Raw genomic sequence first — 72,089 nt, forward strand, 5'->3', positions numbered from 1 at the left:
TACGCATTTTATGTGTAATATTATTACTGTCCAATTCATTGTGATATGCTGTTACCAACACTTAATTCAACATTACTGAATGTACTATATAACTATCTAACATCGCCTAACATACTTTGCTCTTGCTGTGCCTTTGTTGAATGCATCATATCACTGTCCAGCACATTGTGATATGCTCTGTTACCAAACTCAAAAAGGCTCCTTTGGTGTTACATGACATTATTGACTACACGTTGTGATTTGCCCCCCCATCACTGCACATCTGTGGACCACAGATTCTCTGACCACGTTACCTTACCACACACTGTAATACTTGCTTAACGCTACCCCACTAATGCTGGCTGACTAAGCCTTGCCTAACTGCCCTATATTTAGCTCATAAACTAGCACCAAACCATGGCCATTCTCATGTTCCTGTTTACTATCACCTACCTTCATATAGTGCTGAGCTCATTTGCTAACCCCGCTACAAACACTAGAAATACCAGGTACCACCACCTGCTGCCATCCACCAAGACTATGGGGGTCATTACAAGTATGGCAGAAGGGGGTTAACGGCACTAGTAAGGATGCCGGTCCCATTAACCCCTTATCATCACATTCCGAGGTCCCTTAGCAGGTCCCACTAAGGACGACTGGTAAAGCCAGCTGTCCCTAGTGGGAGCCGCTAAGGGACCAGGGAGCTAATAACGGGCCATGGATTCCGAACGAGGTTGGATGGTAGAAAAGTGAGTTCAAAGAGAAAAGAAGGCCAAGCCCTCGGATTGGAGAAAGATTTCACACACTTTCCCCGCGGCTGAACGAAACGAGCAACCGGGTTTGCACAGTACCTTAAAATGGAGAGGAAGCTGTAGCTGAGGCAGACGTTCCTGGTAGTTCCTGCAGGCTCATGGTTCCTGAAGCGACTGTCAGATTGACAAGAAGTAGGAAGACTGGAGGGTTCTGCACTACATAGGGAAGAAACCAGCAGCAAAGCAAATCAACAAATAAAAGGTGTGCTCCTTAAACCCCAAGCAGGGTCAGACCTTCCTGGCTTTCCGGTCCACTGTAGCTCTGTACAGCGAATTCGACCAGAGGAGGGGTCCTGGCTTGCAGTTTGGGTGAACTGGTTGGTCCCAACTGCTCAAGGGAAGACGTTTCCTGGAGGATATTCTCTGTCGGTGGAATCTGGGGATTCAAACCCGCAGCAGGGCATCTTCGGGCGGTTCAATCATTCTCATGGGTCCTCTTCCATCAGCTCCTCGTTGTTTGTACGTTCCAGTGGCGACTCTGCCTTTCCAGTTCCAGAGACCTGCTTTTTATGCAGTTTTTCCCCCATTCACACAGCCTGGCAGTCAATCACACAGCAGGGTGGCTGTCCTGGCAAGGAAAGTTACCCAGCCAATCAAACAGGAGTGTGACTTGGGTTAACAAGGGAACCCATGGCAGGGGTCCTAAGACCCCTCCTTCACATCCTGCCTACCCAGACTTTCAGGCGCCTTAAGGAGGGCTTCTGTGCAGAAGCCCGCAAAAAGACAGCAAACAAAGGAATCAACCCCGGATTGGCGCGCAGAGAAAAACACGAGAAAGACTTTAACAAAAAGAAATGGCAAATAAACCCAGCCGGAGCCAAAATAAAATTTATTTGGTCAAGCAGGTTTATGTTTGAGGCTAATATGAAAACAATACCATGTTTATATAAGGTAACCGTGGTAGAAAAGTTAGGGCAGTTATCAGTGCTTCCAGCCAAGTCTTGATGTAAAGGGAGCGAACCAGTTATCCACGAGACACAGACAAAAAGGGATAGGAATGAACCCTTTCCAATACTCCATCTAAGATGAGTTGTAATGGGTCTGTAGTTTAAAGAGACTAAATAAAGTTAATGGAAACTTTACATGTTTCTGGAGACAATAGTCAGCCCCAGTAAAATGGAGTTAAAGTAAAGTCTACAAGACAACCCTGTGTCACTGCACTGAAGGTTCTGTGTAACACACACACAAATGGTGCTCTTGGAGTAGGTGAGGCTCCAGAGCCAAGATCACACAAATGATAAAAACACACACAGTAAAACACATGTAAGAGTGGCAAAAAAGGCTCACACTCTTGCCAGGTGAAATAAATTCATCCTAGAAATCTAGCAAAGCTGCTGAGAGACTCATTAGGTAAGGGAAGTTAGCCATTTTTGAGAATTCTCTCTAACATGCTCTGCATCTCATGAACCGCAGACTTGGCTCCAGAATCCTTTTGCGCACCCCATCTCTCACACAATACATCGAAATCGCCATCATCTCCGGGCACCTCTACACTCAGCCCGCGGCCTTCCGGCACTAATAACACCACTCCCTTAGTCACTCCCAACCTCAATACGAATACATCTTACATCCCCAAAGAAAACTCGATCAAGGGAGCCTTGGTCAATGCTAGATCCCTCCCTGCCTATGCGCTAGACATCGCTGATTTTATCATAACTATAGATCTTGATTTCCTTGCCATAAGAGAGACATGGTTACACGCAGCCTCTGGACCATTACCCTCCCTTGCCATCCCAGGCGGCTATCACATCATTAGGTGTGACCGCAATACTCATCAATCCAAAGGCAGTGGGTCACCTTTATTCCCAAAAGCTCCATTGCTCTCAGAATTATTCCCAATCAACCAATTCCAGGAGCAGAGCTATTGTCGGTCAAACTACTGAACCAAACCGCACTCAGTATCTCATTTACAGGCCACCAGGACCTATCACCACCTTTGCCGACACCATTACTTCCATACTAGAAGATAAAACCAAGATTAAATCTCAAATTATCCTACTTGGGGACTTCAACCTTGGTTTCCAAGACCACAACAACCTCAAAGCACTGGACATTGCCAGTACCCTAACCAACCTTAGCTTCTCCCATCACATCCGGGAACCTACCCATAACAAGGGGAGAAACACTTAATTGGTTGGTCGACTTAAATTGCAGCATCAATCTATAGGCAAACCTACCATATGCATGGTCTGACCGTCATACAATCACCTTCAACATTAAAGCCAACGACCTATGCCCCAGACAGGATATTGCTCCCTTAATTTGTACAAGAAACAAAAGGGACATAACGAGTGAAAAATTGCTCCCTCTCATCCTACCCGTCTTAAACAAAGTCTCACTGTCATGCATGGACCCCACAGTCCTAGTTGATACTTTCAACCATACCATTCTCAACGCAATGAATTCCATTTCCCCCATCAAATCTAGGAAATCGAAACCGTGTGCACACCTCAATTCGTGGTTCACACCACACCTGAGAGTGCTACGCAAAGAAAAGTGAAGATCCAAAGCCCACTGGAAAAGTTGTCCTTCTGACGGCAATAAGGACAGCCTCATTATTGCATCCCTTAATTATAAAGAGGCCATCTTCCAAGCCAAGAAAGGTACTTATAATAAGCACATTCTGCAAGCGGAATCCAATACCAAAGAGCTTTCCAAAATATTGAAAGAACTCGAATCTCCCTGAACACCCCCCTGGCACCTGTAGCAAAGACAGTATATGGTGCTCTAATATACAAAAAGTGCTCCTCAACAGAATCTCAACACTCCAATCCAAAATCAACGCCAAAAAAAGCAGCCTACAGATTGACCCGGAGCTAAATTCTCCCACTGGCAATACCATCCCTATGACACACTCCCATGAATATTTCAGCTTCTCACCTCTAACTATCTCAGAGGTTGAAAGCATCATTAGCAAACTCAAACCTTCCAACTGCCAGGGCGACACATGCCCAGCTCCCATTATCAAGGAGGCTACACATGAATTAGCTCCTTTTATCACTGACTTTATAAACTCGTCTTTCAACTCAGGCACTGTCCCTGATAAACTTAAGGATGCTTTGGTTATCCCCCTTCTCCAAAAACCTTCCTTAGACCTGAGCATACCCACCAATTACAGGCCCATCACCAACATTCAGTTTTTGCTTAAAATCCTGGACCGAGCTGCTTATCTGTAGATATAATAAACTCCCCGGTCTCAGAAAATCTGGCATCTGGCCTGGGCACAGAACAGAAACTGCCCTCATTGATTTCAAAATCCAAATTGAGGATCTGAAAGATGACGGGAAACTGGCCATTCTAATATTACTTCACTTATCGGCAGCATTTGATTTGGTCAACCATCAAATCCTCCGCCGACATCTCAAATCAGCAGCCCACTTTTCAGATAAAGCCACCACTTGGATTAAATCCTTCCTGGATAATAGATCCATGAGGGACTTCTCCCCCTCTGCCCCCCTGAACACTCACCAGTCCAGTGTGAGGTCCCTCAATTATCCTGTGTCTCACTGACACTTTACATCATGTTCCCAAAACCGCTCTTTCGATACTCTTGACTATCTGGGTGTCACCTATAACAATTATGCCGATGACACCCAGATACTCCTCCCTATCACCGGAGACCACTCAGTGTACACGAAAGCCTTAAATGATCTTTACCAAGTCATCAAGGCTTGGATGGCACAACATGAGCTCTGTTGTAACGTCGAAAAGACAGAGCTCTTTATTTTGGACACCCAATGCCAACTTAATAGATTAGAGTCTACCTTCAAAATCATTCATCATCGTTGGCAATACCATCTTATCTAACGATACTAAAACCTTAGGGAACTATCTCGATTCAACCTTATTGCTCTCCAGACAAACCAATGCTGTAATCTCAGCTTCCGCCTATGTGTGCAAACGTATCACAGCTTGCCAACCATTCCTTTCTACACCCAACTGCACCATCCTGGCTAGAACCCTTATTATGTCTAAACTCGATTATTATAATGCCCTTTATCTAGGGACCAGTCAACGTAATCTAAGCAAGCTCCAGGTCACCCAAAACAACGCCATCAGGGCAGCTCTAAATATTCCTAGTTCACTCTCTCTCCCTTCCTAGGTTCAAGCTTCAGAAAGCAGGCGGGGCTAGTTTCCCAGTCCTTGCCACTAAATTGTGAAACTCATTGCCCAACCCACTTATAGCGGAAACCTCTTTCCACTCTTTCAAGAACAAAGCCACATTGTGTCTCACTGCTCAAGACATTCAAAACTCTCACCTGCCACATCAGCCATAAATTTACCTCAGAATGACCTGTGCCATTGTTACCTACACTGTGCGGCATGCACCTTGAATTTAAATACCCTGTAAATATATTGTAAGTAATTTGAATGCATGTATATTCTATATCTCCTCCTACTCTTCTCGACTTATATTTTGTCACTGTAACTGTAAGTATTTTGATACTATGCATACTCTGTATCTTTGCCTACTGTTCTTGATTTATATTATGTTACTGTAACATAAGATATGCGCCCAGATGCCTTTGGGCCAGGCGCGCTACACAAATAAACAAAATACTAATACAAATAAAGATGTACGACTATGAAAGTTCCACGATTTATGCCACTTCAATGGATCCTTCAAGCGTTATCTCCCCTTTCATCCACACTGCCTCTCACATTTTCTTGATTACAGCACTTTATCATGAGTTGTTCCCACAAGTGCTCAAACCCGCACTTGATGGCCAGACTTCTTAGTGCAGTAAAACATTCTTAGAGTAAACATGTCCATAGTGTAAAACTCTATGGCCACACCACACTGAATGATCCCAATTTCGTCTAATCACATAAGCTAAGCATTGTCCAGCCTGATTAGTACCTGGATGGGAGACTGCCTGGGAATACCAGGTGCTGTAGACTAGAACAAAAAAAAAATAACATTATTCCAGTTTATCATTTTTTCTTTGCTCCCTGGTGACAAAATGGTACCTAGCCAAGGTTTTATTTTCCTTCACATTTAAATGTTTATCTAGTTTTAGCAGGCTTGTTTCAAATAAATGTAACCCTTCTTTTTCCACAGGTGAAGGTTCAGGTAGTCTGTTGTATATTGTCTATCCTTCATGACCAAACAATGAAAGAGAAAGGAACCTTCCTGTCAGATGTGAAATTGGCTTCATGCACTCTATGCAAAAACACTGAAATCTGTCATTCCAATCTTGCTACTGTATTGTTGGCTTGCCATGTGCTTGTAAAATAAAGTGGTGGGCCAGGTAAATTGGCCACAGAGGCATTGCTAGGGGGGACAAGGGGGATATAGCCCCGGGTCTTTTGGTTGTAGCCTCTGATTGAAGCTCAGGATCCACAACCAAAAGACTAGCTATCCCCGAGTCCTGACTGTCCTGACATTAGTATAGCCCCAGATCTTTTCCAGACCTCCACCACCCCTGGTTGGCAATAACCCCAATCCTTCCTTGTGTGTCTTGTGAGTGAGAGTTTTCCACCCACACAGGGTTCCGAATTAACGCTTACTCCTGATCCCTAATGTTATCATTGTGGCACTGGCTGTGAAAACCATGTGGGCAACTTGGGCCTCGATGGCACTGTCTGAAGGGAAAATAAAAGCGTCATGGTTGCTGAGCAACCCATGCTGTGCACTCCCATGCCGGAAGTCATGTATCTGCATGAGGAAATGTGGCAGCACGCATCTGTGTACCTAAGAGATGCGGTTGTGCGAGGAAGCGCACATCTCTTATCTTGTTGGGAGTGCAGCAGGACTGGGGGGCCCTGAGAAGTCCCTGCAGGGTGAATGGCGTAATCCCGTTGGATTCACTCCACCAGCGGCCGGCTACTCACTGCAGGGAGGTCACGCCTTGACTGCGGGTGTGTCTCGCAGCTCACAATCTTGATTCTGCACGGTGAGTGGAACATGCAAAGTCTGGCCTGCTACTCACCTGCTGTAATCCTCGTTTACAGTACTCAACAGCACAATGACAGGAACCTGCATATCTTCTTTATTAAGTTCTGAGATAAGCAGTAGTCCCAGCATCCATCCTGATCCTTGTCTTTCTCACGCTCTTTAACTTCCCACTTTCAACACTTTACATTCTTCCCCATCTTTCTAGATTCCATGTTATGGTTCCAAGGCTGCTTGGGCTTCTTTATAACTATGTACATGTTTTAACCAATCTAATGTCAACAACTAGTTTACTGCATGTCTCCCATACATAATACTTTACTTTATAGTAGAGGACTCCATGTGCGAAAGAGCCCAAGTGCACGATTGCACATTGTAGCATTGCAGTATTGCACCATGAACATACAACATCCTGCAGTCAGAGAAGGGAAATGATTCTGAGCAAGATACTGCGCCTCATTATGACCCTGGCGGCCGCAGTAAGGTAAGGTAACGGCACCATTCATACCGGGCCACCACATTACGAGTTTGCTCGTGGGTGGCAGTATGCATGTCTGGTCTGGCCAGACGTGCATACCAGCACCCGCGAGCAGACCAGAATGCTAACAACGGACCCATCATTAACGGGTCCGTTGTTAGCATCCTTCCCATTCCCATTGAGCCTTATGGGGGCTCAAATGGGAATGGGAATGCACCGGGTCCGTGTCCCGAGAATGGGAATTACCGGGCCGCAAAAGTCAGAATGGCCCGGTAATTTTCTTTTTTCGGGACCCGGACACGAGTTTGGAGGTAGCCATGCCGGTAATGACGGCATGGCTACCTCCAAACTTGTAATGAGGCCCATTGTCTACTTGTGTGCCCAGACTACATTTGCATCCATGAAAGGTACAGAAATGTATTAAGAACATGAATCTTATCCAAAGAAATAAACCAAACTGCAAAAATAGCCCTGTTGGTGATAGGTTCTGTTGGTTTATTTACCACCTGTTTTGCTCCCTGTGCGATTGAGTCGGACCCTGTAAAGTCGTGGTCATCGTAACGTATTACCGTGGGTGGGTGCAGACAACTTTGGAGACACCCAAAATCCAAAAAATAAAGTAACTTATGATGCTCTGCCTATGTCTACCATCACCCCTTCATTCCAGTCACATTCCATAGCTTAATATTGTCCCTGTCAGAGATTAAAATAAGCATTGTAATTCCCTTTAAGTCTATTTCCCACCTTCATCCATGTTGGAATTCGAATAATAAACAAGTGAGCATTCAAGGACAATTTTAGCTGTCCATTATGAAATTATTTGTGTTTACCAGACATACATAGCACGTTCTAACAATAACATCCATAAGAATGGAATCTGGTCTATTGTCCAGATGTAGCACCCTGATCAAAAGTGGAATGACAAAGGTACTGTGTGAAAGATTGTCATCTGGTAAGGGTGTAGAAGCCCTGGCCTTTTTGCATTCTATCAATAGAATAATACAGGTAATCCGTCTCAGAAAAGGGTGGTGTGCTGAACAGAACCCCCTTTCAGAATTCTCTGTGCTAAAAGCATCAGTCTGATCTACAGCTCCTTCTCATCATGGCACATAACAGGTTCATATCTCACAGGCACCTTATTTTACAGCTGCTGCAATATGACAATCACTGCATAGAGCAGTGGCATTTAAATCTATGCCTCTGATCTAAACTCATAATAAGTATGATAAACCTTCTACCTCGTGGCAGGATAATCTTGAAATATGTGGACTATTACCTATTAAAGTAGGTTTGATTCACTTTTGACTTTCCAGGAAATTAGGAAGAATTCCTCTGGACCCTGTTGGGAAGGCAGTCCTTTCCAAGGCCCTCTACCAAGAGGTGAAGACCAAGGTTTCATAGCAGAGTCAAACTCTGCTCTCTACCCATCCCCAGGGCACATTGTGGTGACTTTGCTGAGGGCCAAGGCCTCCCACTCTACAGGCAAAACTCCCTAGGCTGGGAGAGCATAGACTGTAAAACACTCAACTTCTCTTTGAGCCCACTGAAATAGATCTAACAACATTCAGAGAGAAAGAGCTGCCTGGTTTCCTGTTTTCATTGCTCGAACCACCTCAAACTAAATTCTACCTCTGTTTGATGCTTTTGAGTGACTCGGATATTCAGAGCTGCCTTTGGCACTCACCTTTGAAATTTGAACCGCTGTATGCATCCAATGAGCTGGTTATAGGTTTCCTCAACCCAGAAGAGCCCATCGCCTTTAATCTATGCCGACAAATTCAAACCTCTCTGTCTTCGAACCATCAGGATTTCAGAAACAGCTTCACTCGAACCATTGGAGTTTCACTCACGTCACTCATTGACCTGGACCAGTGGTACTCATCATTTCATACCATGTGTGATCTCAAACTGCTCCTGTGTACCAGTGACCTGCATTGCTCAACACCGCATCTGAACAAGACACTGCTCAGACCCAAATCGACAGTGACTCGCAATCTGGGATCAACATGACTCACTGACTTGGTTCGATCGGCAAGCAATCCCTCTCAGAGTTTGGTTCAAGCCTGTAAAACTATCTAAGAACCTGAATCGAGTACTATTGTACACTAGCAGATATACCTGGTGTTGCACGGGATATCATTTCCTCATAGGCACGATTTGTTAGATATCCTTTGACGTAGCTTTATGCTTTTCCGAAACGCTACATAAGAAAGGTGATAAGAACATTTCACAGCATTGTTCGATTATTTGATATTAATAAAAAATGTTTTCGTATAACGACTACACAACACAATTGTATGTTCTTCTTAAAAACTCATTCTGGAACATATAACTGTACTACGTGAGAACAACATGGAGGTTCCTGAGCAGCATGATGGGTGACATGATGCCGACAGTGCCAACAACTTGGACCTAAAGTTTAATAAACTTTAATATTACCAAAGTACATGTTCATTGTGAGGCTTATGTATAAAGAAAAATGTTTGTCTTGCCAGTTGGAGCAAAGATATACAACAGATTTGGGGAACCAACTCTAGAACACACAACATATAACTGCCCATTGGAGAAACATGGAGAAGTCAAGTTGGTACCAGTGTGCTTGATTGACTGGCCCTGTGCCTTGTTGATCGTGATACCAAATGAGAGCCTGACTGGGAATTGTTGGCATTGAAACTGCACAGCTTGTCTGTCGGAATGAGTGGAATGTGGGGGATGAATACATTGGGCCTGATCATGACTTTGGCGGTAACCCTTAAATCCGGCAGTAGCGCTATTACCGCCGGATTTAAGGGTTCGCCAAATCAGGACTTTGGCGGATTTCGCCCCAGCTCTGAGCTGGGGAGAAATCTGCTTAAAATTTGTGCTATTACTGCCGGCGTGAAATCCGCCGGCGGTTAAAGCTCACATTTTCCCCATTGAGCCCAATGGGGAATGGGGCATTCCCGAATAGGCTCAATGGGGAATGGGGAATTACTATTAGCGCCAGGGAGTTCAGAGGTAGGGCTAATAGCGCTGGCGGTAATACCGCCGGTGTAACCGCCAAAGTCGTGATCATGCCCATTGTCTCGTTTTCCCTTCTGATCAACACTGTCGCTTCAATTACATTGGGCAGCACAGCCTGTGCAATTACACAGCCTAGTTGGGTTGAGGATGTGAAGCAGCATAATGGGTGACCCAACTTTCAGTTGAAGGTGATGTGGTGGCATTCCAAGGGGGTGGAATGAGTTGAGGAATTACTCTGGATAGTTTACGGCTTCATCGGTATCCACCACTGTATCGATTGAGTTGTACTCAGTAACTGTGCCTGGAAGCATATCCTGAATCTAACTATTAATTAAATTGCCAGAATACATTTTAGCTGCAAACCACTCACACAGCTACTCATGAAATAACACTTTAGCACTATTCATAAGAGAATAACAGAAATGCCTGTTGCAGCTCTTTATATAGCAACAACTTTTGCAATGCTACCTGCCTTCACAGTCACCTCTCAGGTCCATTTACCTCCCATATGCATCTCCTTCACCTTCCATACGTCGTTGTCTTACTACTCTCACACGCCTTCACCTCCTATACGGCAACCTTTCACCAACCCACAAACCCACAAACAAAGAATTTTTGACTTTTATATATATGCTGGTGTACCCGTGCTTTGCAAGGTAATTCCTACTTCAATCCTAGTTTAAAGTTTATTTCATGAACTAATCCAATGCTTCTTTGTATACACTATTGCTAGTGTTTCGTTTAGGAGCTGGTGTAAACAAATTGTCTTTTTTTCCAACCCCAATTAAAAAAGCCCAACCTAGACCCCAAAGATCCAACCAACCTTAGACCCATTAACATTTGCAATGTCCTTCTCAAAATATTGGACAAAGCAGCATACAAACAATATCAATCTTTCATCATAGCAGAAAACATCTTACATTTCAAACAGTCGGGCTTTAGGTCGAACTACAGTACTGAGACTGCCCTCATACACCTGCAGTTACATGTGCTGCAAATCATCGAGGAAGGTAAAGTGGGCATTTTGACCCTGTTGAATTTGTCTGCAGCATTTGACCTAGTGGACCATGGCATTCTTAACCAAATGCTTGTCCACTCAGGTCAATGCTCGGACCAGGCGGTCCTCTCACTATCTCCTAAGTCTCCCATCTGGTATGGTGTTACACAAGGGGCAAGTCATTCACCACTATTTTTCAATCTTTACTTTAGACCCCTCTGTTCGCTCCTGGACGATCTGGGTGTGTTTTTCCACAAATGAAGCTGATGACACTCAGCTAGTCATTGAAATCACAGGAGTGTATGATAAAGATGCCACAATTCTATCAACTATATACTATCTTGTAGAGAACCTGATGTCAACAAATTGGTTATGCATTAATGTGGAAAAAACTGAGCTAATGATCTTTGGCTCATCACCCATTCATGCCAAATTGACACTGAATATTCAAAGTTTCAAATAGGTACAAACTGCATACCGGTCCTTGACAAAGTGAAGACACTTGCCATCCATTTGGAGGCCTCTCTCAACTCTGACGCATATGTTAACCAGGTGATTAAAATCTGTAATTATTCCCTCCACCTTCTGAAAAACATCCATCTTTATATATCAAAGGATAATGCGGCAACCATTCCCTGAGCTACGGTACTGTCCAAATTAGACTCCTGTGACACCTTGTTGATTTGTGCCTGAAGTAATAATGTGGGGAAGGGTCAGTTGATACAAAACAAGGCTATTTGTATTGTGAACAAACTCACAAAATGCGAACACATCACGTAACACAGGAGGAACCTACATTGGTTATCCGTCCAAGATAGAATCCATTTCAAAGTAGGATCAATTGGTAAATAAATGTGTACATGGAACCGCCCCAACCTACCTAAATACTCTAATAGCACAGTACCACCGACCAGAGTACTGCGTTCAGCAGGAAAAAACAGATCTAATGTCCAAGATATAATCGTGGAAAAGGTCGAGGAAACAATTTCTGAGTAAAAGCAGTCAAACTTTAAAACCTCATGCCCACTACTCTCACAGGGGATAGCAATCTGAAAACGTTTAAGAAAGCTTTGAAAACTCATTTATTCAGGTAACCTCCTTGCACCGCCTGCTCAACCCTCCACAGTAATTGCTTTGTCTTGTCATTTATGGACTGTCTTCATGTATTTGTTTCAGTGCCCCGATGCCTTGGGCTTTCGATGCTGTATAAATAAATAAATAAATAAATAAATAAATAAATAAACTATGGCGCAAGCCACATAAAGCTGACCATGAGGAAAGCATGAATCCCGTAAATCGGTTGCAGATGAAATGTTGAGATGGCATACATTCATCAACTTCTGTAGAAAATGTTCTGTAATTATGAGGGATGCACAATCTGGCGGACCACATCATTTCAGACAATATTGAAGTGACATGCACCGCTTCCCGTCACTTGCATCACTACAAAAGTACCATATTGTGTCACCCGCATGAATTCAAAAGTGAGTGCCGCTAATGTCAGTTAGAATGCTGATTGTGTTAGTTTAGGTACAATGAACTGCTGAAGTTTCCATGAACTGCTAAACTTTATGAACAATGAACAAAGAACTACGGCAGAACTGCGGTGATCAAAGCCATACGGCAGGGGTAAGCATTGAAGAAAGCTTAGAAAAAAATTAGAAAAGGGTATATTTTATACTTGTTACATTGACTACACCATGGAACCTACCCACATGACAAATTACAGGTGTGTAGCATGTTGGGAAGTATGCTGCACATTTCAAAAAGACACACCAACATATATCCACAAATTTCCCTTTTATATATAGAGAGAAATGTTCAATTTTTGTGGTTTTAGTGACTGGTAAAAAGCCCTTGTTACATCTTTTTTCCTGAAGAACATATCCTTTGAGTTAACATTGTTGTAATTTTTGCTTTTCTCCCTTTCTTCCTTGCTACTAAACTATCCAGAGAGAATACTGTTGTGGGCTGGAAGAAGGAGTCATGCATACTGAGGACATTATCCAATATATTTAATGAAATTATAAATAAAAGGACAAACTGACCCCATTGACAGAGGGAACGCCCTACCTATCTAACGGAACTAAAGTGCTTGTCAGTTTAATTTATCTATTTATATGTTAGATATTTATAAGGCGTCTATACAACAAGTGGTGTGTGGGATGTTTTTATCCATGCATCCGAGCCCTACCTCAAAACTGTGCAGTACTGACATGGAAAACATCATGATGGCCAGAGCTTCCCAGAAAATGCACAGGGAAATGCATGAAGAATAGGCTGCCACCCATTTTTGCCGATGTTATGGGCACAGAAGGGCACTGCCTAAAACCACCATTGGACTACCCACACAGTAGCCTGAAACCATTGGGAATGGCAATGCTGATTGCCAAAAGCAACCTAGAATTGTGGGGAATTCATTTTCTTAAATCCCAAAAATGGGTGCATTACCAGTACTCACCACTATCAGAAAGCCGGCGTTTTAAAACAACACCAGATTTTTTTTTTGTTGTGTAAAACTGAATAAATGAACCCAAAGCAGGCCAAAGAAAGACTTACTGAGGGGTGGATACAATGTAAAGTTATATTCTGAAGTGACTTGAAGGTTTATAACAAGACTGGCTGAGCGGTGGATTTCAGCAGTTTAAGTAAATTTGGACTGAAAGACACTAAAAATCTAAATGTTTAAAAGAAATGAGTGACCTACTTTTGAGTGTCACATAGGTTGCAATTGTTTAAATGTCATAGTTTGAAACTTAGAATCAGCATTCTAGCTGCATATGTAAAAATGGTTAGTTTTATTTGAATGCAGAAAACTGGGTAACTAAAAGTGACAATACCTGGGGCCTGGCTTAAGGAACTGAATTCTGCCCACCAGCTACCCCCGACAGGAGTTGATACTTGCACAACTGCTGTGTTCCCAGGCCTAGCTGCCTTTTGCTGTTCCCACCAAAAGGGATATGACACTTCTCTGATTGAATTACCAAGGGACTGCTAGAGACTAAACATAGGAACCAGGCAGAGGGTTTATTGAAGTGGCCATGAATGGCTTCCTCTTGAACAATGGGCCTTCCAGGGCCCAGGCAGATGGTTTATTGGGGGACCGTAAAACAGCTTCCTCTTGGCAGAAGCTGGGAGGGGCAGGGCCTCTGAGCCTGGCAGAAACTGGACAAACTGGTTTCTACACCATGTAACTTGGGAAACCACACCCCTGTAGCCAGAATATGGTTTTAGAAAAAGATGAATAACTCATAGTACGGACTTGTCATAATTATTTAAATGATACCATAATTCTTGTGATTTTTCTGCCCACATTTTAAGAGGTTTTTAGAACCGGTGGCATGATCTGGGGGCAAGCTAGCAGTTAAGAGGGTATTACTTAAAATGTATGCATGTTAAAAATCTGACACTTCATCAATTAATGTCCATACTCCTTGCGCACATGTGTATAAATTTGGGGTAATGTCCGATATTACGAAACCAGTTAAAAAGTGCAAATGTTGCCATTTCTGAATGCAAGCTCCCAGGAAGAGCAGATTTGGACAGGGTATACCTCCTGTGATATGTGATGGGTGCATGTAATTTTAAACAAATGTGTACCTGTGCAAATATGTCTTTTGATCAAATATAGATTGTGTGTAAAGTTGACAGGGGTGGGTTCTCTGTATCATAAATAGACCTCATCATGATGACACTTCATTTCATTCCCCCAATCAAGGGGAAGAGGAGGAAGTGGCCAATGACAAGTGGAGAGGGGTAGGGCCTAGGAAGCTAGCCTTTCCACCCACTTTCAAAACACATAAAAGCAGACAGTCAGGACAGATAGGGACATTCTATTCCATCTGCTGCGGGACGCTCTGCCGGGAAAATCCATACTTTACCTCCATCAACCTCCAGAGAGCCAACATAGAGACTTCAATCTATCCACCTTCAGAGACCAAGACTTTACTTCAGAATTTGTAGCAGAGAGGTCAACTACAAGCTAAATCCCTCTTTAGCAGGCCTCAAATCATTGCCATTATCACAGCCAGGCGAGCTGTTTGAATTCTTTGCAAGAACTCTTGCCATTTGCCAGAGAGCAGTGTTGTATCCAGAGAGAGACCAGCTGAACCGGAGACCGCTGTATCCGGACCCACAGACCTGATCAGAACCAGAGACCCAGACCAGAAGAGTAGAGCTGACCCCGACGCTGTGCGCAGAGACCGTCCGTGGCGAGTGAAGAAAACCTGACCAGATCCGTGGCGAGGCCCATTCTATTTCTAAATATATTGTGAGTACCTAGCAGAACTGTGCAGAACCAATCTCTTAGTTAAAATAATCTAATCCAAGCTATTTTAATCTAAGTAGAACTGCCTCCTAACTGTCACCTGTCATTTGCAAAGCTGTCACCTGTCATTTCTAGTTGCTAGCTGTCACTTGTCACTTTGAACTTTAAAATTTCAAATCTGAAAAACGACCTTTACCATATCGCTCATATCTCTGTGACCGTTTGTCTTAGAGACTTTCAGTAACTTTCCTCTGAAAGCTGGGAATATTGGCTTTTCAACGAACCTAGAACCGCATTCCTACCCCCTATACTTTTGCCGCAATCGCGAAAAACGCACTCGCGAATTTTACCGTGATTTGCAATTTCTCCACGTGTGAAAACAGCAGCTTCCTTCCTTTCCTTGCTAAAAATTCGTTTGCCTCTTAAGAACCATCCCTGAATCATTGCTAGAGTGAGCCTGGACTAATATTAACTTGATACCACTCACCCTGAACCTCTAGAGGGAATTAAAAGCATTTTAGCATATTTTTCACTTCATTGCTATCACATATAAAAGCATTTTGGGGCCTGTGTTTCAAACTTCTGTAGTCTAAGCTTGCTGTGGTGAACTGAATTACATTTGATTGCATTTCTGAGAACTGTGTGCTTTCCTTCCATTTCCTTGCATTGCATAAAGGGGGGAGGGGATTGCCAGAGAAAAGTGATTACATTGTTTTGTTGAAATCATATTGAGTATTTTCTGTATTGCATTTTCATTCAACATTACATCCATTTGAACTTATATAAAGCATTCTCTACCACCTTATTCTTCTGTTCCTATTCACAAGTGTGCTAGTGCCAGACTATCCATTATTGATTACTGCTCAGATTCAGTGTGATATTCAATTATTAATTTATTATAAAGCGTGATATATATATATATTGTTTAAATTATCAAATAAACCTTTAAACTTGCAAAACAGAACTACTTCTTGGCTCAGTGGGGTCAGGGGGATTCCAAGAGAGGGGTGTTATATAGGGGTAGTCATCCAGAACGCATGAACTGGACATAAAGATATATCAATAAGGGTTTCCATTCAGTATCCCAGACTAGGCATTGACTTAGCTGTAGTGTTGAATTGAATCCTCTTACAAATTAGGGGCTCGAGCGGGACGTTTGGGTTAGATCTACCATTTGTGCAGATTAATACAGCGTGCCAGCTGACCAGATACACATATCCGGTCGGATCACCACGCTGTGTTACGCTGTAAAGCACTCCTCAAAGGAACGCTCTAAGGAAAAGGTCTGTTTTGCAAAAATAAAATACAAACTTCTGTAAGTCAGGAAGGAACTCAAATCTCTAGAATGACGACCTTAGTAGACATGAAAATAGCCAGAGAGCACTTCTTACATAAGTTATTTGTGAGAGGTCAGTGGACTCATCAGGACCAGACGAGCTGGTTGCAAGCAATCGCACCCCAGATCACGGAAACAGGGTCAGATATATGGAGAGACCAGGGTCCCTTACATGTGGCCCTGAGTGAACTATATATGTCCTCTAAGGCCAAGGATGAGCACAACAAGATTGCCAGGGTAGCGGCATATTTATATTTACATATGGGAGCCATGCAGGACAAATGTGCTGAAGGCCAAGATCTTGCGAGTAGGCAACTGCTGGCATTACAGAAGGCCCAATCTGATCTGGACTCTTCTGAGCAGAGGCTGCAGAGGAGCCAGGAGTCAGAAAATGATAGTAGGCAGTATATCATTAAAATAAAAGAGGACATGGATATACTGCAACAGGAAAAGGGTGACCAGGATACTAGATTTCTGGCCCTGCAGAAGGAGCACCAAGACAGTTTGGACTCCTTACTGCAGAGCCAGAAAAAGCTGGAGCAACAATTAGACTTTAACAGGGCATGCACGGAGCAGGTAGCCACCCTGCAAAGTCATCTAGATAGAGTGAAGGCAGAGAGAAACAAGCTGATTTTGAAAGACCTGGATACCCAGGCAGAGTTTGATGAAGAACGCCAGAAAGCTGGTGCCTTTCAAAGGCAGAGGGACGACCTGGCAGCACAAATGCAGGCTCTTAGCCAGGAAAGAGACGCCTTAGGCCAGGAAGTCTGCCATTTAAAAAGAAAAACAGAAGAAAATCACTTGGCCCTCCAGGGGCTGGGTGACCTCCAAAAAGAACGCCAGAACTTGTTAGAACACACCAGGAGGGTGGAGGATGCTCTGGCAAGAAAGGAGCAGGCCAATAGGGACACTGCTCAGGAGGTAACCCTCCTGCAGCAAAGACTGGCCCAGTGCTCCAGGACCAATCAGGAGGCACAGAGAGAGAATGAGGCTCTCTGCCAGCACAATGATAGACTCCAACAACAGGTAGCGATGCAGGAGAGACTGATAGAGTCTAGTAAGGCCTTAAATGAGGAACTGAAGGCGCAGGCTCTTGCATTGCAACAGGGAGCAGGGGCGGATAGAGATGAGGTTCGCTGGGAAAGAGAAACTCCTGAGCATAACCCCAGGAGCCCTAGTACCAGAGGCCTTTATCTCTCTCAGTCCCTGGACTCTGCCACCCCCATGTCCCCTGGCGCACATGAGCACAGGGCCACAGGGATGGCAGATTACTATCCAGTCAGAAGCATGGGGCTCATAGGCCAGTACCACCCAGGAATGGAGGGGCGGGCATCTGGGTATGGGCACCCAAGCACAGTGCAATTTGATGGGGAACCCCAGGAGAGTAGGCCCATTAAGGGCATCCTGAAAACCTCTGCCCAGTTAGGTCAGTGGGGGGGGTACCCATCAAATCCTGGCAGCAAGGAGGGATCTGAAGACTCCTCTGAGCGGTACAGGACACAGGAGACCAGGTCCCCACATTCTGCCAGCCATTCCCAGGCTCGCAGAATCCGGGAAAACCTGGAAGAACAGACGGGAACCTCTGGGAGCAGTGCCTCTGAGTCAGAAGATGAATGGACCAGGGTTACCCGGACCAAAAGGGCCAATAAGACAAAAAGGGCCTTGCTTAAGGACCCCTTAAAGCAGATTAAGGCAATCAGGTGCGTCATCACGCCTTATCATAAGAACGCCAAGTATTCTGTTTGGGAGCACTTAGAGTTGTTTGAGCAAATGATGGAGACTTTCCATTTGAAGGACAGCCAAAGCTGTATTCAATATGTAAAGTGGACCTTCTCCCCGGAATACTCCAGTTTCTTTGCGGGGCTGGAGGACCAAAATCATTTAAGATGGTCCACCTATAAGGCGGCCATCTTGAAACATTTTTCTACTCATAGAAATCCTCAAGAGGCTCGCAGGGGCAGCCTACAATTTACAATGTGGGGAGGATCAGGCCCCACAAGAATTTGTGCAGGAGTTAAAGCGTGCTTTTGCACAGACCACAAGAAGGGTGCGCACGGATAGCAGAGAATTTATTAATACGTTTTTCCATGCCTTGCCCAAATACATAATGACCCAGCTCGTGAGGGATTTTCACGAGAAAAGATCTTTAGACTGGGTCATTGAACAGGCGACCCGGATCTATGAGGTGCAGAAGCCAATAGGAAATAAAAATAATGCGCCCAAAAACCCCAAAGTCAACAACACCCCTGCTGCTGCAAAGGTGGCAGAGGTAAAGGTCACCCCCGTTTTAGAGTTGGAGATGGGGGGGCCTAAAAACCTACCTGCACCTAATAATGCTAGGCCCAGAAGGTCCTCGGGCCAGTCACAGACAGGGAGCCAGGGAGGCAGCCCCACAAATGGGGTCCCTCGCTCTCTTGATTATGAAAGCCCCTGTTACAAGGGAAACAGACCCATCCTGGGTTATGTGTGGACTCCTCCAGCCCAAGGGGGGGATCCAGCCAAGCACCTAACCCAGAGAACTTCCCTCCCAACTTCTCACAGGAGGGCAGAAACTCACCAAACCCTGGGCAGAACTTCTTCCCCAGGTATCCACCCAACTTCCAGCCCCAAAATCCTCCACCCTTCTTTCCCCAATTCCCTGAGCCCAGACAACCGAATCCGGGAGAGGGGAGGCCAAGGGTGGAGGGGTATCCAAATCTTCCCAACCAGGGGTACCACCAAAAAAGGGATAGCTACCCTTCCCGGGATCAGCCCAGGGGAGAAAACAGGGCCCCGTATCAGCCTGAGCGGGTTTCCCAGTTAGAGCGCCAGGTTCAAAACATGGCGCGGGATCTGGGTCACATACTGAGGGCTCAGCAGAACCCTCAGATTGGCATGCCGGCGCAGAACGCACCCAACTTTGGACCTGGTGCTCCAGAACAATGACGGGGGCAGCACCCCGATAACTCACCGGTTCCCAGGGAGGAGGCACAAAGGGAAGGGGGTGTAAAGCCTTGGAGGAAGCTTCCTTCCTCACTAGTAAACAGCCCCTGGAAACCCAGGAACCGGAAACAAAATCTCCTGCCCCTGAAAGTCTGCCTCCTAAGGAACAGAGGGGGGGTAGGAGAAACAAAAGACCCAAACAGACTCAGTTTGAGGAGGAGGTACAGATCTTCCAATTTGAGGGAGAGGGATCCTCAGAGGATCCTGGGAAAAGGATCTTCTCCTTCAGAGAGGGGGGAACTCCTCCCAAAGAAAAATGGGTCCCTAGGGATGCAAATCCAGACTGGGGATATGTGGAGTCTGAGCTACCGCCGCCCACTATCTCATCCCAGAACCAACAGCAAGAAAATCCCCTGGTTCAAACCCATCCTGGTGACTGCCTCCAAAAAGGGGGGGGCGGCCCGGAACCGGAGCCAGGGGAACCCACAATGGCTCTGATCTCCAGTTGCCAACTTTTTCTTTCAGATTCCCAAGGCTCTCCACAGAATTCTGCCCAAATCTCTTCGCTAGCGATGTCCAAAACCAGAAAGTCAGCCCACCAGTTGTCCAAAAATGTGCATTATCTGTGCCCCCTTGAGGAGAAGGAGGGAAGATACCATGCCCCGGTACAAGTACAGGGGCAGGGTACCATTTTGGCAATGGTGGACACTGGATCTCAAGCTACCCTTCTGTCCAGAAGGGCCTTTGACGAACTGAATGCAGGAAGGGGAGAGACTTACCAAATTCCTCTCACCTCTCTTCCTGGACAACTGCAGAACTTTGACGGGAAGGAAATTCCCGTTGAGGGGACTGCAGACTTGGACATTAAGATCGGGCGGCACAAGGTGAAAACACCCGGTCATAGTAGTGACTCCAGAGGGCACCCCTTGTTTACTGGGGAATGACCTCCTGAGGAGGTTGTCACCCTTAATAGATTGCGTAAACAAGGTTCTCTGGACCCAGACTAGCCGACCAATAAAATTAAAACAGAGTGTCAACCATGTTAGTTTAAACGGCACCTGCCACATGGTTGAACACAAATCTGACCAAGTAGAATTTCACTTCCAGAACAACCAAATTCCAGACGTGACAGTAATAGCAGTAGGACAACAGACTGGTGATGGGGGGTCCTCTCTATTTCTGAAAATCAACCTTCCTTCCAGTTTAACGTGGTATTCCACACTGGAAGGAAACACCCTGAAATTCTTTACCAATCCACAATCAGAAACTCCCACTCCTATAGTCCAGAAAGATGTGAAATCAGCTCAGAGCCTGGCTGATATTCAGCAAATTGGAGAGCAGTTGTTCATCCCTGTTCAGTTAAATGATGGTAAGGACTCTGTTCTTGCTCGAGTGTGTGTGAACAACGGTAAGAGCTTCATCAGCGAAGCCATGTTCCGCCAACTCCCAAAAGATCCAGCCATTCCCACATTCAAACTGATAGACAAATGGGAAATGGACCTGAAAGCACCTAATTCCAAACATCTCCTGCCAAGCAGGTGTATGCTCAAAATCTCCATTGGCAACAAGAGCATAGTCCATAATTGTTGGGTCGTGCGAGAGGTCACTGCCGCCTTTTACTTAGGCAGTGACATTCTCAATCGCTTTGCCATTAGTTTGGACCTAATAAACTTCAAAGCTTGGTCCCAATTAGCGGATAATCCCATGGGCTTTGATGATCCAGAAAAAGCATTTAGGTCAGCTCAATTGCTACCTTATGCAGTTGAAATTCAGATCAAAGAGGAGGTCACCATCCCAGAAAGGACCCGACAATTCTCCCTGGAAGTGAAAGCTAAAAGAGGACAATATTTGTAAAACCCTGATGCTTACATACATCTAAATGCTTCTCTCCAACAGCAAGGGTTAGGGGTAAACCCAACACCATTAGTCAACATAGAACATGACACCCTTCTAATAGAGGTGGATAACAGCGACTTAAAGAGTATTACTCTAGCCGCAGGCACCATTATTGGAATGGCGGTTGATGACCGACATTTTTCCATTGATTTAGGTAATGAACTGTTAGGGCCAATCCCCAAGGACTGCTTTGACAGTGACAGTGATGACAATACGACACCAGACAGGATTTTTACCCGGCATGGGGGGAACTTCCTGGTGTACACTTCTTGCCCTTATGGTAAGGAAGATGTGACTTGTGACTTCAGGAGGGATGAGGTGATTTTCCAGGTCCATGAGGGCTGCCTTTCCCACCTGAAGCCTCCGGTCCAAATCAGCACTCTGACCAGGGACTTCTCCACCCAGCTGGAGGAGGCCGCGGAGATAGCCAAACCAGAAGTCTTTCCAGGCTTCAGGCAGATGGTGGAAGAGAGAGTCAACCTAGCTGATGCCTGTGTGACTCTGGAACAAAAGCAAAAGTTGAAACAAGTTTTCTTGGATTTCCAAGATCTCTTTGCGGTAGACTCATATGACTGTGGTCGCACGGACATCCACACAACAACAATCCCCACGGACCCTGGCATGACTCCTGTGTTTGTGAAGCAATATCGCTTGCCTCTCGCATCAATGGAGCCCCTTACTGAAATAATTAAGAACCTTGAGTCCCGGGGAATAATCCGTCCAGTCCACAGCACCTTCAATAATCCGGTGCTGGGAATATTGAAGCCAAATGGCCAGTGGAGACTCTGCGCCGACCTCAGGGAGCTCAACAAACGGGTCCATACTTCCCGATGGCCTCTGCCCTACATTGACCAAGGGCTGGCTCAGATCCAGGGGTCACAGGTATTCACTGCAATAGACCTGACCAATGGATACTGGACTGTGCCTGTCAGTAGGGAGGACCAATACAAGCTGGCTTTTACCTTTGGGGGCCAGCAATACACATGGACCCGGACTCCCTTCGGATACCTCAACTCCGGCAATGAATTCAACATTTTCCTACATAAGGCCATGCCCGACCTGGGTGCGAGGGGTAACCTGGCTTATGTAGATGATGTCCTCATCAAAAGTTCATCTGTGGAGGAACACATAGCGGAGATCCGTTATGTTCTGACGCAGTTGAGGGCCGCCGGAGCAAAACTTTCCTTTCAGAAAGCACAGTGGTGTAGAACCCGTGTTAATTTCTTGGGGCATGAGATTACTGCTCAGGTCCTCTGTCCCCAGGAAAAGAAAGTGGAAGCACTTCAGAAACTGAAAGACCCCACAACTCTGCGGGAACTAAGGAGCCTCCTTGGACTGACTAATTACAGCAGAAAGTTCATTGAGGGCTACGCAGAAATCACCAGACCCCTGATTCATCTCCTGAAGGGGGGGGTCAAGTGGGAATGGGGTCCAGAACAAGCCGAGGCAGTAAGACAACTCAAAAGAAGCCTCTCACAAGCGCCCTGCCTAGCTTACCCTGTCAGAAACAAGGAGTTCTTCCTGGAGACGGGGTTCTCTAATACGTGCTTGATGGCAGTATTATACCAAAAGCATGACAAGGTCAATAAAGTAATCTCCTATGCGAGCAAAACTTTATCCTCTGTGGAGGAAAAATTCAACGATTGTGAGAAGGCACTCCTGGCAACGGTGTGGGCATTGAAGAATTACCGCCTGTTTATCCAGGGGGAACACATAATAGTGGAGACTCCACACCAGCCTCTGCAATATCTCCAAAGTGATAGAATCCGGGCCGGAAATGTGCGTAATTCCCGAATTACTTACTGGATTCTGTCAATGCAAGGCTTTCCTGTGGAGGTCAGATATGGCCAAAACAAGAAGAGTCCCCTCGCGCAAGGTCTGGCTGACTTGCATGATTGTGCCAGAGAAAACTGTCTCGAGGACGATAGTCTACAAATCAAGGACAACATGGAGGCATACCTTAATTCCCCACACAAAGTCTTTGAAGAGGACAAGTGTGAGGGAATGCCCACTGTCTATGTGGATGGATGCTCTTACCATGTTGACAACAACGGGGAGAAAGAACTGGTGGCCGGCGTAGGGAATGCATGGGTGAATGAGTCCCCAGAACCCTCCGCTGGATACAAAATTGGTCCCCGAAGTAGTCAGGTGGCAGAATTGATGGCCGTGCATCAGGCCATCCTCACTGCTGTCCAGCATCAACTCCACGAACTGGTCATAATCACAGATTCGGATTATGTACGGAACGGGTTAGTGGAGCACCTGGTTAATTGGAAAACCAGAGGCATGTTATGTGCTAACAACAAACCCTTGAAACATGGGAAGTTGATCCAAAACATTGACGATCTGGTCACCTCAAATTAGATGACCATCTATTGGAAAAAGATCAAGGGTCATTCCAAAGTAGAGGGACCAGACAAAACTGGAAATGACTTAGCTGATCAGCTGGCCAAAACCGGGGCCATCCAAGGGGATCTAATTGAGATAGAGTCCCTATTGGGGGAAATCCAGGTCACTGCTATCACTAGGTCCCAGACAAATGCTCACAATGATCTGTCAATTGCACAATGGAGTAAGGAGACCCCTGATGCTGATTTGATTACCGCTCAGAAGGGGGATCCAATAATTGGTAGATTTTACCAGCACCTTGAGGTCCCTGAGAACTTTCCCCTGACGGATACCGATTACATTGGGAAAGAGGACCTAAGAGTGTTGATGAAATGTCCAAAAATGTTCCGAATCCAAGACGGCTTGCTGGTAAGGAAATCCAAAGCTGGCCACGATCAGTGGGTGGTTCCTACCTCATTCCGAAGCCTGATGTTAAGTCACGCCCATGATGCGGCCACCGCCGGTCATAGGGGGTTTCACACAACACTGGAAATCTTAAGAGAGGTTGCATACTGGCCACACATGGGGCAGGACCTCGACCAATACTTGAAGGGGTGTCTTGTGTGTGCACAATTTCAGCCATCATCCCTCACACACCGTGCGCCTCTCCAAAAGAGGGGGATGACCCTGCCATGGTCAGATTTACAAATCGACTTTGTAGGCCCCGTGATTCGCTCTGCTAGGGGGAATAAGTACATGTTGACTGTGACATGCTTGTTTACCAAGTGGGTGGAATGTCTCCCAGCCCCAAATTGCAAGGCAGAAACCGCAGCTGCCTTGATGATTAACCACATCTTTTCCCGTTTTGGTCTACCGCAAAGGATTGAGTCAGACAGGGGTAGCCACTTCACCAGTGAAGTAATGACAAAGATGTGGGAGATACTGGGGGTCAAGAGGAAGTTGCATATTGCTTACCGGCCAGCTTCTTCTGGGGCAGTAGAGAGATATAACCGAACCATTGTGAGCATATTAAAAACATTTGTGGCGGATTCTGGGCCAAGTTGGGATATCCGATTACCTCTGGTCCTAATGGCCATCAGATCTACCCCTTCATCTACAACCGAAATGTCACCATTTGAGTTGATGACTGGGCGCAAGATGGTGCTTCCGCAGCATTTGCTCTACAGGACCCAAGAGCAGACACTAATAAATGCCTCCACAACTCATGAGTATGTGGAGAATTTAAGGAAACACCTTCAACATGCTTTTGCTTATGCTCAGCGGAATCTAGAAAGATCAGCTGATAGCATGAAGACCCACTATGACCTGAAGACTTCCAGGAAGGAATATCAGGTGGGGGACCGGGTCTATCTATACAATTTCTAAAGGAACCAGGCCAAACAGCGAAAATTTTTGCCTACATGGAAGGGACCCTTTGAGATTATAGACAAAATCTCCCCTGTGGCCTACAAGATCCGCATCCCCAAAGGCGGTTTGGCAGAGGGGGAAGACAAGTGGGTCCACATTAACCAGTTGAAGTGTTGCCATCCCAGGCACACTCTGCAACAACTGGAGGAATCCTCTGGAATCCTAGAGGGTACTGTCTCAGATTAATTCAGTTCTAACTTAAAATATCCGACATATCGCCTATCAAATTCTGAGTTTCTCAATGTGGGTGTTTTTGTTTTTGAATGCAAAAAGAAATGTGCATGTTCATATGTTTTGACTATAAATTTATATGCCATCCCACTATATCAATGGTGGGGGAGAAATGTCCATGAACAGGTATTGCCGCTCTTCCTTTGTCGTCCTAGGAGAAAGAAAACCTCGAGACTGGCCAGGGAGGATGATCCGGAGACCGTGAGCAGAGACGCAAGGGGCCCAGTGTACCGCCCAATACTCCCATCAGAACTGGCGAGGAGAATCGATCGATCCGACCGGATGGAGGAAAAGATGCTGAACTGTGCCATCTATTGGAAGAAGATGAGGAAACATCCCAGGTCTTGCGAGTCCCATCAGTGAAACAGAATGGCCATCGCAAGAGGGGGGCTTGTGGGATGTTTTTATCCATGCATCCGAGCCCTACCACAAAACTGTGCAGTACTGACATGGAAAACATCATGATGGCCAGAGCTTCCGAGAAAATGCACAGGGAAATGCATGAAGAATAGGCTGCCATCCATTTTTGCCAATGTTATGGGCACAGAAGGGCACTGCCTAAAACCACCATTGGACTACCCACACAGTAGCCTGAAACCATTGGGAATGGCAATGCTGATTGCCAAAAGCAACCTAGAATTGTGGGGAATTCATTTTCTTAAATCCCAAAAATGGGTGCATTACCAGTACTCACCACTATCAGAAAGCCGGCGTTTTAAAACAACACCAGATTTTTTTTTGTGTAAAACTGAATAAATGAACCCAAAGCAGGCCAAAGAAAGACTTACTGAGGGGTGGATACAATGTAAAGTTATATTCTGAAGTGACTTGACGGTTTATAACAAGACTGGCTGAGCGGTGGATTTCAGCAGTTTAAGTAAATTTGGACTGAAAGACACTAAAAATCTAAATGTTTAAAAGAAATGAGTGACCTACTTTTGAGTGTCACATAGGTTGCAATTGTTTAAATGTCATAGTTTGAAACTTAGAATCAGCATTCTAGCTGCATATGTAAAAATGGTTAGTTTTATTTGAATGCAGAAAACTGGGTAACTAAAAGTGACATTAGCTGGAGCCTGGCTTAAGGAACTGAATTCTGCCCACCAGCTACCCCCGACAGGAGTTGAGACTTGCACAACTGCTGTGTTCCCAGGCCTAGCTGCCTTTTGCTGTTCCCACCAAAAGGGATATGACACTTCTCTGATTGAATTACCAAGGGACTGCTAGAGACTAAACATAGGACCCAGGCAGAGGAGTTATTGAAGTGGCCATAAATGGCTTCCTCTTGAACAATGGGCCTTCCAGGGCCCAGGCAGATGGTTTATTGGGGGACCGTAAAACAGCTTCCTCTTGGCAGAAGCTGGGAGGGGCAGGGCCTCTGAGCCTGGCAGAAACTGGACAAACTGGTTTCTACACCATGTGACTTGGGAAACCACACCCCTGTAGCCAGAATATGGTTTTAGAAAAAGATGAATAACTCATAGTACGGACTTGTCATAATTATTTAAATGATACCATAATTCTTGTGATTTTTCTGCCCACATTTTAAGAGGTTTTTAGAACCGGTGGCATGATCTGGGGGCAAGCTAGCAGTTAAGAGGGTATTACTTAAAATGTATGCATGTTAAAAATCTGACACTTCATCAATTAATGTCCATACTCCTTGCGCACATGTGTATAAATTTGGGGTAATGTCCGATATTACGAAACCAGTTAAAAAGTGCAAATGTTGCCATTTCTGAATGCAAGCTCCCAGGAAGAGCAGATTTGGACAGGGTATACCTCCTGTGATATGTGATGGGTGCATGTAATTTTAAACAAATGTGTACCTGTGCAAATATGTCTTTTGATCAAATATAGATTGTGTGTAAAGTTGACAGGGGTGGGTTCTCTGTATCATAAATAGACCTCATCATGATGACACTTCATTTAATTCCCCCAATCAAGGGGAAGAGGAGGAAGTGGCCAATGACAAGTGGAGAGGGGTAGGGCCTAGGAAGCTAGCCTTTCCACCCACTTTCAAAACACATAAAAGCAGACAGTCAGGACAGATAGGGACATTCTATTCCATCTGCTGCGGGACGCTCTGCCGGGAAAATCCATACTTTACCTCCATCAACCTCCAGAGAGCCAACATAGAGACTTCAATCTATCCACCTTCAGAGACCAAGACTTTACTTCAGAATTTGTAGCAGAGAGGTCAACTACAAGCTAAATCCCTCTTTAGCAGGCCTCAAATCATTGCCATTATCACAGCCAGGCGAGCTGTTTGAATTCTTTGCAAGAACTCTTGCCATTTGCCAGAGGGCAGTGTTGTATCCAGAGAGAGACCAGCTGAACCGGAGACCGCTGTATCCGGACCCACAGACCTGATCAGAACCAGAGACCCAGACCAGACCAGCAGAGTAGAGCTGACCCCGACGCTGTGCGCAGAGACCGTCCGTGGCGAGTGAAGAAAACCTGACCAGATCCGTGGCGAGGCCCATTCTATTTCTAAATATATTGTGAGTACCTAGCAGAACTGTGCAGAACCAATCTCTTAGTTAAAATAATCTAATCCAAGCTATTTTAATCTAAGTAGAACTGCCTCCTAACTGTCACCTGTCATTTGCAAAGCTGTCACCTGTCATTTCTAGTTGCTAGCTGTCACTTGTCACGTTGAACTTTAAAATTTCAAATCTGAAAAACGACCTTTACCATATCGCTCATATCTCTGTGACCGTTTGTCTTAGAGACTTGCAGTAACTTTCATCTGAAAGCTGGGAATATTGGCTTTGCAACGAACCTAGAACCGCATTCCTACCCCCTATACTTTTGCCGCAATCCACGTGTGAAAACAGCAGCTTCCTTGCTTTCCTTGCTAAAAATTCGTTTGCCTCTTAAGAACCATCCCTGAACCATCCCTGAATCATTGCTAGAGTGAGCCTGGACTAATATTAACTTGATACCACTCACCCTGAACCTCTAGAGGGAATTAAAAGCATTTTAGCATATTTTTCACTTCATTGCTATCACATATAAAAGCCTGTGTTTCAAACTTCTGTAGTCTAAGCTTGCTGGGGAGAACTGAATTACATTTGATTGCATTTTTGAGAACTGTGTGCTTTCCTTCCATTTCCTTGCATTGCATAAAGGGGGGAGGGGATTGCCAGAGAAAAGTGATTACATTGTTTTGTTGAAATCATATTGAGTATTTTCTGTATTGCATTTTCATTCAACATTACATCCATCTGAACTTATATAAAGCATTCTCTACCACCTTATTCTTCTGTTCCTATTCACAAGTGTGCTAGTGCCAGACTATCCATTATTGATTACTGCTCAGATTCAGTGTGATATTCAATTATTAATTTATTATAAAGCGTGATATAAATATATATTGTTTAAATTATCAAATAAACCTTTAAACTTGCAAAACAGAACTACTTCTTGGCTCAGTGGGGTCAGGGGGATTCCAAGAGAGGGGTGTTATATAGGGGTAGTCATCCAGAACGCATGAACTGGACATAAAGATATATCAATAAGGGTTTCCATTCAGTATCCCAGACTAGGCATTGACTTAGCTGTAGTGTTGAATTGAATCCTCTTACAGGTGTTTCAAGGTACCACAAGACAAAAAAGAGGGGGACAAGGGAGAAAGATACAATAACAGTCCTATTAGGCTTTGTGACATTCGGATTGTGCAAGTGCTGAACAAGAAGTGTGAGGGAGGAGGAGGGAGGGAGGAAGAGCTGGCATCCATAAAGCAAAGTGCTATGGTTGGAAGAGAAAAGGGTGAAGGGGCAAAGTGCAAGTGCTAAAGGGAGGCCAAAGGGCAAGTGCCAAGGAATGCAGGGAAGGGGGTGGACTCCGAGTGGGAGGCCTGGAGCCCTGTAGTACTCAGTGGGAACCAGGCAGCCCATCACTGAGGCAGAAGACAGGTCTTAGCAGGGGAGGGGAAGAGGGAAGGAGGAGGAGAAAAGTAGGGTCTTGAGGAGCTTCCAGAACTTAAGGAATCCGCCTCAAGCCTGAGAGTGGCAGGGAGCCCATTCCAGAGAGACACTCCTGCAGAGGAGGGACATCTAATCCCCACTCTTTTGTTTAGAGAAACACCTGATTCACAGAGAGTTGGAGCTAGCAGACATGAAGGGCTCTAGCATTGAGGTATTTAGGGCACGAGAGTTGTATGTAGCACAGGTACCAGACCCTAGACAGAATTATGGATAATGCAAAGGGTCTTGAATTTGATCCTAGAAGAAACCAGGAGCCAGTGGTGAGAAATAAGGACTGGAAGGATGAGGCACCTGGGCTTGAGGCCAAGAATACGTCTTCAAGTTCTATTCTGGATTAGTTGGAGGGGACAAAGGGAGAATGAAGGGAGATTAAGGTAGAGTCTGCTACAGAAGTCAAGCTTATTGAGGACAAGAGCTCTGGAGACACTGAGTTTCTGTGGAAGTTGAGAAAAGGCAGAATACTTCTGAGGAGGTGCAGCTGATAGTGGGCATTGTTGGCAAGATCTTCGATGTGAGGAGTGAAGGAGAGAGAGGAATCAAAGATGACACAAAGGTTTTTTGCAGAGGGTGAAGAGAGGGGACCCATAGAGGACGGTTAGAGAGAAGGAGGGGAGGTGGGAGATGGGGTCCCAATGAAAAGGATCTCAGTAGTACTGGCGTTAAGGCAGAGGTCATTGGCAGCGCACAATGATTGAATGGCAGTCAGACAGTCAGGGATGAGAGAGGAGAATGAAGAGGACGAGGAGGAGGGGAGGGACGATTCAAGTTGTCAAGAAGTCCAAAGTAAATATATCCTCCATCCAAACTATCTCTATCTTACTCCACCACTATTTATAACTAAATTAAATAGTCCTCGAGAGTGTCTTATATTTGCCTGGTCTTCTCTTCTCTTCAGATAGTCTCTTATTTACAACTTTTTTCTGTGGTAAAAATATTTCTTAACATAGTCTCCTTCGATGGTCTCTGAGGTCAGTTCTTCTAGTTCTTCAAAGACACTCTTGGGTTTTGTGCTTCCTCTGGTCGTATATGTGTAATATTTGCTTTGGTGATGGTTCATCACACTCTTGTCATCCCTTGTAGACTCTTCCCAGTTTTTTAATTTCAGAGTTTGGTTTATCTTGACTCCGTTTTAGGGTACTTAGTAACTAATTCTCAGTCTTAAATTCTCTCCTTTTTTATCCTGTTCATAAGGTATCTTCCCTTCCTCCCAGGGGATTGATTTGCAGTCTTTGCCTAACCCCACCTGGGTCGGTAAACCCATTTTGTATATTTGTTTCACTTCTCTTGTTAACTGGTCTCCTTTTTAATATCTTGTCTCAGGACTGGGACGAGTGTCTCTCTTCTTTTAATATCCGTCTTCCCCAACCGGGTTATATGTTACTTATTTTCTCTGGTTTTCACAATTCCTATTACACAGTCTTATCTTTACTTGTTTGTCCTTAGCACTGGGAAGAGTTTCTTCAGATCAATAATGGTTCCTTGTTGGCCTTTCCTCTTCTCCTGTTACCCCCGGTACCTCCCGGTATGAATGGGAATTGATTGATTGATTGATATTTTAGTCTTTCGTGCTCGTACACAAGTGTTTCAGAGCGTGACAAGGCAAGGGAGGGGAACAAGGGAGAACAAAACAGCGATCTTACTAGGCCCAGTGACATTGAGAACACGCAACTGCATGGGAGAGCAGGGGGGGGAAAGTGCATGGAAGGGGGGAGAGGTGAAAAGTGCGAAGCAGAGGAGAAACAGATAAATAACAATAAATAAATAATAAAGGCAACAACCACTGGTAATGCAGCCAGCAATTTTCAAGTGCTAGGTTTAAGGCAGCAGACAGGGTAGGTATGATAAGTGCAGGAAGAAAAAGGGGGGGTTGTATGGGTACAGATACAGACCCCAGTGCAAGGGCTGGCCCGGAGGCAGTGCGGGAGGGTGGCAGGATGAGAGGTACCTGGGCCCAAAAGACAGAGGGTGGCTAGGTGCACAGTGCCAAGAGAGAACAGATAAGCAGGGGAGAGGGGGAGCGAAGGCAGAAGAAAAGAGGAAGGTCTTGAGGTGCTTGGGGCGGGGCGAGGAAGGTCTTGAGGTGCTCGTGACGGGGCTCGGCTCACACTTGTGTAAGCTTTCTCGCTCTTCTCAGCTGTTATCGTCTCATTCTCGATTTCTCATTGCGTCCCTGCCTTACACTTCCATGGATGATCGGAAGCTATTAGCTCTTTCCAAAATTGTGATCTTTTCATTGTTGTTCAGACGTTCTGTCCACCAAGCTGCACATTCCAAACAGATACCTCAATAATTCTTTCCTCCCCAAAATGCTCTTGCATCTGCACACACCAGAATTCTGCCATTTTGTACTGGCGTTCTCTGCCTCATTGAAAGTAGCAGGCCCCATGACTCGCCTTCGCTCTACCTTACCAGGAGTGATGATGTCATTGGCTTCCCCTGCGCACAAATCTCTACTTTGCCATATAGTGTATTTTATACTGATAAATACAAAAGCATGTTCTCAATGTTGGCATTTATGTATTTTTTTCTCTAGTGAGATAACATATGGGCAATAGAAATAGGCTAGTCAATCAGTGTATAGTTACTAATATTACTAATACAGTAGTTGAGTAGATACCCAGCATCCTACCCTTCTAAAATGTTGCAAACTACCTACTACCAATCAAAGATTTATATATATATAGCCATTGTGACCAAGTACAACTTAAAATTATACTCGCAATTGTGATGCTGTTGATTGGCAAGCAAGAAACAGTTGAGGTTATAGACCCCAACCTCTAGCTAACCCATTAGGTAGAATGGGTTAAAACCATTGTCAAAATGTCCATGGCTTCTTTGGGTAGATAACTTAGAAAAGCCTAAAAGTGATCAAGCCATGGATCAAAAATGATTATTGATAATCCCCCTGCAAAGGATTTCTCTCACCCTTCCTCTGTGCTTCGATGGATCCATTTATTCTGGCTAAGGCAGTGCGAGGAGCAACATAGGTTATATAAGAACTGATGGTGTATCTTAATAGTCCTCCAATGGAAAATAAATATGTATGTTGAAAAATGCAGAAATTGGCTTCATTCAGCCCCCAGAATTGGGAAACTGTCAAAAAATTAGAATTTAGAAACATTGTCAAAGTGCCAATTTGTAGCCCTTTGAGCAGTTTTCTGACTCAGGGTGAAAGCATCTGAAAGCTGTTTTCAGTGTTTTCTTTTTTTCCAAAGCAGTTCAGCTATCTAAATTAGTTTAGCCTCAAAACTCCTGAAGCAAGTATTACAAATTTGAATTTGTGGAAATTGTCAAATTGCCAGTTTTATGGCAAACACTAGAATTACAGTCTTGGTCTACTCATGAAACTTGATTGCTTTTCTTACCCAGGCAGCTTCGGATCCTGTGTGCCACAGCGTCCTCCAGGATATGCTCTTTTGTGGTTCAATGTAGCTTAGCCATTGTCTGACAGGGAAACAGCAGTGCTAGTTATCCCGCGATTTCACCAATTACATGCTAACGCATATCAATGGGTGTGCTTATCTTGTTCAAAATATTGTGTATGTTTGTAAATGTGTGTGCTCTTTGCTGCCTATATTTTAAAAATAGTGCTTGCAAGTTGCTACACGGAATTAATAAGAAAACTGATAAAGTGACCACATGCTCAATAAAGCACAGAACGAATATTGTTTTGAAAAAAAATGCAAGCCATTGAGCTGGCTTGCGGATAAACTTGTTTTCTTGTGCGTGCAGCATAGCAAGAAAGAAATGTATTTTCTTAACGGATACAGCTTTTTGGTTTCCAGTGAACACATAAACTCCATAATGCATTCTGAAAAGTTTCAATAATGATCTATATATTTCCAGTTGTACTTAAGTAGAGGATGCTGTAAAAGTCAATAGTTGGAATGCACATTGGTATAAAGTATCTCTGTATAAGCTAACAGAAGTATGTAATTTTGGCTACAGACAGAAGTGGCCCTGCTTGGACATTAGAGCTGTTCATATTAAATGCATAAGGCATAGGTATGACATCATGAGGCAACTTTATTTTTTATATAGCCCTGCACACCTGGAAACATTAGAGCGCACAAAAAATCAGGACAGACAAGGACACGCTGACATCATGGGGAAGAAGGGAGTGCAGGACATCATAGTAAGATGCTCGTAATCATACCCATTTTTAAAAATGATTAGTCTACTCCTACTTGTCTCAAGGGCAGGGTTTCGAAACCTTAAAAAGGCTTGCGTTCATGCCACCCCCTTTACTTTTTACCTTTGAAAGAGGGAGATCCCCACTCCTTCTTTGATGCACTGTTGGACCTTTATGGACATCAGGATGAATTCACGTGTGCTCTGCTGGGAAAGCAGCCCTTTTCAAAATCCTATGGAAGGGCAGAGGAAAGATCTGCTCCCTCCCCATCCATAAGGAAAATTGGGGGTGATTTTGCAATTGACCAAAGTCAACCAGTCTGCTAGCAAAACTCCTTAGGCAGGGAGAGCAGTGACTCCCCTTGTCCTGAGACCCCTGCAGGGGTTTCACAGCATTCATAGAAACCAATGCATCCAGGTTTCCTGTTGTTATTGCGCAAACTACTTCAAACTGAATTCAACCCGTGTTTGACAATTTCAGATCATCCGGAATGGCGCCACTGCCTTTGGCTTTCGAACTTCGAAACACCACTTGTATAATCAAACCAGTATGAAGCTGCATCACCCCAGCAGAACATTTCCAATTTGAATACAAGCACACTGTGCAGATTAATTCAAGCCCCCACAGTTTTGTACAAAGCATCAAACAAATACCATTGCAGCTTGATTTGAACCTATGAAGCACTGCATCACTCATCAATGCAAAACGATGGTACTCAATGTTTTAAACCATGCTTGACTGTCAAACTGCTCCTGGTGATCCATCAACTTGTATGTCTTGCACCGCATTTGAACCAGACAGAGTACTGCTCAAACATATCCTGACGCTGACTCACTGACTAGGATCAATGTGACTTGACCTCCGAACCCATTTCAACCTGCAAGCATTGCATTTCAAAGCCTAGTTTGACCCTGTTGGAGCCACCTGCATTCAGGTTTATTAAGGACCCCTGTCCCCTGGTCCGTTTAGGGGCCTTAGTGACAGGTGGCTAAAGCCCTTGTTGCATCTTTTCCTGAAGAACGTGTTCTTTGTGTGAACATTGTTGCAGTGCTTGCCTTTTTTCTGTGTTAAAGTATCCATAGATCACAGGGCCTGCGGTAAAGGCCCTGTAGTTATGGTTAAGTTGCTCAACTCACAGGAAGTGCACTTTGTGGGTGGATTATAACTTTGCTCCCCCTGGACCAATCCTTACCAAACTTTGCAAAGAACGTATATGGCACCTTCTGAATTCTTATGGCAAGTTTGGTGAGGTTCCATCAAAGGTGGTGTCCTAGGTGTTAGTTTTAGCAGTGGACGGTGGTGGCACGAGTTATGGTTGCTTAGCTTACCATAACTGCTGGGTTTCTGAGGTTTTTCAGTTTCACTTGTAGCCATAACGTCCCTTTAACAACGTGTTTTCATTGAATTTCATAGGTTTTTCTTAGTGCAACTTAACCATAACATCCATTTAACAAAGTGTTTTAAGTAATATATAGATATATAGGTATATTTCCTTGGTTGGAAATGCTTTTATTTTGGAACTGTTGTACTATTGGGGTTTGAGTTAATACTGCCACATATTCACACAGCTACTAAGAAAATAGCTGTCCCTCGACCGCGGTATAAACAAAAGACGAAGGAAGTCTATTTCTCAGCTGTTCCTGTTTTACCTTTATGATTGAGATAACTATTGGTTTGTAGAAGAGTGAAGGCTGACAAGGCTGTTTAGACACTACTGATCCTTCTCTTCCTGCAGAGCAATAGTCTTATCATCTGAGCGGTTTAGTCACTACTCACACTTGTACTCCTGCAGATCAGGAGGCATTTAATCACATACACATCTCCGATTAGCAGCTTCACAAAACGTGTCACTGCTGAAGTATGGATGAAGGAGAAGTATTGCAAACAAGTAATGCAAAAATACCACAGCATCGGTAGTGTCTGAAAATTGGAAGTTACCAGGAAAGCACATGCACATATAGATTGAGATTAAAAGAGGCCATGAGATTTAAAGTAGTATTGCCATGAGCATGCCCAAAAATAAATTGTGATTTGCCATACACTGATGGTCAATATTACTGTATATGAGACATTATAGCAGATTAAACCATGAGTGTGGATTTTTCGAGAAATGCACACTGAGATCTAATTTACTTTTAGGGTTTGACCATTTTTGAAATATTAGGCCTATTTGCTCAGTCTGCAATATGGCAACTTGACCACATGTTTTCCCAATTATTGCCATACAGCAAAGTGTCATTATTTGTGAATGTTTGACTTTTCTGAACTAAAAATTATACTCTGGTTTGTTGCTCTGAACTGGAAAATGGACATATCACTCGATATACCAGCATGACAATATATCCGGAACAATGTATATAGAAGCATGCTGTGCGAATGTGGAAAGATTACAGCTATATTTTCTGCATCATAAATAGAAGTCTACAACTATCAGAATACTAACTAATGTAAACCGAAAAAATGTCATCTGGGTTGTCTAAAGTATTACAAAACGTGTTTTATAATTCAAAACAAATGTTATAATATACATTGTTGGACGCATTGTTACTCTGATGGGAAGAAGACCACTTGAAATGGTAGAGAAATGCTAACCAATGTTGTGTCAAATAAGCAGACCTTGAAATAAGCTTGCTTGAGGCCTGTGACATTTGGTCGGCTCTCTCCTGCCTTTCTTCTATAATAGCCTTTATGAAATGAAACAGCAAGAAGTGGGCTAAGCAATGTGACCGGAATGTGATAAGGCAAACGCTTTCACCAAGGAGAGCACAGTTCTCTGAAATGAGATAAGATGATCTGTGCAGAATCACAGTATGGTCTGGTGGCAAAGCGGTACATGGGATCCAGTGTTTCCAATGTGGCTGCCTAATCGATCCTGGGTAAGACATTATGTCCTTCATTTGGGCTAACTACCCATGTTAGTTGTAATACCTCTTTCCGGTTGCAGGCATGTGGTTTTGTAGCACAATTGCTTGTACTATCACCAGAGTTAATGTAGTCAGGTTTTACATCCTCACAGGTAGAAAAGGTGAACTCACATCTTACCGGAACTTGAACATGTGATCTGGCATGAAAGATGAACATGTGATATAGGCTGAATCCACAGGAGCTCAGAATGAATTACAGGTTTTATTAATCCATTTGTGTTTGTCTTGTTTTATTAGTGTGATATAGTTACACACGTGCTTCACACATTTATGAACAATGAATAACTACTTAATACTATTCAATACAATCATTACAGCAGCATTCTTTTTATAAAATTAATTACATCAAAATGTGCATTCACTAATACATTTCATTACCATCAACTTCATTCATTACCATTTAACCCTAAATACAAAGTACATTGGGACTCATTACAACCCTGGCGTTGGACCATGGTGCTATTAGCACCATGGTCCATGCCAGATTCCGCCATGGTGGATGGCGGATTTACCGCCCCATTCCAAGGTTGGCGGGGCGGTAAATCCCCATTCACCATGGCCCCTTCCCCATTCCCATTTTTGGCCCATAGGGCTCAATGGGAATGGGGAAGGCGCTAATTACGGCACCGTAAACTACGGTGCCGTAATTAGCACCAAGGTCCCTTAGCGGGTTGGACTTTAACGCCTGCAAAAAGCAGGCGTTAAAGTGTGCATCGGGCGTTAAGGGTTTAACGGCGCCGCAGCCTTTTACGCCGCCATTAACCCCTTAACGCCAGGGTTGTAATGAGGCCCATTGTGTTCAAATCATAACATTGAAATTCCAATCACTAATGCATTTTGTTGGCATAGCACCCATAATATAATTATTTTTGGATCGCTGAAGCCATTTGACGTCTCTTATTCTGAGGAAATGTGTCTTCAATGTCATACCACAATTTAATAATCCCGCCATTGAAAGGGAAGGTTGATGACTGCTTAAGCAACATACCCAGAAAAAGTAGGACCTCATTGCTTCTGGAGCTGGTGCAAAAACGTAGAAATAGTTGTAGTAAAGCTCTGCCAACCCCATACATGTTGGAAAAAGGTGTCTTATAAACGCTATGGCGTGTCTGTTCTTACGTATTCCACAGAATCGGAACCTTTCGGGATGTTATACCTGGGACCCATTACTGCCAAGCAAGGTAACAGGGTCATGCGCAGCAATAGATAACTTAATCTAAGTTTAAGCAAAGGACATTTTAGTAAACACTCTTTGGCCAAATTATAATTGTACTTTTCAGATACCAATTCGATGATTGTTTTCCTCCTGGCACATTCATTCAGATTTTCCACACAATCCCACCTGTTTGCTTTTCTGTCATTTCTTTTATTATTTCAAAACATGATGGATTAGTCACCCAGATACTACTATACGCCTCCATTGTCACTTTTTCGGCATTTAGTAAATCCTTAACCAGCCCCTAATCTTCTGTATGCATAATATCAGGTCTGAACTTTGTAAATATCGACCCAGTCTATAGGAGCGCTTTTCGGTGGAATAAAATGCGCCTAATCTTTGCCATTGTGCCAATAGATGTAACACCTAATTCCAGCCTGATAGAATGGAAATGAAAGCTATTTGGAAGTCCCAAGGACCTCCTCCAGACGTTTCCCTTCAATTCTGTCATCATCAGTAGTATGATTGGGGAATACACTTCAGTTCCATATAGCAGCCCTGGGACTAAGCTCTGTCGATAGTATTCCTCTATAACTAAAGCCTCTATGTTTATTGGCGAAGTCCCTAGTGTTTCTGCTTTTTCTAAGAAAATGGTCTACCTTTCAGTGCAATCCTTTCTTTGAGACTGGTGTGAAGCCATAAAGACTCCAAGATATAATTAAGCCTCAGTGCTTTCAATTACTTTGTCCTCAATGTGTCAGCTCGTAGGTTTGTATCCTCTTTTTTTATTGAACAGCATGACCTTTATTTTTGTTGCAATTATTTTCAGGAGAATTTTCTTTGAGTATTTCATAGGAGCGGCAATCAGCCGCTTCATGCTAACTGCAGTATGGTCCATTAGTACCACGTCATCTGTGCACCCTATACAGGGCATATGTTTGGTGGCAATTTCTGGCTGGAAAGTGTGGGCTTTTGCAAGGTAGTCAGGCATATCAGAAATATGTAGATTAAATAGCAAGGGTGGATTTGGTAATTTCTGGGTCTGTTAAGTTGCCATAATTATCTAAGCAAAGTTGAACAGAGGTAATGGTATAGAAAGGCTGTATCATCTTCATTAAGTCCAGTGGTATTCTCCATGTATTCAGTTTGGCTTTGGCTCAGAGTCTGTTTCTATCGATACCGTCAAAAGCCAAACTGCAGGCTACAAATGTGACATTTAGTAGTGGACCGTTGCCCTTTTTTTCCCTAGCAGTCAGGGATTTAAGAATAAATATATTGTGGACAGTAGAGATTTGGTTTCGAAGCCTGTTTGGAGTGTGTGCAGTATATTATGTTTCCAATTGCCCAGACTCAATCTGTAAAACACTGACATCATTGTCATCAATCGCCCATAAACACTCTGGAACGTCACTAAATTCTGGCGGCAAAGGTCTAGTCAGAAACTGTGAGGCAGAAAATCGCTGTGGTGAAATCATCAAACGCACTCCATCCGAAGAACAATGAATTACTGCATATAATATCTTCAACAGATTCAACCCCAACAAATTCTCACCACAGTTTGATGTCAAAAGAAACAAACAGTAATCTGCGAATGGACCCAGTGAAATCAGTACCAAAAAAGAAATCAAACTAACCACTGGCGTACCAGCAAATCCTAAAAACGTTATTCTGCCCTCTCAGTGGAATGTCTGGAACCCGTGAATGATCAATGGAACACTTCTGTGCCCTCATATCTATGAAAAAATAGATGCTTCATTTTCCCCACCTTCATCACATCGTAGAGACCTCTTTGATTAACGGGAATAGGCATTGGTTCCAGACCCTGCTTCGGGCACCCTAACGGAACAATATGTTGTCAAATACAAGATCTTTAGAAAGATAGACAGTGGAAGCATTATCAAAGATATTTCTACTATCTACATTAGATTGCTGATTATTTAGTGAAAAGAACAGCGAATTTTGACCAAACTGGCCAGGACCTCCTACTCCAGGGCGGCCTCTGGGTCATTTACCCATGACACCATAGGTGTTATTCGACCTCTATGTTAGGCGGAAACCTGTGCAGTTCCCTCTGGGACCACTGCAAAAGATTTAGGACTACAGGTGTTTGGCAGTAAACCCACTTGGTAGCAGTCTGTACCACACAGATTCACTTGGTAGCTGTGGCTGAGCAGTCAGACTTCCCTCAAGAAGAGTTAGGCAGTATGTGGAGTATACAATATAGGTCAATTTACACAGTAGAACAAGCAAACACGGAACAAGGCTTCGGTGTAAAGATATAAGGGTATTTATTTATAACAACACATCTATAGAAAACACTCTGGCACTACTACGGTAAACAACTTCAATCACAATTACTATACGAAGAAAAAGATCAATCCCCCTAACAATAGTTCGACAATTCTAGGTTCATCGGCATCACTTATTTGCAGACAGAGGTGTATGCTTTAACCTAGATGGCACTCCAGTATTTGTTAGGTCGGGAGAGAAAAATAAGGCAGGTTATGAAATCAACTCGGTACCAATACTTTACGGACAAATGCAAGGCAAGTAAGGCAGGGTCTACTGCAGATCACAAAGTTCAGAGGCCAAGCCCACTCGGAGAGAGGCGAGGCAGGGCGATATGTCCCAAAAGTGTCTCAGTGGAAATGCGCTTCGAGTCTTTATCGCAAATTGTTATGGAAAGGTTGGACCAGTTCAGAACAGAAAAGAACGCTTGGAGGCGACCCAATGGAACGGCGAGGATCCAGACACCTCACGCTATCCGGAAGAACGGGAAGCCAGGCGGGTACGGTACCTTGTTTGTGGAGAGTCAGCTCCGGCGGGGGCAGTTGTTCCTGGTGGTGGATGCATGTCGGGTCTTTGCCAAGAGTAGAGATGATCTCGTCGTCGAAGAAAAGTGAAGTCCGGTGCACCACCAGGGAAGAGACCAGCCGCGGAGTGCTCCGTCACAAGGCACCACCTTTTGGTCGCGGTACAGGCATAGTGGCTATCCGGTTGGCGAGGTGCTCTGCACGGGCAATTCGACCACTGCGTCCTGGAGCGAAGAAAAAGCAAAGGTGACCCGGTTGTTCCCACCAGTCAGGGGAAGAGACTCTCCGGCAGGGAGATCTCCTCTGTCGTCGGGAGGTGGTGAGGTGATTCAGCAGGGCCTTAGCTTTACCCTCGTCGGATTCTTAGGTCCTGTGGCGACTTCTGAAGATCCAGTCCCAAAAGCCCTGCTTTTATGCAGAAAACCCCCATTCATTCAGCCTAGCTGTCACTCAAAACACGCTAAGTGGTGAGCGGGGAGGCTCACCACTTGGGCCAATCACACCAGAGTGCGACCGGAGTTGGCAAGGCAACTCGGTCCAGGGTGCCTAAACCCCCTCCCACACCCCTTTGGTAACCCAGACAGAATGGCACCACTTTGGAGGGTCTCTGTACAGAAGCCCGCCAAAAGTGGAACAAAGGGCTCAACCTTTGGTTTAGGAGTCACAGAGACGAACACAGATGCCATTTTAAAAACCGAGTTCTGGCAGAAAATACCATCCGATAGACTTATTTAAGATAAGTAGACCGGTGGTATGTTAGAGATTAACGAGAAACAGTATCAATCTCCAACAATGGGAAGAATCCAATAGGGTTATATTCGGGGTCGAATATAACAAGTAGTTTCCACTGCCACCAGCCAAAACTCGACGAGGGGGGACGGGACAGTGCCCCCTCTAATAACAGACCCAGGAGTAATCGAATTTCCCCTACTAGTACGTCCACAATAGGATGGTTTGTACTAGTTCTGTTAGTAAATTTAGGTCTAGTAAAGCCAATGGTGACTTCACATGCCCGGGGAGACAGTAGTCATTCCCCGGGTATGGAGTCTATGATGGAGGTCCGCTAGGACGCCCCAGTGTTACGGCACGTAGGGTGCGGTGTAACATACATAGAAAAACAGATGAGACCCTATGGGGTAAAAGACCCCATAGCCCATAGAACACATTGACATTTAAAGGAATTACACACATTCATGTCCAAGAGTGGGAGAAAAAGAGTCTCACTCTTGGCAGGGTGGACAAAAACAAACTCCAGAAATCCAGCAAAGCTGCTGGGGGACTCACTAGGTTAGGAAATTCAGCCTAAACAGAGAATTCTCCCTAACACTCTACTAATGGATCAGACCTTGTGCTCTCTATTGACCCTCTTATCTGTAATATGCACATTGGTCCATGTGTACAGGATTCAACTACTCATTATTCTGTGGAATGGACTGCCCTGGAAACTATGTATTCCCACCTTCAATCCCTCTAACTTCCTGAATCTCAACTCTAAGAACAAATGTCAGAGGACCCTCCCTCATAAGCAACTGAGAAGTAGGCAACTCCGATTTGTTTAAGAAAAAAAATAAAACAGATCAAGCGCTAAAAAGTGGTAGGAATAATATTGGGTGCAAAAGAGCTCCCTTATAGACAATCAGCAATTCTGCGGGACAACAAATCTCTTTTTTATACACTCATCCTTCAGGTATTCTATCATTACCTGTAACACTTACCTCTGCATTTCTGGAGTATACTAACTATACATAGCATATACTTCTGTGGGAGACATCAACACATTCAAAAATCCATCGAAGCGCATCCCTTGTGCGAATTTGCGTTTCTTCACTCTTTGACTTACAAGGAGGAAGGAACCGTTCTGCGCATAAAAAGCATCCAAACTATCACCATCTTTTTCATCATTCTGTAACCGCTCTAACTCCCTTCTTAACTCAAAACCCTCTCGACATGCTCATGTACTTTCTCTGCAGAATCCTTTGAATAGCCTAAAACATTCAAATCCCTCAACCCTTGTGGGACATCCGCGTCCGTCAATCTATTCCACATTTCAACTAAATGTATCACCATCCCCTCAATAAAGACATCCTGATCGGGAATACCGTCTAGAATAAGGAGTTTTAGCTAAAACTGTACATTTTTCTCTTTACTCTATTCATTGCTTAGCCCATGCATTCAAATCTTTTCCTCTTCTCTTTGGAAACCATGTACTATGTTACAACTTTTGATTCAGTGCTCGCCCCTTTATCAGCTACAAGCGAAGCAAAACCGCTTGGGAAAGAAAGAGAGTAGACAAATCCTGTACAACAAATAGTGAAGACATTACTACTGACAACAAAAGATGAACTTACTGGAACAATAGCAGTCGGAAAAGGTGGAGATACAAGTAGAGAAACAACACTAGAAAACAAAGCAATAACTAGTGACTGAGGAACAACAGAAAGAACAGGAATTACTACTGGAGAAGGAGCAACAAAAAGAAGAGGTAAGACAGCAGGAATAGGTACATAAGGACGTGGTGCAGTGGCACCAAGCCTTCGTTCATTTAGGAGTTTAGAAATTAGTTAATCTAAGACATACAAATATTTAGACAGATATATTTTCTATACACCAAGTTTAAAGCACCCTATCTATGCTCCAAACAGACCCTGACTGTTTTGTTGACCATAAAATGATGGTTTTCCTTACAATTTTAACACATGACGACATGCATACTTAGATTTACTCTTTATTTACTACATAGCTTCTCTTTTCTAATTCTGTATTACATCAAAACACCGCAGGTCTAGCATTTTTTTCCCTTTCTTTAAAAATATAGTTTCTGAATACTCTATACGGGCAATCTCAAAACTACCATTGACTGAACACTAAAATTCGGAAACGTGTCTAGTTTGTCTGTGCCAAATATTATCGAAATACTCTACTACCAAATGCCATTCTTACAGTTCATAGACATGCCGGTGACCCCTCCTGTGGCGATGGTCGGCCAAATATCAAAGATTGTCTCTGCAGAATAACGCCCTGGAACAGGCAGACTGTTATGAGACATAACTTTTGCTGGTCTTTATGGCACAGATGGCGACATGTGTGTACAGTATTTTCCCCCTCTACCAAGATGGCGGACTACATCTCATGTGTAGTTCCAGCTTCTCAGGAGTGTTCCAGTGGGAGGACTCCGCCCCCGGTCCGGCAGAAACCTTATCAGGCGGATTGTCGGAGTCAACTCTGCGTTGCTACTTCTTATTGCCAACGCTCGTAAGTTCGACCTTCTGCTGTCTCTATTGACTCTTTGCTCTCCCTACGTATTTCTATGATACTTTCTTTCTTATACTTTAACAGGCACAGGAACGTTTCCCCGATACCGAAACTAAAATCTTATAAAGATTGGAATCTCCATCTGTATGCCATACTGGGTAGGCACTCACTGTTTAGAATGCAGGAAGCTACACGATTAGAAACATACTTTCAGTTAATTTGTATTTCTTTCAGCCCTCCTTTAGTCCCCAAGAAAGCACTAACAACTTTCGGGTGCCGAGAGCTACCGAAAAGACTCTCGTACTTCCGGGTGAGGAGGAGTGTGGTTTCCATGACAACCAACCTAGCGGTTTAGCCAGTTCAGAAGCTCTCACGCTTAGCATTACTTCTTGTATGCTGAAAGAAGCATAACTAATTCAATCCTACCGCACACAGCATTCCTTCAGTCATAGACACAGAGGTATATTTGATCGCTACTTTCTGAAAACCAATTATACCAACTCGACTAGTTTAGTCTTTACGCTTTCTTCAATAACTCTTTGGTATTTCTCACGATTTCTCCAGCTGCTCTCCTAACCCCTTGTCACCTGTTAACAGAAGGAAATCCTACCGAACACCTATCTAGGGTACATATTTTTCCATTAGTTCTGAATAGCTTCAGCTTTCTCTGTACTCAATTTAATCCTGTCCTTTCAATTTACTCCAGTGTCGATAAACAGGGTTACAGCCGCTATCTGGATTTCGCTCACCAGAAGACATCAGTTTCCACTGTGAAGTCCGACAGCCAGACAAGTCATCCCGGGTTTTCTTCCCCAGAGGGTTTCCTGGGAGATTCTGCTTCCTCCATTTTTTGTTTACCAGAAGGAGGCGGTAGGGTTGCTCAGGGAGCCTTCATTACATCAAATTGCTGCAGGGGATACAAGGTTAGTGGGGATTCTATCTATATTACTACTTGAGTACATATAACTCGTCATATAACCGTTGGCTTTTGACACAGACAATTTCTCAGGCATGTCAGATTACTGGTGTTACCTGGCAATAATTGTGTTCGCAAGGACAATACTCCAAATCAAATATCAGGATACTTAGGAATCGGGGCACGACTCAGCTGATTCAAAGGACTAAGGGAGGTCTGATCGGATTACTAAGGACAACAAAGGACCCTCGTGGTTGGTGATTTCGGCAAAACTGTCCGCCTCGATATATGGACCCTCTTCAAGATGTCGTCTCGCACCGCGTGCTCACCGTCCAGGGATCGGGTCGTGCAGTACTGTTGAGGTGTCATGTCTCATCCAAGAAGGGGCTCCCTTTCTCAACGTCCGAACCCGGTCCGATAGCCGCGTCAACACTTCAGCGAGATGGCATCAATCTTGAGGGTCCCTATTCGAGCGCCATCTGTAAAAACAAGGAAATATCACGGCTGAGTACCACAAATGAAATACACCAATCATGTGCTGAAAAAGATTCACAGATCTTTAATTCTGTACAGTTACAAAGTAACACATATACTGGCTCTCAACACCCCGCAATGAGTACCAGCCCTTCACAGAAAGGAGAGAGTGCTGGACATTAGAAACATTTGTGCTTTTATACAATTCTGAGTAATATTGTCCAGCCTCTCTACATGTTAATAATTTGTGGTCTAGAGTTTGTGCCTAGTTCACATACAGATTATATAATAATATGCAGAGGATTACATAGGTTTGCATTTCCATGAAGACACAATGACGATGTATGTTCTCAAATCCTGCAGCAAGCACTGTTTGTTGTCTCCTCACAATTGCATTCGGTCTGTGTCCACACTCAAGGTTTGCTTTATATTGTCCCAATATTTATACAAGGATGAGGCTTGTGTGCGCAGACAATACTTAGATGACAGTTCATTTGAAGCGCAAGGTCTCTTTACCTAGTCTTAACAGTCGGCTCTTGGACAGCCTAAACATTAACAGAACTCAAAGTTCAGGAGGCTTGGTTGCAAGCTGAAAACATAGTCCACCATTTTAGAATGAAGAACACACGGGTAGAAATAAATATGGCGGCTGAATCTTAAAATGGCGATGAAGTTAACCCACAAATCGGACCTTTGCAATGCGGTTTTCCTATGTAAAGCGATTGGGCTTAGGACAATATAAATACTAAGAAGGCACTATATAATTACCGTTTGACAGCAGTATTGAATGCTCCTTAGCTTTGTATCTGTCTATGGATCATCACGAATAAACAGAGCACATAAGAAACAGACCATGTATGTTCATGTACTTTATATGCACTTGAGACTCTCAGCTCAGCATTGATTGTTTGTAATGAAAATAACAAATGCAATATAACAAACTCAGCATGACATTGACAATGATATAAAAATGAAAACCACAAATTGTAATCTTACATTTTTGTGAGTGAACAGATTCTCTATTTTTCAGACCCCAACAAGGATACAAGTACACTTCATGGCCACTGCTCTCCCCATGATAAGGTTCTTTCTCACTTAGCAAATTTTACTTAAAGTTTACTGTTTGACTGGAAAGACAGCGCTATCTGTATCCCTGAAAAGTGAGGAAGAATGGGTCAGTGAAACCGACTCTTTGTGTGCTCTAGTCTTGATAGGTACCTTGGTGAGCTGCACAACTGGAACCTCAAGGTTCTATTCTCAACCTCAAACAGAAACTAAAAGCTAGCAGGTTGGTTCTGGTTGTCTGCGCTAACCCTGATAAAAAGTATGATAGCAGTGATCATATAGATTGTTCAATAGAAAGGCTTGATTTATTGTTGTTCGATGGGTGGCGTGGTTCAGCGAACATGTGTTTATGACACTGGGCCATTGTCCAGGCTGATATTTACACACTATTCAATTGCAATCAGTCAAATCATGTATTTTCAAATGGCATTCATGTGATTAAAAATATACGATACATACCATAATCAAGTTTATGGATGGGGAAGGAGAGAAAAGTGGGAAAAATCAGATGTTGGAATTAGATTTGGAAATACAATAAACAGCACTAATCGTACATTGGCATTTTCTAAACTTCTAAAATGTGATTCGGGACATTTTTGCTGGTCCCATGGGTGATCGTCAATTATTCACAATGAAGTGAAAGGTGGAGGGGAGCAAGCACTCACATTCCCCATTTTGATATATTGCTCCAGTTGCATGTGAACTGCTCTAGTACCAACTCTGATCAATACCAGTGATATTGAAGTGAGAAATGGTTGCAATTGATATATTGGGTGTGATAAGTTCCTAGACAAGGGATTATGGAGGTACTCAGTGAACGGTAAGCAATCTAATTAGCAGGGATAGGACTTGCCAATTAAGGCGTAATGAAGTGACCTTAGAATCTTAAAGTAGAGGCATTAAGGTGTAAATGACCCAAGAAAGCTTAGTAGATATGTGCCAAAATGGCATGTGTTTGAAACCCTGATAGGCACTTACCACATAGGTCATAGAGGGGGTTCAGGTTGAACTGATAGGAGGTGAAGTATAGCACTCCTGAAATGGAGGTTGTAAGGTGACCAGAGTGACCTAATTAATTGTTGTTAATTGTTGATCTTAGCTTGAAACAGTGTTCCAATTGTGCAGTAGATATCTTGGGTTTACCTCTGGAAATACAGTGTTACAGCAAAGTAGAAATGAGTCTCACCATAGTGGAAGTTCTCTGTTATATATTCCTGCAAAGGCAGGTAAGTCTTTAGATCACAAACTCAAGTTTGAGCAGAGTACTGAACATTGTCTTCGATATGTGGGATCAAGTCGGCTGACATGAGGGTGGATAAGCATAGTGGTTCACTCAAAGCAGGTTAATATAACAATAAGGGGAAACAAATTGGGGCGGGAAATTGATCTTTTACGTTTACATCACAGAACAAGACAGATAGAATAAAGGCCCAGCCACTAGCATTTGCCTTAAATAACCTATTTCAGAGTTTATTAGGCCTGTGGGCCTATTATTCACTCGCTCCCAGTATGCATTGAAGGATCATCTGAGGGGAAAAATCAAAGTCATATCTAGCCGGAGCCACCCCATTATCCCTGCGTTCCCCCTGAAGTATCTCTCTATCAATAGAATATATACTCTTAAAATGAGTTTATACAGGGGGCCTCAATGTGCCCGTAATCTATTTGTACCATTTTATTCGTCCAGTTTCCTGTGCTAGCAGCTCAAACACAATGAGCGTTTTTTCAAATTCCTCATCCTCATCGCAAAAGCAGTTTTAATTCCTGCATTTTATTTCTAAACATTACTGCAGTCTGTGCCTGCTGTAACCTTTACATCCCTCAGTTTGCACCCACAGTTTGCACCCTTAGTTTCCAATGGACTAAGCCATCCCATTCTAATCACTAATCATGTTAATGGCTTAGGGATAACAAGTCAATGATTAGTATGTTAGGAGTTAATATTGTCAGTTCCTACACCGCAATATGGTCCTATGGTACACTATGCTTATGACATGCTGTGTAACGCTATGTAACCAATTCAAGATACCCTTTCTTGGGTTTGTATGCATTCACAACAATGTCTTACATCAGCACTAAGCCACACACATACTGCCTGCCTATGACATCATAATGTATAGATTGGCACACACTTTCTATAGTGATCTGGGTTGTCACCAAAATAATTCCCTCTGGGCTAAAATTCAGCCTGGTTATCAAGGTCCCAAAATGTAAGGGGTTCCATAGAAACACATATAAATCCTGCCTATACCACTCCATCAATAATGTGATCTCAGGTGCATTTGTGAAAATAAGCATTTTCATTCTTTAACTGTATCCGTTATTGTTTGCAAAATGTCCCATTCGCATGTTTCCATGTCCTTAGATGTAATGCAGTTTGCAATTTTGATTTTGAAATATGATTTGATTTTGCTTGATTTTTTTAAACCTTTTTTAAGCTTTTCATAATAAACACTTTCCTTTTGGTTATCTTTTTTTTATTATCTTTTTTTATTATCTTTTTTATATATTTTTTTGCTTATAAGCGATTCGCCAAAACTCAAATAACACGAATTCCTTTTGCTGTAAAAAACAAAACCTCAATATTTGTCCTTGTTGTTAATAACTGCTACATATTTTAAGAATAGATGGCTGTAGCAGTCCATCTCTAGCGTTAAGTAAGTGGAAACTAATGCCTGTGTTGATAAAATGACTTGCTGAGGCAAGGATATATAGAGGCATGGAAAAAACAAAATAGTATCAAATTATTTGCAAAATGACAATGCTCTTAAACTGGTGGTGGCAGATCCATCACCGCAGGTGAAGAGTGCCTGTGTCCATGCCACGGTTTTCCTTGTTGTGAAAGCAAATTTTCATCCTCTGTGTGCAGGGTTTTCTTCCCACGTATTGGATTCTCATCCCTCCCCCCCTTTCTTTGGTCCAGGAGACTCCCGCTCATCCAGGGGCCTCCTCTGTTGACACCCAGCTCCAGGAGCACTGGTTGAAGGAAACTATTCATATCTAAATCAGAAGAGAAATAGACAGAATACATTACAAAACACCTAATTCTCATTTATATCCTGGAAACAAAAGCCTGTGTTAAACTAAATATAAACAGCTCCTTCTGCAACTCTCTGAAAGCAAACGTATGGATTAAATAAAATGCAAACATATAATTCAAACACATCCCCCATTTCTTCCACCTATTTGGAAGCCAAAATGTATACTACCTATCATTAACCTAAAAATACAATAGTACAAGCCTAAATAATTTTACATGTTTTTTATTTATTTTATTTATTTTCACACCTCACATCCATACTCTCACGCACACCTGCTTGCCTGATACATCACCTTTTTTTACTCCCCTTTTCTTAATAATTCCATTGACACATTCTTACCTGCTACAATGAATACCTTCAATGTAAATATGTTTTGATTTCAGTATACAACTACACCTTTCATTCCCTTCTAGTTTCCACAGCATGTTCTAGCTTTTTCTCTTCATGTTTCAGGCGAAATGGCATGGACAAATTGTTTCACAGCCAACTTTCCTTCCTTTACAATAATTCTGTAGACCACAGGTGAAACCTTGTCTACAATTTTGTATGAGACGCACCAGGAGGCTAGACATTTTGCATTCTTGCGTTTACCTTTTGTGAAAACAAATTTGAAAATGTGATCACCTACTTCGTATTCTCTTACAGATGTCTATCATAGTATGATTTTGCACTGTCAGCGACACGTTCCAGATTCTGCTGTGCAAATTCAAATTCATGCTGCAAATGCTTTCTCAGCTCTTCCACATATTCATGAATTGTGGCTGCATTTACCAGAACCTGTTCATTGGTCCGGTATAATAAATGTTGTGGCAAAAACCATTTTTCTACCTATCATAATCTCGTGTTGACTGAGGTTTGTGGACTTTAACATTGTTGACCTGAGAGCCATTAGGACCAGAGGGAGTTGCAAATCCCAGCTGGATCCTGCTTCCGCTACAAACCTTTGCAAAATATCAATGATTGATCTATTGTAACGTTCCACACCTCCAGAAGAAGAAGGCCAAAATGAAATGTGCAATTTCCTTTTCACTCCCATAATATGCAACATCTTTGGCATCACTGCACTATTACAAGGACTTGCACAGTCTGATTCTATTTTTTGAGGCAAACCAAACCTAGAGAAAATAAGATTCACCAGCAATGTGGTTGCTGTTTGCGCACTGCAATCAGGCGCTGGAATGCACTCCAACCACTTGCACATTAAACAAATGATCGGCAGCATATATCTGCTTCCCCGTGCTGATCTTTGGACAGGCCCAATGAAGTCGATGTGTACTTTTGACCATGGAACAGTCAGACCTCTTTTCATTAATGGCGCTCTATTTGTTGGAGAAGCAGGTTGGAATTGTTCACACACCAAACATCCTCTAGTATATAGCTCTACTTCTTGGAAGATGTGCGGCTAATAAGCATATTCTTTTAGGATGTCCAATGTTTTCTGGAACCCTGTGTGACACGCAGTTATGGCATCATGGGCATGATGTAGCATAAATCCCGGAAATGACAAAGGTGCAACCCACAGTATTTGGCCTGACACAGACTCCTGAATCATTAGCCCATCCTTTAGCAAAATTCTCTTCCTGTTCTTTAGCAACACCCTCAATTCTTCGCTGCCTTTGCAGTCCTCCTCAGTCAGAGGATTATGCTCTGCATCTACTAAATGATTATATAGTAGACCTAAAATGGGATCTTCTTGTGTGCCTTCATCAAAACCTGATCAGCAGTATCAAAACCCCACTGAGACTGCTGATCAACTGTTCCTGGAGATTCGGAGCTTGTTAATGCATCTACTTGGATTTCACCAAGAAGGTGCTCAATCTTTGCTATCTGATCTGCCTTGTAATCCCCCTATTTGTCTTCTCCTGATGTTTTCAGGTGCCCTTGTATTTTTCTCCATTGAATGATGATTTCTTTCTCTGAAACCAGTTAATCTTTTCCCTGATTTATTTTACTATGTTTGGGTGGTTCCTTGTTGGATGTGACCATTCCTCGCAATGTTCACCCTGGTAAATATTCCACAAAACTATTTTTGGCATAATCAGAATCAGTTACCAAAACTATCTCTTTGAATATATTCTCTACTGCTGTGGCTATTGCTTTGTAGATGGTGGCCAGCTCTGCAACGTCACTGCTTTTAGAACCTAACTTCATGCTTACTCTTGGGATCCATTACACTTGGCCCACAAATTCCCTATTCCTGTCATCAGTTCTTTTTCAGAATCACCCCCTTCATGGTATGCACATCCTTCTAAATACCCAAGATCCATACATTTTTCTTCATTGATTGCCTTGTGTGGAGATTGTAATAGTTTGCTTACATTTGTTTATAACTCTGTGTCATCAGAGGCATAGATAGCTGCACAATAATGTAAAATCTTTCAGCCCCTGAGCAACTGGGCTCCTTTTATTCTGCCGATAGCTCACTTCCACTGGGAACTCCTGCAATGCCAATATCCATGATATGCTTCTTGACTGAGCTTAATTCCCTGATCTTATTCTTTTGCTCTATAAAAATTGCAGAGGCTGATGAGTTGTTACAACAATCACCCGCTCCCCTGAAAAATGAGGCCAAAACATTGTAATGCCCAGACAGTGGTCAAAAGTGCCATTTCACATTCGCAAAAAAAAATGTCTACTTGTGATATGCATTATGTTTTTGATACAGGACCGCTGACACACATTGATCTGTGAATCCTATCTCTATGAAGAAATCCTATTTTTTTATTGGATAAGCTAAACAATGGTCTTTTATTAAACAGCTTTTTAACTTGGCCAACCCCTCACATTATTCATTTTCCCATTTCTAGGGTAGTGTCATGCCTGCACCTATACCTGATAGCCACAAAACACCTTGTAGTGTCAAACCAAGTTGTCTTCCTTTCTGTATCCTGGAAAGAGGCACTTTGCTAACAGGGCAGCAGCCAGGCTGTTCTTTACAAGTTGGTGGCTCACAGGATGGGTCCCATGGAGACTGAGTGCATTCCAGAGATGCCATCCATCGTTCCCAAACGCTGCTACTCTCACGTAATAGGTTGCATCTTAGATGTTATTTAAACCTTGTCAGACAGCTGTTCGGTGCTTCTGATTGGGTTTACTCCGTAAGCTCTCTCTGTGTGTGCTCTATTCCAGTTACGCTTTATCCCGTGTACTTGTGGACTCCGTTCCATCCTGAGTTACGGCTGTCTGTTTTCTCTGACTCCTGATTGCCCAGGAAATGCTGTTTGTCTCTGCCCACTACCTTTTGCTTCCCTGGTATTCTAACATGGCCTGTTTCCTCAGATGGATTTTTCTCCACCCACGGCTAACTAATATCATGGTATCCAACCTTGAACTGTCTAGAGGATTGTTTCTGTCTCCGCCCCCTACCTGTTGCTTCCCTGGGGTTCGAACACGGACTGTTTCCTCAGATGGATTTTTCTTCACCCACGGCTAACTAATATCCTGATATCCAACCTCGGCCTGTCTAGAGGATCGCTTCAGTCTCTGCCCATTGTTACATGCTACCTCCTGTTTTGTTCTACGGACCGTTTCCAGATCATTATCATTGTATACACGTTATTCTTTTTTGCAAACCATAAGGGCAAAACACTCATAATTACCTTAGCATCCTGTGTTCCTGCTCATGCTATATTCTGGAACTTGTGTACATTCAGAGCAACTGGTGAACCAAGGCATTCCTGTTTTCATTTGCTTTACCCACACATTTAAGGAATCACCAATTGAGTATGCTTAGTTTTCTACTGTCCTTTAAAGACATACACTAGACATTATTGGACACTATCCAGAGGACATACGTGCACAAACCCGACACTAGTGAGTCCCTCATGCGGTGGGGGTACTAACTCCTTACTAACAATTCCCTTCCTCATTGCCTGTTTCTTTTTGTATTCTCGTTTCACCTTGGATGATTGGACTGCCTCATGCTTCTTATTGAGAAGAAAGAAGGTTCTTTGAAGCTACTTAGATGTTTAGAGTGTTGCTCTCAGGTTAGTCTAGTAGATTCAGGGGATTGTGTTTGGGTTCAAACAGAGCAATGGACTAAATAGCTCCTCCTTGTTTTCCAGCTTGGTGTATTCCTGTTTAATGTGTGTTACATGCCCTTTCCATTGATTCACGCCTCTAGTTGTGGTTCAAATATCAGCTAGGGAGGTACATCATTAGGAATGTCTTTGCTACTACTAAAGTTAAGAAGTACAGAACATTGAAGCATCAGTACCATTCTGTATCCTGTTTCTCAATCTCTGGTGAGTTGGTTACCTCTAAGGTTGTGATAGAGTTTTACAGGTACCCCTTGCTTCAGTAATCTAGTCAATGGCTGTGTAATTTCTGCATAATCGTCAATACATTTTCTGTTGTAACTTGCCATTCCTAACAAACTCTTCAGACACTTCAGATTGGTGGGATCTTTTAATTTCTGAATAGCTTCAACCTTTTTCTTTTGTGGGTTTAACCCAGGCTCTGTTACTTCATGTCCCAAGAAGTTTATCCTCATTCTACACCACTGGGATTTCTGTAATGATAACTTCACCCCAGCCTTTTGTAACTGACTGAGCACATGCCCAATTTAACTGAAGTGACATTTTAAGTATCCATTCTTGATTAACACATCATCCACATAAATCACAGTTCCCCTCCCAGCTGCACCTGGGAGTGCTTTGCTCAGGAATATGCCAACCTCACTCCCACTATTGATATACACAAAGGGAGTACAATTCCATGCATACTGCAATCGATTAAACTAGAAGACAAAAGGATTGTGTTTATCTTCATATTATGGCACACACCAGTACCCTGCTGTAAGATCCAAAGTGGTAAATATGTTTGACCCTTGAATCTGTGACCCTGATCAATAAATGGAAATGGCCACCTTGACATGGGTATACTCTTGTGTAATTCTCTCAAGTCTGCACACATGCGGCATTGACCACTGGGCTTTAGCACACCTAGTATTGGAGTATTTGAAGAATTGTGGTAGGCCTGATGATTCCTCTGGATTCTAAATGTTTAATTATTTCTTCTAGGGACTCCAGACAGACCAAGGATAGCCTATATTGTTGCACAAATACTGGCTCCTTACCATAACCTTCTGCAGTATAGCAACATGTAAATCAGTAAGTCAGCAATCATAGGAGTCTTTGGCAAATACCTCCTTGAACTCCATGAATAGCTTCCTTAACTGATCCCTTTCATCTTCACCCTTTCATCTTCACCTGTGCAAGCATCTGTATCTTGAACCATCTTAGCGAATTGTGGGAAATCCTCTAAAGGAGGAACTTCTGTGCTTTCCTCTAGTTGTGTGGCCGTGTCCCTTTGGGGCGCCACCACGCTCAGATATTTTGGCAAATTAGCTTCAATTTCAATCTGCCATATTTCACTTTGCCGTTCTTCTATTTCAGATTCACCCACTTAAAATAGGATGCAATTGTCTTGATGACAGCAAATCACATATTTTGATTCGTAAGGGTAATGACCCTGTGAAGTGACATAGCTTTCTGGGATGTTTCCAATAATTGGATTATCTAGATCAGCAGTGCCATCCCTATGTCAGTATTGTCTTCCAAATGAATGGCTTGGCACCCTTTGTTATTCGCCAGTATTCGAATGGGGCAATCCCCATTCTCTACTAATGGTTTATACTCACATTCTAACCCTTGATGTCTCATGGATTCATTGAGACACACAAATGCGTCATGCCCTTGTAGCTATTGCCCCTTTCTGTACTTCAATGTTATAGCAACTTGCCTGGTGTAATATGGCATCATTTGGGCACAATGATGAGCAAGTCTTTTGTTCTCAACTTCAGGTGTTTCTCTAACCCAGCCTGGACCAAACCTTTTGATTCAGGAAATCTACAACCATACACATTCTGAGCATGATGCCATTTCCCAAATATAATTTATTGTTGGTTCCACTTACAATCCAAACATTGTGATGAATGCATTTGGAACCAATTGTGAGTTTCAATATGCATCTTCCCACAATTTTTGTGCCCCAATTCAGGGCCATCCAAATCACAGATTTCTTTATTATATTATTTTAAAACTAGGTATTTATTCTCTACCAAGCATCTATTTAAACACGTTTTCCTAATGACACTTTTTCTGCTCTTGGGCCAAGACTGCTTCAATCATTTCTGGATGCCCATTCACATGCACTGAATCCAGGACTGCCCTCTTTTCATGTGTATCTCTGCAATTGTTGAGATATATTTGATTTGATCTAATTCTGCAGCAATATTTGGTTTACAGTCTTCCTCACTTAGGTAGAATCCCAATGTGTTTTCATCTATCTGTGACTGCCATTTTTTTCTGAGGTCCAAATAAATCTCTAAAGATTGAATTTAGTTTTCTCCTTTCATTTTATTCTTGCACATGAGAATGACAGTGACACTAGGCACACAGCCGTTCTGAAGATATACTTCATTGCACTTTCTGATCTATCAATGGTGTGGGATTCTTTTGTACTGTTACTCTGGCTCACTCCCTTTTTAGGTTTCAGGTTTTTTTTGGCCAAAGACCACAGCACCCCATTTACCCCATTAATGAGGGGCAACAGTCTCTTAAGGCAATTGCTTCCTGTCAATGGATGTGCCCACCACTTCCTGTCTCATACTATGCCTCCTTATCTTGATGTCAACTTCAGTGACACCCTCCATTGGTATTTCTTCTCCATTGAAATTATATACAGGGCCTTCACTCTGCCTCAACATCAGAATTACTTGTGGGGATCTCCCATTGTTTATGATTTGCATTGATATATTTGACATTATCGTTGCCTATACACCTGTGTCAATCATTGCAAATGTATTACACCTCTCAGTAATAGGGGCATAATACCTATACTCACATTCTTCAAATGTACACAAGACATTTGAATTGTTGTGGGTTTCAGGGCATATCTTCCATAAGCGTGCCTGGTTTCTTGCTAGGCAAAGGAGCATTTGAAATGACATTGTACCCCCTGTTTTGCCTATCCCTCTTTGTACAATAATGTATAATTGGTTGTTTATAACACACTTAATACTGAAGATGTTTCTAAGAGTGGACCCCAGATTCGAACCTGTGATGCTCTGTGTCGTCTTGCTTCCAAGATGAGCGTGTTGCCACTGAGCTGTACTACCCGTGACAAACTCAACAAATGTGTTTATTTTTTTTTGTCTTGAGAATTCATTTGGAGTGTTGCCACTGACTGCCCTTCTATCCTGAGATTACCAGTGTTCATCTTCCATTTATCTTCTGCCTTATCCCCATTGTCTGGATCTCTTACACTTACCTCACTCTGTAAACCAGTTCTTCTGTATTTTCCCAAGAAACATGTATCAAAATATCAGTTTCTGATGTGTGACACTTACTGTTTTGTGTACTGTACCTGTTATTTCTGCCTCATGAAACATCTGTGGCTTGAAATATTCTTCAGGGAATGTTCTTTGCAAAGTTTTATTTTCTGCAGGGACAAGATCACTATTAGAACAGTCAGGCAATGCAACCTCTTCATTTGTTTTTATAGCATGACCTATCATTTCATTTATTTTACATCTCAAGTCCTTTTTAAACTGCCCTTTGATTCTTTGTTCCTTAGGTACTTCTTGTGTATTTATATTGTGTTCTTTCTCCTTTTCACACAAATGAATGGTTTGGTTCAACTCTAGATTAAACTTTAGGTTTAGGTTTATGTTTTTGTTTCCTATATCATTGCCATTTAGTGGTTATCTTGGTTTTAAATTGTTATGCACTTTGGTTTGTTCCTTCAATGGTAAATCATTGTCATTTTCACTTTTACTGTGGGAAGCCTGGCAAATTAGTCATTTATTATCACCCTTTGCAATGTCCCTCTTGTGACATTCTGCACTTTCATTCAGTTGCTGTTTCTGTACTGCACACTGTTTCCCTATCAGCTCAGACAACATGTTCACCTGTGCTTCATAAACACTGGAACCTGTCCATATCCCTGAACTCATCGCTCTGTGCTTTAGGCCTGTACTGGTTGAATTCACCCTGATCAGGACTATTCTGGTTCCTTTCGGGAGACTGCCTCATATTTGTGTTTTCCCAGAATTCCCATGATACAGAAGGTAGAGTGCATGGGGTGACTATCCTCCGACCATAGTCAATCTGTGGGAAGTAGCAAAACAAAAGAGGTGATGGCTGGAAGGTTTAGAATGAATCTTAACCTCTGGCATTTCTATGGGCAACCCTCCAGACCATTTTTCTTCACCTGCCAAGCCATTACAGAAGGGGAAAGACCGTGTGCAAATCAGGCTTGGCCCCACCCCCAAAGGGTTGGTCCAGCCCAAACAGCTAGGTCACATCCCTTCTGCATGAGACCACAAGCATCCCCAGACATGTTTCAGCCATGTTGGGCGTCATCAGTGAGGAGTAGCTTGGGTCTCTAGGCCCAGCAGGCACAGGACCCACGTCTGGGCATACCCGTCCCACTCGGGGTGACAATAGCAAAACAAAAGAGGTGATGGCTGGAAGGTTTAGAATTAATCTTAACCTCTGGCATTGCTCTGGGCAACCCTCCAGACCATCGTTCTTCACCTGCCAAGCCATTACAGAAGGGGAAAGACCATATGCAAATCAGGCTTGGCCCCACCCCCAAAGGGGTGGTCCAGCCCGAACTGCTAGGTCACATCCCTTCTGCACGAGACCACAAGCATCCCCAGACATGTTTCAACCTTGTTGGGCATCATCAGTGAGGAGTAGCTTGGGTCTCTAGGCCCATCAGGCACGGGACCCACGTCTGGGCATACCCGTCCCACTCGGGGTGACAATAGCAAAACAAAAGAGGTGATGGCTGGAAGGTTTAGAATGAATCGTAACCTCTGGCATTGCTCTGGGCAACCCTCCAGACCATCGTTCTTCACCTGCCAAGCCATTACAGAAGGGGAAAGACCATATGCAAATCAGGCTTGGCCCCACCCCCAAAGGGGTGGTCCAGCCCGAACTGCTAGGTCACATCCCTTCTGCACAAGACCACAAGCATCCCCAGACATGTTTCAGCCTTGTTGGGCGTCATCAGTGAGGAGCAGCTTGGGTCTCTAGGCCCAGCAGGCACGGGACCCACGTCTGGGCATACCCGTCCCACTCGGGGTGACAATAGCAAAACAAAAAAGGTGATGGATGGAAGGTTTAGAATGAATCTTAACCTCTATCAATGCTCTGGGCAACCCTCCAGACCATCGTTCTTCACCTGCCAAGACATTACAGAAGGGGAAAGACCATATGCAAATCAGGCTTGGCCCCACCCCCAAAGGGGTGGTCCAGCCCGAACTGCTAGGTCACATCCCTTCTGCACGAGACCACAAGCATCCCCAGACATGTTTCAGCCTTGTTGGGCATCATCAGTGAGGAGTAGCTTGGGTCTCTAGGCCCAGCAGGCACAGGACCCACGTCTGGGCGTATCCGTCCCACTCGGGGTGACAATAGCAAAACAAAAGAGGTGATGGCTGGAAGGTTTAGAATGAATCTTAACCTCTGGCATTGCTCTGGGCAACCCTCCAAACCATCGTTCTTCACCTTCCAAGCCATTACAGAAGGGGAAAGACCAAATGCAAATCAGGCTTGGCCCCACCCCCAAAGAGGTGGTCCAGCCCGAACTGCTAGGTCACATCCCTTCTGAACGAGACCACAAGCATCCCCAGACATGTTTCAGCCTTGTTGGGTGTCATCAGTGAGGAGTAGCTTGGGTCTCTAGGCCCAGCAGGCACGGGACCCACGTCTGGGCATACCCGTCCCACTCGGGGTGACAATAGCAAAACGAAAGAGGTGATGGCTGAAAGGTTTAGAATGAATCTTAACCTCTGGCATTGCTCTGGGCAACCCTCCAGACCATCGTTCTTCACCTGCCAAGCCATTACAGAAGGGGAAAGACCATATGCAAATCAGGCTTGGCCCCACCCCCAAAGGGGTGGTCCAGCCCGAACTGCTAGGTCACATCCCTTCTGCACGAGACCACAAGCATCCCCAGACATGTTTCAGCCTTGTTGGGTGTCATCAGTGAGGAGTAGCTTGGGTCTCTAGTCCCAGCAGGCACCGGACCCACGTCTGAGCATACCCGTCCCACTCGGGGTGACAATAGCAAAACGAAAGAGGTGATGGCTGAAAGGTTTAGAATGAATCTTAACCTCTGGCATTGCTCTGGGCAACCCTCCAGACCATCGTTCTTCACCTGCCAAGCAATTACAGAAGGGGAAAGACCATATGCAAATCAGGCTTGGCCCCACCCCCAAAGGGGTGGTCCAGCCCGAACTGCTAGGTCACATCCCTTCTGCACGAGACCACAAGCATCCCCAGACATGTTTCAGCCTTGTTGGGTGTCATCAGTGAGGAATAGCTTATGTCTCTAGGCCCAGCAGGCACAGGACCCACGTCTGGGCATACCCGTCCCACTCGGGGTGACAATAGCAAAACAAAAGAGGTGATGGCTGGAAGGTTTAGAATGAATCTTAACCTCTGGCATTGCTCTGGGCAACCCTCCAGACCATCGTTCTTCATCTGCCAAGCCAATACAGAAGGGGAAAGACCATATGCAAATCAGGCTTGACCCCACCCCCAAAGGGGTGGTCCAGCCCGAACTGCTAGGTCGCATCCCTTCTGCACGAGACCACAAGCATCCCCAGACATGTTTCAGCCTTGTTGGGCGTCATCAGTGAGGAGTAGCTTGGGTCTCTAGGCCAAGCAGGCACGGGACCCACGTCTGGGCATACCCGTCCCACTCGGGGTGACAATAGCAAAACAAAAGAGGTGATGGCTGGAAGGTTTAGAATGAATATTAACCTCTGGCATTGCTCTGGGCAACCCTCCAGACCATCGTTCTTCACCTGCCAAGCCATTACAGAAGGGGAAAGACCATATGCAAAGCAGGCTTGGCCCCACCCCCAAAAGGGTGGTCCAGCCCGAACTGCTAGGTCACATCCCTTCTGCACGAGACCACAAGCATCCCCAGACATGTTTCAGCCTTGTTGGGTGTCATCAGTGAGGAGTAGCTTGGGTCTCTAGGCCCAGCTGGCACAGGACCCACGTCTGGGCATACCCGTCCCACTCGGGGTGACAATAGCAAAACAAAAGAGGTGATGGCTGGAAGGTTTAGAATGAATCTTAACCTCTGGCATTGTTCTGGGCAACCCTCCAGACCATCGTTCTTCACCTGCCAAGCCATTCTAGAAGGGGAAAGACCATATGCAAATCAGGCTTGGCCCTACCCCCAAAGGGGTGGTCCAGCCCGAACTGCTAGGTCACATCCCTTCTGCACGAGACCACAAGCATCGCCAGACATGTTTCAGCCTTGTTGGGTGTCATCAGTGAGGAGTAGCTTGGGTCTCTAGGCCCAGCAGGCACGGAACCCACGTCTGGGCATACCCATCCCACTCGGGGTGACAATAGCAAAACAGAAGAGCTGATGGCTGGAAGGTTTAGAATGATTCTTAACCTCTGGCATTGCTCTGGGCAACCCTCCAGACCATCGCTCTTCACCTGCCAAGCCATTACAGAAGGGGAAAGACCATATGCAAATCAGGCTTAGCCCCACCCCCAAAGGGGAAGTCCAGCCCAAACTGCTAGGTCACATCCCTTCTGCACGAGACCACAAGCATCCCCAGACATGTTTCAGCCTTGTTGGGCGTCATCAGTGAGGAGCAGCTTGGGTCTCTAGGCCCAGCAGGCACGGGACCCACGTCTGGGCATACCCGTCCCCCTCGGGGTGACAATAGCAAAACAAAAGAGGTGATGGCTGGAAGGTTTAGAATGAATCTTAACCTCTGGCATTGTTCTGGGCAACCATCCAGACCATCGTTCTTCACCTGCCAAGCCATTACAGAAGGGGAAAGACCATATGCAAATCAGGCTTGGCCCCACCCGCAAAAGGGGTGGTCCAGCCCGAACTGCTAGGTCACATCCCTGCTGCACGAGACCACAAGCATCCCCAGACATGTTTCAGCCTTGTTGGGTGTCATCAGTGAGGAGTAGCTTGGGTCTCTATGCCCAGCAGGCACGGGACCCACGCCTGGGCATACCCGTCCCACTCGGGGTGACAATAGCAAAACAAAAGAGGTGATGGCAGGAAGGTTTAGAATTAATCTTAACCTCTGGCATTGCTCTGGGCAACCCTCCAGACCATCGTTCTTCACCTGCCAAGCCATTACAGAAGGGGAAAGACCATATGCAAATCAGACTTGGCCCCACCCCCAAAGGGGTGGTCCAGCCCGAACTGCTAGGTCACATCCCTTCTGCACGAGACCACAAGCATCCCCAGACATGTTTCAGCCTTGTTCGGTGTCATCAGTGAGGAGTAGCTTGGGTCTCTAGGCCCCGCTGGCACAGGACCCACGTCTGGGCATACCCGTCCCACTCGGGGTGACAATAGCAAAACAAAAGAGGTGATGGCTGGAAGGTTTAGAATGAATCTTAACCTCTGGCATTGCTCTGGACAACCCTCCAGACCATCGTTCTTCACCTGCCAAGCCATTCTAGAAGGGGAATGACCATATGCAAATCAGGCTTGGCCCTACCCCCAAAGGGGTGGTCCAGCCCGAACTGCTAGGTCACATCCCTTCTGCACGAGACCACAACCATCGCCAGACATGTTTCAGCCTTGTTGGGTGTCATCAGTGAGGAGTAGCTTGGGTCTCTAGGCCCAGCAGGCACAGAACCCACGTCTGGGCATACCCATCCCACTCGGGGTGACAATAGCAAAACAGAAGAGGTGATGGCTGGAAGGTTTAGAATGATTCTTAACCTCTGGCATTGCTCTGGGCAACCCTCCAGACCATCCCTCTTCACCTGCCAAGCCATTACAGAAGGGGAAAGACCATATGCAAACCAGACTTAGCCCCACCCCCAAAGGGGAGGTCCAGCCCGAACTGCTAGGTCACATCCCTTCTGCACGAGACCACAAGCATCCCCAGACATGTTTCAGCCTTGTTGGGCGTCATCAGTGAGGAGCAGCTTGGGTCTCTAGGCCCAGCAGGCACGGGACCCACGTCTGGGCATACCCGTCCCACTCGGGGTGACAATAGCAAAACAAAAGAGGTGATGGCTGGAAGGTTTAGAATGAATCTTAACCTCTGGCATTACTCTGGGCAACCATCCAGACCATCGTTCTTCACCTGCCAAGCCATTACAGAAGGGGAAAGACCATATGCAAATCAGGCTTGGCCCCACCCCCAAAGGGGTGGTCCAGCCCGAACTGCTAGGTCACATCCCTTCTGCACGAGACCACAAGCATCCCCAGACATGTTTCAGCCTTGTTGGGTGTCATCAGTGAGGAGTAGCTTGGGTCTCTATGCCCAGCAGGCACTGGACCCACGCCTGGGCATACCCGTCCCACTCGGGGTGACAATAGCAAAACAAAAGAGGTGATGGCAGGAAGGTTTAGAATTAATCTTAACCTCTGGCATTGCTCTGGGCAACCCTCCAGACCATCGTTCTTCACCTGCCAAGCCATTACAGAAGGGGAAAGACCATATGCAAAGCAGGCTTGGCCCCACCCCCAAAAGGGTGGTCCAGCCCGAACTGCTAGGTCACATCCCTTCTGCACGAGACCACAAGCATCCCCAGACATGTTTCAGCCTTGTTGGGTGTCATCAGTGAGGAGTAGAGTGGGTCTCTAGGCCCAGCTGGCACAGGACCCACGTCTGGGCATACCCGTCCCACTCGGGGTGACAATAGCAAAACAAAAGAGGTGATGGCTGGAAGGTTTAGAATGAATCTTAACCTCTGCCATTGTTCTGGGCAACCCTCCAGACCATCGTTCTTCACCTGCCAAGCCATTCTAGAAGGGGAAAGACCATATGCAAATCAGGCTTGGCCCTACCCCCAAAGGGGTGGTCCAGCCCGAACTGCTAGGTCACATCCCTTCTGCACGAGACCACAAGCATCGTCAGACATGTTTCAGCCTTGTTGGGTGTCATCAGTGAGGAGTAGCTTGGGTCTCTAGGCCCAGCAGGCACGGAACCCACGTCTGGGCATACCCATCCCACTCGGGGTGACAATAGCAAAACAGAAGAGCTGATGGCTGGAAGGTTTAGAATGATTCTTAACCTCTGGCATTGCTCTGGGCAACCCTCCAGACCATCGCTCTTCACCTGCCAAGCCATTACAGAAGGGGAAAGACCATATGCAAATCAGGCTTAGCCCCACCCCCAAAGGGGAAGTCCAGCCCAAACTGCTAGGTCACATCCCTTCTGCACGAGACCACAAGCATCCCCAGACATGTTTCAGCCTTGTTGGGCGTCATCAGTGAGGAGCAGCTTGGGTCTCTAGGCCCAGCAGGCACGGGACCCACGTCTGGGCATACCCGTCCCCCTCGGGGTGACAATAGCAAAACAAAAGAGGTGATGGCTGGAAGGTTTAGAATGAATCTTAACCTCTGGCATTGTTCTGGGCAACCATCCAGACCATCGTTCTTCACCTGCCAAGCCATTACAGAAGGGGAAAGACCATATGCAAATCAGGCTTGGCCCCACCCGCAAAAGGGGTGGTCCAGCCCGAACTGCTAGGTCACATCCCTTCTGCACGAGACCACAAGCATCCCCAGACATGTTTCAGCCTTGTTGGGTGTCATCAGTGAGGAGTAGCTTGGGTCTCTATGCCCAGCAGGCACGGGACCCACGCCTTGGCATACCCGTCCCACTCGGGGTGACAATAGCAAAACAAAAGAGGTGATGGCAGGAAGGTTTAGAATTAATCTTAACCTCTGGCATTGCTCTGGGCAACCCTCCAGACCATCGTTCTTCACCTGCCAAGCCATTACAGAAGGGGAAAGACCATATGCAAATCAGACTTGGCCCCACCCCCAAAGGGGTGGTCCAGCCCGAACTGCTAGGTCACATCCCTTCTGCACGAGACCACAAGCATCCCCAGACATGTTTCAGCCTTGTTCGGTGTCATCAGTGAGGAGTAGCTTGGGTCTCTAGGCCCCGCTGGCACAGGACCCACGTCTGGGCATACCCGTCCCACTCGGGGTGACAATAGCAAAACAAAAGAGGTGATGGCTGGAAGGTTTAGAATGAATCTTAACCTCTGGCATTGCTCTGGACAACCCTCCAGACCATCGTTCTTCACCTGCCAAGCCATTCTAGAAGGGGAATGACCATATGCAAATCAGGCTTGGCCCTACCCCCAAAGGGGTGGTCCAGCCCGAACTGCTAGGTCACATCCCTTCTGCACGAGACCACAACCATCGCCAGACATGTTTCAGCCTTGTTGGGTGTCATCAGTGAGGAGTAGCTTGGGTCTCTAGGCCCAGCAGGCACAGAACCCACGTCTGGGCATACCCATCCCACTCGGGGTGACAATAGCAAAACAGAAGAGGTGATGGCTGGAAGGTTTAGAATGATTCTTAACCTCTGGCATTGCTCTGGGCAACCCTCCAGACCATCCCTCTTCACCTGCCAAGCCATTACAGAAGGGGAAAGACCATATGCAAACCAGGCTTAGCCCCACCCCCAAAGGGGAGGTCCAGCCCGAACTGCTAGGTCACATCCCTTCTGCACGAGACCACAAGCATCCCCAGACATGTTTCAGCCTTGTTGGGCGTCATCAGTGAGGAGCAGCTTGGGTCTCTAGGCCCAGCAGGCACGGGACCCACGTCTGGGCATACCCGTCCCACTCGGGGTGACAATAGCAAAACAAAAGAGGTGATGGCTGGAAGGTTTAGAATGAATCTTAACCTCTGGCATTACTCTGGGCAACCATCCAGACCATCGTTCTTCACCTGCCAAGCCATTACAGAAGGGGAAAGACCATATGCAAATCAGGCTTGGCCCCACCCCCAAAGGGGTGGTCCAGCCCGAACTGCTAGGTCACATCCCTTCTGCACGAGACCACAAGCATCCCCAGACATGTTTCAGCCTTGTTGGGTGTCATCAGTGAGGAGTAGCTTGGGTCTCTATGCCCAGCAGGCACGGGACCCACGCCTGGGCATACCCGTCCCACTCGGGGTGACAATAGCAAAACAAAAGAGGTGATGGCAGGAAGGTTTAGAATTAATCTTAACCTCTGGCATTGCTCTGGGCAACCCTCCAGACCATCGTTCTTCACCTGCCAAGCCATTACAGAAGGGTAAAGACCATATGCAAATCAGGCTTGGCCCCACCCCCAAAGGGGTGGTCCAGCCCGAACTGCTAGGTCACATCCCTTCTGCACGAGACCACAAGCATCCCCAGACATGTTTCAGCCTTGTTGGGTGTCATCAGTGAGGAGTAGCTTGGGTCTCTAGGCCCCGCTGGCACAGGACCCACGTCTGGGCATACCCGTCCCACTCGGGGTGACAATAGCAAAACAAAAGAGGTGATAGCTGGAAGGTTTAGAATGAATCTTAACCTCTGGCATTGCTCTGGGCAACCCTCCAGACCATCGTTCTTCACCTGCCAAGCCATTACAGAAGGGGAAAGACCATATGCAAATCAGGCTTGGCCCCACCCCCAAAGGGGTGGTCCAGCCCGAACTGCTAGGTCACATCCCTTCTGCACGAGACCACAAGCATCCCCAGACATGTTTCAGCCTTGTTGGGCGTCATCAGTGAGGAGCAGCTTGGGTCTCTAGGCCCAGCAGGCACGGGACCCACGTCTGGGCATACCCGTCCCACTTGGGGTGACAATAGCAAAACAAAAGAGGTGATGGCTGGAAGGTTTAGAATGAATCTTAACCTCTGGCATTGCTCTGGGCAACCATCCAGACCATCGTTCTTCACTTGCCAAGCCATTACAGAAGAGGAAAGACCATATGCAAATCAGGCTTGGCCCCACCCCCAAAGGGGTGGTCCAGCCCGAACTGCTAGGTCACATCCCTTCTGCACGAGACCACAAGCATCCCCAGACATGTTTCAGCCTTGTTGGGTGTCATCAGTGAGGAGTAGCTTGGGTCTCTATGCCCAGCAGGCACGGGACCCACGCCTGGGCATACCCGTCCCACTCGGGTTGACAATAGCAAAACAAAAGTGGTGATGGCAGGAAGGTTTAGAATTAATCTTAACCTCTGGCATTGCTCTGGGCAACCCTCCAGACCATCGTTCTTCACCTGCCAAGCGCTTACATAAGGGGAAAGACCATATGCAAATCAGGCTTGGCCCCACCCCCAAAGGGGTGGTCCAGCCCGAACTGCTAGGTCACATCCCTTCTGCACGAGACCACAAGCATCCCCAAACATGTTTCAGCCTTGTTGGTTGTCATCAGTGAGGAGTAGCTTGGGTCTCTAGACCCAGCAGGCATGGGACCCACGTCTGGGCATACCCGTCCCACTCGGGTGACAATAGCAAAACAAAAGAGGTGATGGCTGGAAGGTTTAGAATTCATCTTAACCTCTGGCATTGCTCTGGGCAACCCTCCAGAACATCGTTCTTCACCTGCCAAGCCATTACAGAAGGGGAAAGACCATATGCAAATCAGGCTTGGCCCCACCCCCAAAGGGGTGGTCCAGCCCGAACTGCTAGGTCACATCCCTTCTGCACTAGACCACAAGCATCCCCAGACATGTTTCAGCCTTGTTGGGCGTCATCAGTGAGGAGTAGCTTGGGTCTCTAGGCCCAGCAGGCACGGGACCCACGTCTGGGCATACCCGTCCCACTCGGGGTGACAATAGCAAAACAAAAGAGGTGATGGCTGGAAGGTTTAGAATGAATCTTAACGTCTGGCAATGCTCTGGGCAAGGACTGAGCATAATGACGAGGTGCATGGTTCACATTCTGTCTCTCACTTGGATTAACTTGTTCCCTCTGTTGGCTCCCATTTTCAATGAACCTATCTACACACCTTGGTCCTGCCTGGGTGCCATATACCATTGTTGAAGGGTAACATTTACTCTGGGGCCCCAAGGCTTGGTATGGTTTGTTATACATCTGATTCTGGGTATAATTTCACCCCAGCAAAATCCCACCTTTGGTGACATACCAGAAACCTAGGACTAATGTATGAACTTCTGTCACTGGAATATATGGATTGAAAGAGAGGTGTTTGAGGTGTTTAGGGTGTTTCTGCCATCCCTTGCATGGCCACACCACTCTGATTATGTGGTGTGTCATTCCTTATTTGAATTTGAGCTGTCTCTAATGGCATCTTTCCAGAAATTACCTCTAGAATTACAGGAGCAGATTCTTAAGTTTTTTGCTTGGTGTGTTCCTTACTCCTAAACTCTTCCTTCACATGACACATGAGAGATTATATGATATTTTTCAGTGGATTGTTCAATGATCTATTCTTACGTTGTATCTCAATTAAATTCCTGAGCAAGCTGAGACACTATGTCCCACTTCAATCCATATAAAATAAGTGGATTTGTTTTATTTTATTTATTTTTCGTTAATATACATATAGCTATTAAGCCTTGTATATATAACATTGAACATCATAAAATACACAAAGGGTACTAGGTATAAAAGCATAATTAGAAATCATTACACACAATTAATACGTAAAACAAAACATAAAACAATTAGCGTGTACATTCCTCTGTCATTTTATAAACCGTCAACTGTAAAATTCATTAAGGGTAGGTTAAAATTAATGATAACATGCAGTTCTAAACTCATGACCATAAAATCATAAAATCCGTAACATTTCTGTAAATCCAATAAAACTTGACCAGGAAATATAAAAGAATGATATTGTTGCCCTCCATGAAAAGTGACCATAGTGGCAGTAGATCAGTGCAGTCAATTTGGTTATTGAACATCTTCATATACTTTGTTCTAGGTGGATACAGCCCTTCACATAGCACCAAATATGTTGCAAGCGTCCAGTTACATATCACATAGATGACATTTGCGATTATCCCAAATAATACCCATTTTGCTCCCTTTAATCTTCAGTGTCTCACAGATTTTGAATTTTAGCAGGAGGTATTGACGTAGCATTCTGCTATCAGGGTATGCTACAATGTATGATCGTCTATAAGTCCATTCCATTATATATCTGATAAATGGACCGCTATTGCTATTCAAGGCCAGGCGGACAATTCGATTCTCATGCATACATTTGCACAGCCTTTCTTTTAGCTTGAGTTTGATAGCAAACACTGAGGTAGTTCTCTGGAGGATATCTATATCAGTTTGCAAAGGTAGCGGGCGCCCCTCTCTCGACAGAACAAGGCCTGATAACCTGTTCAGTGGTTATTAACCACTTGAGAGTTCGCAGCCACTGCTTTTACTCACTGTGCCTTTCACAGATGGGAAATATCCATTTGCATATCAGTCTTTGTCCTGCCCGGGGGCAGTCCAGCACCGAAATGCAATGGCAATTCCAACCTGAACGAGAGTACCACCAGCAACCCCATACACGTGTTTCACCCTTGTTGGGGATCATCAGTGAGGTGAAGCTGATGCCTCTCTAATCTGTGAAAGGCACAGTGAGTAAAAGCAGTGGCTGCGAACTCTCAAGTGGTTAATAACCACTGAACAGGTTATCATGTCTGTTCTTGCGAGAGAGGGGCGCCCGCTACCTTTGTAAAGATATCTATATCAGACTGTCATTTATCAAAAAGCTCAACTATGTTGCCAATAGTACCAATATTCCTGAAGTTCTCCAGTTTAAGAAATGACCTGATGTAGTTAACTATATTCGTACCATTGTCTAATGGTTAATGCAGCTCATAAAGGATCTTTGGACAAATGTTGAGACAATCCCAATTAGCACAAATTCTAGATATAAAAACTCAATAGAGACAGCTGAAGGCATACAGAATAATTTCTGTAAAAGATTTGCTTCAAAGCGAATCAGTTCACATCCATATGTATGACCCCAGATTTCAAATCCGCACGACAGAACTGGTACTATTTTGGCAGAATAGAGCAGTAGTATGGTCTGGGCGGACTTACCCCCATTTCTGCATATGAATGTGCTTAAGATATTAACCATAACCGTACATTTAACTTTTATTTCTTGCCAATGCAGATGCCACTTTAAATAATGATCAATAATTAGACCAAGATATTTGTAACTGGTTAGTTTCAAGAATTCCAAATGACACGTGGGACAACATTTTAAGCTTTTGTTTGGTGGAAAAATCATTACTTTGCTCTTGGAGATGTTCACAGTAAGGATGTTTTGGGCGACATACACCCCTAATGCAGAGATCATTGTTTCTAAGCCCTTATTAGTGTGGTCAGGTAATATCAAATGTAAACACTCAAGTGGCAGAGATTACCTGACCGAGGAAACAGCTGTTGCACGGTCATGGAAATGCACCGCAGCGATGAAGTACGCCAAGCGCATGCATTTGATTAGGGAGATTATTATCCGATCCGCCGTACCCCAGCAAGGAAAGGATTCACACCCATGTGTCACCTCAACAAGAGAGAGATTAATCAAGCGCATGTTCAAAGCCAAGGATCGCATTGCACAAAGGCAATACAAATTACCGGGCAGATCTCGCATTTCCTCTACTACCTCGTGCAGTGATAAGCCATCACTGGAGGAGGTACTAGACATCGCAAAGAGATTTGAACATTCACTGGCCTGCTTGGCATAAATTGCGGAAAAGGATCATAATGAAAACAAATCTGAAGTGTTGAACATAACTGACACTAAACAGAAAAGAAGAGGGAAATAAAAACCCTTTGTGAAGGAAAGGGTGGATACTAGGGTCAAAAAAGGGAAAGGAGGAAAGAAGGATAAGAGGTTATGTTTTAGGTGTGCAAGTAACACACATTTTGCTGCGTCTATGACATGTCCAGGAATGAAAACTATGTGTGCAAAGTGCTAGAGGAGTGGTCACTTTGGAAATTGTTGTAAAAATGATCAGAACAATTTTAGGAGGGTTTTGGTGGTTAATGATGAGGATTACCATGAGGTATCTGATGATGAAGAAATCTGTAATGTAGAAAACATTACAGTAAATGTTGTTCAAGAGATGAACAGTGATGAGTGTGAGCATCCGTATGCAGATGTGAGTGTGAATGGTAAAAATATCTTAATGATGGCAGACTCGGGTTCCAAGATATCATTGATGTCAAGAGTTATATTTGAGAGAGAGATGGAAGGTGATGTGCACAATTTATTGATGCCTGATATAAACCAAGGAGGTTACAATCAAGACAAGATTGATTTATTAGGCTATTTTGAAGCTGAATGTGTGCTCAAGGGCAGAAAGGCACAAGGAACATTTACATTACCATGAAGGGAATGACACTACTGGGTTGGCATGATCAGAAGAAATTAATGGTGAGGTTAAACCCCAATAGAGTAGAGCAAGTAATACAGATTAGTACATCCATGGGAGACATATATAAGGAGGTATTCAGAAAAGGTGTTGGGAAAGTAAAAGGGATGCAACACCAGATCATTCTCAAAAAGTGATGTACTTCTGTTAAGGCAAAATTGACGGTGGTGCTGTTAGCTTTGAGAGAAAACGAAAGAAGGAAACACAGAATGTGTTACATTTGGGTATTATTAGGGGTAGAATGGACGTCATCTTTAGTTATTGTTAAGAAGTCTTTGGGTGAGTTATGTTTGTGCATGGACCTAAACTAGCTGATGAACTGCACAGTGACTAAAATTTTCGAAGGCCTTATTCAGATCGGCTAAGTACAGGTTAAAAAGTGTTGCTGCAAGGATGCATCCCTGTTTAACACCTCTATTAGAACACATAGAGGTGGAGAGTTTACCTCTTCCATCCAACTGTAACTTCACAGTGGTGTCTTTGTGAAGAAGCATCAGCATCCTGAGATGGCCAGCAGGAATATTCCACATAACTAATTTCGCTGATAGTCGCTTACTGAGTCAAAAGCTGCGGTAAAGACAATAAAGGCGCAATAAAACACTGTCTCACGCCGCAGTTTTGAGTATTCTACTGCTGACACTAAGGTTAAAATAGTGTGGCTAGTTTTGGATTTGGCACGGAAACCAGTTTGGTAAAGGCATAGAATATTATTTGCATCAATCCACGCAGTTAGTTCTGCAAGAAGTATTCTGGCAAAAATATTTGCATGTATATCGAGTATGGCGAGCATGCAATAATTAGAAGGACAGTTCTGCCGTCCTTTTTTATGAATCGCTAAGACATGGCTTTACCGCCAGGTCAAGGGAAGATTTCCAGATCGCTAACACGTGGCTTTACCGCCAGGTCAAGGGAAGATTTCCAGTTTTGCCTATATCTATAATGTTATATTGAAGCTTATTTACATAGAGGCTGCCCAGGTTACAAATGGTGTGGATAGGGTTCCACGTGTAACTCTGGCTACAGATGCTAGGTGATTTAATTGGGATTCCATGTGCAATACTGGGTCATGTTGTTATGTTATGCTATAAGGAATGTTTAGACTTAAATATGATTCTATGATCAGTTGTGTCCAACCAGCCTTGATGATGGAAGTACTGGGGGTCTGTTAGCAGCTGAACTTTAATAAACATAAGTGTGCTAAATCTACAAGTCATGGAAGTCCATTCTTACATTGGTGACTAGAATGGGATGTGAAAAAGTACATATCCCGGCAATCAAGCAGCAATTAGCAGCTCTGCATTGAGGGAAGCATAGTAGCGGCCAGCGAGGGACAGAGAGGGAGTGCAACGAGCAGCCCTCGCAACCGAAGCCTGTTACAGCCAATGGGGAAGGACCAGACAAGAGACATGAAACTTTGATTACGGAGCAGCAAATGTAAACACTCAAGTGGCAGAGATTACCTGACCGAGGAAACAGTTGTTAAACGGTCAGGGAAATGCACCGCAACAATGAAGTACGCCAAGCGCATGCGTTTGATTGGGGAGATTATTATCTGATCCGCCGTACCCCAGCAAGGAAAGGATTCACGCTGTACGCATG

The sequence above is a fragment of the Ambystoma mexicanum genome, chromosome 2p, assembly GCF_040938575.1.
Source record: "Ambystoma mexicanum isolate Mex_15411 chromosome 2p, UKY_AmexF1_1, whole genome shotgun sequence".
NCBI classification, from domain to species: Eukaryota; Metazoa; Chordata; class Amphibia; order Caudata; family Ambystomatidae; genus Ambystoma; species Ambystoma mexicanum.